Source organism: Fundulus heteroclitus, chromosome 24 (assembly GCF_011125445.2).
Source record: "Fundulus heteroclitus isolate FHET01 chromosome 24, MU-UCD_Fhet_4.1, whole genome shotgun sequence".
Taxonomy (NCBI): domain Eukaryota; kingdom Metazoa; phylum Chordata; class Actinopteri; order Cyprinodontiformes; family Fundulidae; genus Fundulus; species Fundulus heteroclitus.
In genome coordinates this window covers 4,375,330-4,447,418 of record NC_046384.1, presented here as the reverse complement: position 1 = coordinate 4,447,418, position 72,089 = coordinate 4,375,330, and the positions used below count along the sequence as shown (strand labels likewise).

Here is a 72,089-nt window from a genome sequence, read left to right as displayed (position 1 = left end):
TCTATCTCAATTGAGCCTCTCCCTCTGGCCCTCGGAGTTCCGTCGTCATGGAAACTCACTGACACACCTGCAGCGGCCCGTCTACAGAAGTGCAGACACTTTGCTCAAAATATGTCCCATTGGGTTATAATGGAGAACTTTGCCTCGCACAACGGTCCATATATCCTGATCCGTAAATGGTAGAGACGTAATCTTTTCTGTTTCTTTCTTAACGGATAGGGAAAGAAGACTTGGTATCGGTTTGTGCTGGAAATATTTTAATAAAGGCGTAAAAAATTATGATCTAAAGGGGATTTTTAAGGAATTTCCAAAATCCTCTAAAAACGGTCCCGAACAAATCGCTCTAGCTGAAAAAGTATAAGAGATATCAAATTAACCCTAAACCATGACAAGGAGGAAGAACTGAAAATTAATAGTAAACCCAAGCCAGATCAAAACTAAACCCTGACAGTCTCCCCTTTTTTGGGTGAATTTTGATCACTTCTTGGCATTGACATCCGTTTTTCTTCAGGTTTTCACCCCCAGACTGATGGTCAGACAGAGAAGACCAATCAAGAGGTTGAGTCCAAGCTGTGCATCCTTTGCATAGATGCTCCTGTGGCCCAGAACTTACCTTGGGTAGAGTACGCCATAAATGGGTTACCGTCAAGCGCTACAGGTCTGTCACCATTGCATGTTGTCTATAGTTATCAGCCTCCAGTTCTCTCTGTCCAGGAGAGGTTGCGTCAAGTTCCAGCTGCCCATGTATCTGCACGCCGCTGTCTCAGAACTTGGAGAAAGGCTTGAGCAGCTCTCTGCAAGACGGCAGCAGTATATGCCCGCAATGCTACCTGCCACTGCTCCCAGGCCCCAAGATATGAAGTGGGATAGAAGGTGTGGCTATCAGCTAAGGATCTGCCCATTAAAGTTGAGAATCGTAAACTGGCACCTCGTTTTGTGGGTCCATTCCCTATTGCCAAGATTATATCTTAAACTTCCCTCTTTAAAAGTTTTCATCTTTACGCATTCGTCAATGTGTTTTTTATCAAGCATTTTGTTTTTAAAGTAAAAATCTAAAGAAAAATGCAGAAGGTGTGTTTGCCAAACTCATCTTAGTTTTTCTGGCTGATGTGGGAGAGGATTAAACCTTCAAAAAGTAACAAAGACAGGACGAGACACAGCACCTTCTCTAAGAGACCAGCAGGGGGATTATTTTTATTCCAGACTTCAGTCGTCTTCATTTCACAGAATCCCAACAATATGGGGTAACGTTCATCCTTTATAGGGATGCGGTATGACGTAAATGGGAACATGATATCTTACTGTGCACATGGACCAAGAGTCCTTTCTCCCTAGTTGGAACGGTGTGTGTGTGTGTTATTTGGTAAGTGTGCTTTACCATTTGTGGAAACTCTTATCTTAACATTCTTATAAACAGACCCCTCAATTAATCTCATTGCTTGACAGATGTTTAAAAAAAACAGGAACAGAGTGGGAGCCTAGAGTAGTTCAACGGAAGTTCCTTAGGCCTTACTTTACATCCTTATGTGATACATAAGAGCACTCATCCATGAGCCCCCATCATCCAGCCTTCGTCTCCGAAAGCAGAACGTACTATGCAAAGATTTTTGACAAAGGAAGTTCTTGCAAAAATCCAAATTTTGTTTAATAGAGACATTGATCATTTTTCTTTATCGGTAGTGTCATGTCCATAAGTTGAAAAAATAATTACAAAAAAACAGTCACAAACAAACATTTTAACCACAGTGTGTCATGATTTGTCTTTTATGGACCCGGAGGGAGGGCTCTGGATGGCGGGCAAGAGAATGCTGGAACTAGAGAACGTAGCAGGAACTTGAGGATGAAGACGGAACTTAAGGATGAAGACGGAACTTGAGGATGAGGGCGCAGGAACCTTTAGGGTGCAGGGACCTTGAGGGCGCTGGGAGAGCGCCAGAAGCTTGTGGGCACAGGACCCTTTGAAAGCGCAGGAACCCTTGAAAACACCGGAACCTTAGTGAGCACCGGAACCTTGGAGAGCACCAGAACCTTAGAGAGCACCGGAACCTTGGCGAATGCTGGAACCATTGAGCGCAGAATCCTTGCTAGAGAACCTGACAGCATGTGGAAACGCTGGGAACTTGCATGTGCTGGGCAGCAATGTCTTGAAATGCTGGGCAGCGGCGACTGAAAGCGCCGTCTTGAAACGCTGGGCAGTGTCGGGGCGGGCATCGTGGAGGGCGACCCCAGAGGAACAGAGCGAGAGGTGGCCGTCGCGGATGGCGACCCCGGCAGACAAACAAAAGGTGGGCGTCGCGGATGCCGATCCCGGCAGACGAACCAGAGGCAGGCGTCGCGGATGCCGACCCCGGCAGACAAACAAAAGGCGGGCATTGCGGATGGCGACCCTGGCAGACGAACCAGAGGTGGAGTGGCACCCATGGAGACCTCGGGCTGAGGCAGAGCGGAACCTTCGACGACCTCGGATTGAGGCAGAGAAGAACCCTCGACGACCTCGGACTGAGATGGAGCGGCTGAAGGAACCAGAGTGAATCCAGGAAGGGGGGTTTCTTGTCCGGCTTGGTACCACCAAGTGGGCTCAAGGGGAACATCAGAGCTGAACCGGTCTTCAGTGCACGGAGACAATGATTCTAACCGAGACGGAGCTTAATCCAGCCTGCTCCTGCACCAAAGCTCTGTTTGTGCTCGGGTTCATCTTTTGGTCGGCTTGTCATGATTTGACTTTTATGAGCCTGGACACAGCACGCACACACAGAGCTGGTTTTGAGAGTTTATTGCAAACAGTGGGTAGTGGATGATGAGAACCAGAGTCAGTTACCAGACGGAAGTTGAAGGGTGCAGGAGCTGGCTGACTGGAACGGACCAGAGATACAGACAGGATCAGGAGGTGGACAGCTGAGAATCCCTGTGGTGCAGCAGCGAGTGAGTTCCTTGGACTCACTTAGGAAACACAATGGCAAAGAAGCAGAGCTCCAGCAGCACAGCATGACGACTACTTATCTTGGTAGACCAGGAGGATGACGTGATGGACAAGAACGGGACATGACAGGCTTGGTTTTAGGAGTGACTGAAGACGAGCCGGCGATGAGGAACAGACTGAGGTGAGTTATATAGTAGTGTGAGCAGGTGGAGCCAGTCCATAGTAAATTGCACCATGACAGGTGTTCCTAATCAGGGCTGCACTGGGAAAGGAGGAGGTAGGAAATGCTCAGAGTGCAGCCATCCAGGCTGCATCATGACACAGTGCTTAAGCAATAGCTCAGAAAAAACATTTATGTTAATATTTAGGCAAGGCATGCGGTCAAAACCTGTTCCTAATAATAATTGAACTTTATTGATCTCACAACGGAGAAATTCACTTCTGCATCTTAACCCGTCCTCTTGGGGAGCAGTGGGCTGCCACTGTGTGATGTCTGGGGAAAAATTGGGGGTTAAGGGTCTTGCTCAGGGATCCAGAGTGGCAGTCTGTGGGAGTTGAACTCAGAACCTCTGGACCCAAGCTCAGTGCTCTAACCACTCCCTGTTTAGTGTCAGTTTGATGTGATATTACTAAGTTCTGGCTGATCCTGGGTATAGCAAACAACATCTTTTGTTTCCTTTTCTTTTTAGTAATTTTGTTCAGAACATCTCCTTCTTTCAAATTATCTGCATAACTACCTTGAATGTAGTTACTTTAAGTCCCTGGAGATGCCAAAAATAAAGGCAAATTTAACAAAGAAATAACTGAAATACAAGAAAACCAATCAAAGGAAAACGTATCCCAAAGAGCAAAAATGATGTCTGTCTCATTAATACATAGATTGTTGACTTACTTTAGATTTTTGGTTTCTTACTGGTCTTTTTGACAATGTGAATTCACTGTTAGTAATGCTTTTAAATACATACAACTTTCCAAATCTCAGTTGGTCTAGAGTGAAACTTTAAAGTAACCTAATTTACACTTTGTCTAACACAATTATTAATCAGCAGAAGCAATGATTTTCTCTTTATGTTTTTGAGCTTCTAGTGTTTTTGTCTTCCCCCTGTAATTCAGCACATCGAGAACACTGTCTAAAACAAAGCCGAGAACCATAATCAAGCTATACGGAAAAAAATTTAATGTTAATCCTTCAGATCTGAAGCTTCCATCATTTTGCTAAAGACTCTGCCCTGGATATTGTTTGACCATCATGCTTAACAGACCACAACCCTATAGATAAAACACAAAACTGTCTAAGCAATAAGCCCTTCAGTGTATTTACAATCTAAGTGTGCACTTATTACATGAGAGGCTACATTTAGTTGATCTGATCACAGACACTTTGGTTCCTTCAATCATTATTAAGAGTTCCCTTTCACCCCTCCTATGGACATCATCTGATATTCTTTTTGTGCTCTGATATCTGATACTCTTTATGTGCTATTCTTTTTGTGCCCAGCTGAGCAATCATATTCAGATGTTTAGATCATGGTCAGATTTGTTTAATCATATCTGTTTGTCTCTTTTCAGGTTAAACTGTCCCTCTGAGGTTCACCTCAGCTTAGCGTAACTAGATAACATCAAATGTTTGTGCTACAGATGACATGTTTAATGTGTTTTTTTTTTATATCATGAAGCTCCTCAAAATTCCTCTCTTGGCTGCATTAAAATTCTAGTCACAAATCTCCCTTGGAAAAGTCATTCATATCCAATTCAATTTCATACAGTTTTGATCAAAGGTTCTTCCTTGATCCTTTGGCCTTGCAGCCAGAGCATTGCAGGGTTTATTCCTAATTCTATCGATGATCAGTTTGTTGGAGCCACTGAGCTGTTTGTCACTGTTTGAAATCTTGGGGAGAGTTGTGTCATTCTCTAATGTGTTTACCTCCACAATTACTTCAAGCTGGTGAATTTTGATCTCCAGAACAACTATTTTTTGTATAAGCTTGTCAAAGTCCTCTGAGGTGAAGAGAGGTATTTTGTGCTGATTAGCTGACATTTGTTATTCTTTCCCTGGAGTCCAAACGGGAAAACATTATCATGCAAAATAAAGTAAATGCAGAAAGCAATACTTTCTCCTAATATGACAAAAGAAAATGATTAACAGCAGGATCACCAGGTTGCTGTCTTTTGGGTTCATGCAGACGGGCCAGTGTATGTTCAGTGATGAATTGGCTGACTAATCATTTCTCTGTTAGGAGGTCTGATGTTAACGAGATCATTTTCTTTCCATTAAAAAAAGCTAAAATAGAGGCTACTGGCTGGTTTTATTAGTATAAGAAGCAATGTGTGGTTGTATTTATGTAGCTCAGACCAAATTATCACTAAATGTTTCCTTCTTATTGTTCCAGGTTTGATCCTCAGAGCTCAGATCTTCCTAAAAAAAAAAGGTTCTTAGTGAATCTGTTCTGTGCAGCAGCAGAGAGAGAACAGCAGACAGAAGAGAAGATGCTGGAGCTGTTAGCATCACTCTGCAGATATGAAACAATTATTCTTGACAATGACTTTTTGGAAGATGATGATGATGATTATGATCATGATTTATGCATATATCGCCTTGACTTCCTGCTGGATCTGTACTCCCAGATGAAGGACTGTGAGACTAGAACAGGTCTGAGTCTCCTTCCATCATTACAGTCAGTTTTCCACTCAGCTCCTGCAGTCTGGACCATAAACCTCTCAGAGAGAAAGACCTCCATCCTCCTGGAAGTGCTGAGACTCCAACCAGAGAAGAAACCAGTGGAGCTGATAGGCTGCTCACAGGAAGAGAGTGAAGTGAGGAGTTTCCTACAGTGTCTGCCTTATATCTCACAGCTCAGGTACAGTAATGCAGTAATTAAATATTTTATTTACTTGTTTTTTTTTAAACTATGCATCTTTGATCAAATGGAGCCCAATATCACTCCACGTAAACCACAAATTCCAAAGAGATTACATCAGCAGGCTCAGTACTCCACTCACACCAAGCAATAGCTTCTAAGGACCCAGGGCAGTGATTCAATTTAATTACATTTTATTTATATAGCACCAATTCATGAAACATGTCATCTCAAGGCACTTTACAAAGTCAAATTCAATCATATTATACAGATTGGTCAAAAATGTCCTATATAAGGAAACCAGTTGATTGCATCAAAGTCCCGACAAGCAGCATTCACTCCTGGGGAACCGTAGAGCCACAGGGAGAATCGTCTGCATTGTCCATGGCTTTGCTGCAATCCCTCATACTGAGCAAGCATGAAGCAACAGTGGGAAGAAAAACTCCCCATTAACGGGAAGGAAAACCTCCGGCAAAACCGGGCTCAGTATGAACGGTCATCTGCCTCGACCCACTGGGGTTACAGAAGACAGAGCAGAGACACAACAAGAGAGACAAAAAAGCACAGAAGCACACATTGATCTAGTAATCTGTTCTACATTAGATGGTAGTAGCGGGTGAGCCGTCTTCTCTGGATGATGTCACAGTTAACAGAACGCCAGACCAGGTGTACCTACTATGAAGAAAAAGAGAGAGAACAGAAAGTTAAAGCAGAAATGACAACATGTAATGCATAATTGAAGAACAGTAGAACTCTATAGAGTGAGAAAAATAGACCCTGGTGTCCTCCAGCAGCCTAAGCCTATAGCAGCATAACTATAGAGATAGCTCAGAGTAACATGAGCCACTCTGACTAGAAGCTTTGTCAAAAAGGAAAGTTTTAAGCCTAGTCTTAAAAGTAGACAGGGTGTCTTCCTCACGGACCAAAACTGGGAGTTGGTTCCACAGGAGAGGAGCCTGATAGCTGAAGGATCTGCCTCCCATTCTACTTTTAGAGACTCGAGGAACCACCAGCAGACCTGCAGTTTGAGAGCGAAGTGCTCTGTTAGGAACATACTGGGTAATCAGAGCTCTGATATATGATGGAGCTTGATTTTTAAGGGCTTTATACGTTAGAAGAAGAATTTTAAATTCTATTCTTCATTTAACAGGAAGCCAATGAAGGGAAGCTAAAATTGGAGAAATATGAACCCGCTTGTTGATTTTCATCAGAACTCTTGCTGCAGCATCTTGGATCAGCTGAAGACTTTGAACTGCATTTTGTGGACTTCCTGATAGTAAAGAATTACAATAGTCCAGCCTTGAAGTAACAAATGCATGGACTAGTTTTTCAGCATCACCCCTGGACAGAATGTTGAATCTAGAGTTTTAAAGGCTACGCTAAGGTTATCACATTCAGTGTTAACATGAATGTTAAAATCACCCACTATAATAACCTTGTCAGTGTTTAACCAGATAAGAAATCAGATAAGAAGTCTAACAGCTGATCCAGAAACTGAGTGTTAGGGCCTGGTGGACGATACAAAACAACAAACAGAAGAGGTTTTATTGCTTTGCAATTTGGATAAGGGTCATTATTTACATCTGACTTAGAATGTTCCTAGGAGGATGGACATCCATGTCCTTAAAAACAGCAGCGCTCCACCTGCAGGTTGCTCAGTGAGATCCACCAGAACTGACAAAGACTCCTGGATAGGTGTGGAAAGGTTTTCAGAAAGAACTGAGAGAAAGTCTGGTTGCCTCTGATTTAAGACTGTTTTCTAATGTGATGACCCAGATAACAGAGAATCTGCACAGAGGTCTGACAAGCAGGCTGGTTTTATTAGGATAAGGAGCAATGTGTGGTTGTTTTTATGCAGCTCAGACCAAATCATCACTAAATGTTTCCTTCTTGTTGTTCCAGCTTTGATCCTCAGAGCTCAGATCTTCCTGAACAAACCAGGTTCTTAGTGAATCTGTTCTGTGCAGCAGCAGAGAGAGAACAGCAGACAGGAGAGAAGATGCTGCAGCTGTTAGCATCAGTCTGCAGATATGAAAGATTCCTTTTAGATTCTAGTAGAAAATATCGCCTTGACTTCCTGCTGGATCTGTACTCCCAGATGAAGGACTGTGAGACTAAAACAGGTCTGAGTCTCCTTCCATCATTACAGTCAGTTTTCCAGTCAGCTCCTGCAGTCTGGACCATAAACCTCTCAGAGGGAAAGACCTCCATCCTCCTGGAAGTGCTGAGACTCCAACCAGAGAAGAAACCAGTGGAGCTGACAGGCTGCTCACAGGAAGAGAGTGAAGTGAGGAGTTTCCTGCAGTTTCTGCCTTATATCTCACAGCTCAGGTGCAGTAATGCAGTCATTTAATATTTTACTTACTTTTTTTATTCAATAGTAAATGACTTTTACTTGTATAGCGCTTTATCTAGTCTGACGACCACAAAGAGCTTCACACTACAGTCATTCAGCCATTCACACCCTGACGGTGGTGAGCTATGCTAGTAGCCACAGCTGCCCTGGAGCAGACTGACAGAGGCCAGCAGGAAATTCAGCTGAAGGTTTTTTTCTAGCAACTAGGGATGGATATCGTTAAGGATTTATTTATACTATTACTCTTAACGATATCCTTTATTGATCCGGCATTTTATTGGAACATTTATTGATACTTATTGTCAAACAAAAGGTAAAAAAAACCAAAACAAATAACGATCACTAACTGGTTTATTTTTCTTAACATTTTAAACAAAAGCAAACAAAATTAAAGTACAGAATAGTTTCTGTTACAGAAATAGAGCAATAAATACATTATAAAAATATTTTCTTATGTAAAAAAGGCTAAAACAGTATCTTAAAAAATAAGTATGTTGTAGGAGGGAGAAATATCTACATTTACAGGACAAAAAATATTAAAACTCTCTACATATGCTCAAAACAAAAAATAACTATGAAATAATTTTAAGAATTACATAAGTTTTTTTTCCTGAACACAAACTACATCTTTGAATTTTCTTATATAATCAATTTTAACCAAAAGAGAGCAGAGACACACAGTAATGAGCAGAATCAGTGAGAGGCTGAGTGAATCAGTTACAGGGAGGATCTATTTCAGAGCAACAGTTTCAGAGAATAAATATCATTACCTGTTAAAGATTTATAATATATTATAATGATCTCTGTTTAATATGTTAAGCTGAGGTTGTTCTAGTTATAACTCTAAGTGCCTTCAGTTAAATTCTGAGTGTCTTTAAATGCAGTATTACTCTGGCTACCCGGTTTCTATGGAAATGAATTGATTGACTGTGATTGGTTCTTCTTTTTTTCCCAGAATGCACTTGTTCTGGTGTTTAGGCTGAGATCATTCTCTCCTGTTTTGGCCTTGGCTACAGCCTACAGTAGACTGTGTAAACGTCTGGCTAATAAAGAGCCACTGAGAAAACTTCTGAGAGTTTGTTTAGCATCAGGTTTGCTGCAATATTTACATCCTGCTCTGTAATCTAGTGGAAGCTTTGCTGATAAATTACTCAATTTCAATGAGAAACAGACTTCAAGCTGAGTTTGCTGCTGCAGCACAGCGACACTGACTGACTGTCAGAGTTTCAAAACAGGAGGAACTCACAGCTGATGGTTTGACGAAGAGACGTAAACTCAGAGCAATCAGTGCTTTTACTTGTTGCCAAAGTCTTAAACAACACGGAAAAAATTACTAGATCCACTGCTTGTCTCTTTTGAATAAATAAATCACTAGAAGGGTCTGAAAAGTTACTAAATTGGCAACAGTGTTGATGAAAGTAAGCGAGGAGAACATGTGAGAGCAGAACATTAGCCCCTCCCGTCAGTCCCCTTAAAGTGGAGAATATAAAAAACAATGTTTCTGTTGGAGTCTCCCTGAAAAATTTAGTGTGGCTTTAACAATATGGTTAAGATGAACGATAAGGTGGAAGCTTGTTGGTCCGCTAGGACCGTCTGTTGAGGCCCGGGGGCCGTTTTGATACCAGGTTTTAGTACCAACCTCCACTAGAGACACAATGACTGAGACTTAAACAACTTTATTGTCTTATTGTATGTACAGAGTGCATACAGAATGAAATGTCATTGTATACAGCTTATAACAATATAAGATTACAGGTGGGATGAGACATTTACAATATAAAGTGCAGCAGTGATCAGAATGTAACAATGCAGGAGAAAAACAGTGCACAGAATAATGAGCAGTATGCAGTTCAGACCAAATCATCACTAAATGTTTCCTTCTTGTTGTTCCAGGTTTTATTATCAGAGCTCAGATCTTCCTGAACAAACCAGGTTCTTAGTGAATCTGTTCTGTGCAGCAGCAGAGAGAGAACAGCAGACAGGAGAGAAGATGCTGGAGCTGCTAGCATCAGTCTGCAGATATCAATCATTCCCTCTTAGTGAAACATGCTCTGGTTCTAAATATCAGAGTGACGTCCTGCTGGATCTGTACTACCAGATGAAGGACTGTGAGACTAAAACAGGTCTGAGTCTCCTTCCATCATTACAGTCAGTTTTCCAGTCAGCTCCTGCAGTCTGGATCATAGACCTCTCAGAGAGAAAGACCTCCATCCTCCTGGAAGTGCTGAGACTCCAACCAGAGAAGAAACCAGTGGAGCTGAGAGGCTGCTCACAGGAAGAGAGTGAAGTGAAGAGTTTCCTGCAGTTTCTGCCTTATATCTCACAGCTCAGGTACAGTAATGCAGTCATTTAGTATTTTATTTAGTTGTGTTTATCAAATAGTTAATGGTTTGTACTTGTATAGCGCTTTATCTAGTCTGACGACCCCAAAGAGCTTCTCACTACAGTCATTCAGCCATTCACACCCTGACGGTGGTGAGCTATGCTAGTAGCCACAGCTGCCCTGGAGCAGACTGACAGAGGCCAGCAGGAAATTCAGCTGAAAGGTTTTTTCTAGTGACTAGGGATGGGTATCGTTATTTATTTATTTATACTATTACTCTTAACAATATCCTTTATTGATCTGGCATTTTATTGGTACCCTTATTGATACTTTTTGTCAAACAAAAGGTAAAAAAACAAAAACAAATAATGATCACTAACTGGTTTATTTTTCTAAACTTTATGAACAAAAGCAAACAAAATTAAAGTACAGAATACTTTCTGTTACAGAAATATAGCAATAAAAACATTATAAAAATATTTTTTTTTATGTAAAAAAAGGCTAAAACACAATATCTTGAATAAAAAGTATGTTGTAGGAGGGAGCAATATCTACATTTACAGGACAAAAAATATTGAAACTCTCTAAATATGCTCAAAACAAAGAATAACTGTAAAATAATTTTAAGAATTACATATTGTTTTTTTCCTGAACACAAACTACATCTATGAATTTTCTTATATAATCAATTTTAACCAAAAGAGAGCAGAGACACTCAGTGATGAGCTGAATCAATGAGAGGCTGAGTGAATCAGTTACAGGGAGGATCTATTTCAGAGCAACAGTTTCAGAGAATAAATATCTTTACCTGTTAAAGATTTATAATATATTGTAATGATCTCTGTTTAATATGTTAAGCTGAGGTTGTTCTAGTTATAACTCTAAGTGCCTTCAGTTAAACTCTGAGTGTCTTTAAATGCAGTATTACTCTGGCTACCCGGTTTCTATGGAAATGAATTGATTGACTGTGATTGGTTCTTCTTTTTTCCCCAGAATGCACTTGTTCTGGTGTTGAGGCTGAGATTGTTCTCTTCTGTTCTGGCCTTGGCTACGGCCTACAGTAGACTATGTAAACGTCTGGCTAATAAAGAGCCACTGAGAAAACTTCTGAGAGTTTGTTTAGCATCAAGTTTGCTGCAATATTTACATCCTGCTCTGTAATCTAGTGGAAGCTTTGCTGATAAATTACTCAATTTCAATGAGAAACAGACTTCAAGCTGAGTTTGCTGCAGCAGTATAGTGACACTGACTGACTGAGCTTTCAAAGCAGGAGGAACTCACAGCTGATGATTTGATGAAGAGACGTAAACTCAGAGCTATCAGTGCTTTTACTTGTTGCCAAAGTCTCCAACAACACGGAAAAAATTACTAGATCCACTGCTTGTCTCTTTTGAATAAATAAATCACTAGAAGGGTCTGAAAAGTTGCTAAATTGGCAACAGAATTGATGAAAGTAAGCGAGGAGAACATGTGAGAGCAGAACGTTAGCCCCTCCCATCAGTCCCCTTAAAGTGGAGAATATTAAAAACAATGTTTCTGTTGGAGTCTCCCTGAAAAAATTAGTGTGACTTTAAAAATATGGTTAAGATGAACGATAAGGTGGAAGCTTGTTGGTCCGCTATGACCGGCTGTTGAGGCCCGGGGCCGTTTTGATACCAGGTTTTAGTACCAACCTCCACTAGAGACACAATGACTGAGACTTAGACAATTTTATTGTCATTTTGTATGTACAGAGTGACTACTGAACAAAATGTCATTATATACAGCTTACAACAATATAAGATTACAGGTGGGATGAGAGATTTACAATATAAAGTGCAGCAGTGATCAGAATGTAACAATGCAGGAGAAAAACAGTGCACAGAATAATGAGCAGTATGCAGTTCAGACCAAATCATCACTAAATGTTTCCTTCTTGTTGTTCCAGGTTTGATCCTCAGAGATCAGATCTTCCTGAACAAACCAGGTTCTTAGTGAATCTGTTCTGTGCAGCAGCAGAGAGAGAACAGCAGACAGGAGAGAAGATGCTGGAGCTGCTAGCATCAGTCTGCAGATATCAAACATTCCCTGTAGGGGATAAATACATGGATGATGACTATTTTATATATCAGAGTGACGTCCTGCTGGATCTGTACTACCAGATGAAGGACTGTGAGACTAGAACAGGTCTGAGTCTCCTTCCATCATTACAGTCAGTTTTCCAGTCAGCTCCTGCAGTCTGGATCATAAACCTCTCAGAGAGAAAGACCTCCATCCTCCTGGAAGTGCTGAGACTCCAACCAGAGAAGAAACCAGTGGAGCTGACAGGCTGCTCACAGGAAGAGAGTGAAGTGAGGAGTTTCCTACAGTGTCTGCCTTATATCTCACAGCTCAGGTACAGTAATGCAGTCATTTAATATTTTATTTATTTGTTTTTATTTGACCATACATGTTTGATCAAATGGAGCAAAATATAACTCCACAAAGTCCAAATAACCTTTAGATCTTCACCATGACATATTCCAGCTTTTCCTCTTTATTACAAATCATTCTAATCTTCAAACTGATGTTTCCTCTAGTTTCACTTTCTTTTTGCTTTAAACTGTGATTGTTCACTAACCTGCAGGATTTATCTAAAAACTCAAGTTTAATTAGTAAATTACAGCATTTAGTGGATATAAAATCTATCATTTCTGACTAGTTTCATAATTCTGTTGTTTTAGTTTAATTGACTTCTCATTGAGATCCATTCTCTGTCCATCCAGTGAAAGGTTCAGTCTTGTCAAGGTCTTCCTCCTCCAGTCCATCCTGTCTAAGTCCTCCCTCGTGTTTCCAGTGGTCAGAACAGCAACATGAACCATTACTGGCTGCTGGTCTAACTGCTCTGAATGAAGGTCTCTGTGGGAACAAATGCTTCCAGAGAACAATGTGGGAGAACATGCATGTTCTAAGGAGAAATATTGAGCTGCAGCAGCTTAGAAACATGTGACAGTCTTCAGTGTGAGGGAATAATGAAATGATGTGAATACTAAGAGCTCTGTAGCTCAGTGACAACAACACAGCCATGTTAACAGCTCCTCAGACACACAGAGAAAAACATGCAGTTAAAGCTGCTGCTGGTTGCTTGAATTTCTCTGCAGCTAAAAACTAAATCCAACATCAGGAAATGCCAGAGATGATAATAAGTCAGAGATGTGAGCCACAGGATCAGTGTTTGTGTTGTGAGTCAGTAACAGCTGCTATGATCAAACATGTCTTTAACATGTAATTTCATCACATCCAGGACAGACATGTTCAAGATGGAGTCCATCAGTAGTCAGTGGTTGTTTTTATGCAGCTCAGACCAAATCATATCTAAATGTTTCCTTCTTGTTGTTCCAGGTTTTATCCTCAGAAATCAGATCTTCCTGAACAAACCAGGTTCTTAGTGAATCTTTTCTGTGCAGCAGCAGAGAGAGAACAGCGGACAGGAGAGAAGATCCTGGAGCTGCTAGCATCAGTCTGCAGATATCAAACATTCCCTCTAAATGAAACATACTCTAATGATAAATATCGCCTTGACTTCCTGCTGGATCTGTACTCCCAGATGAAGGATCATGAGACTAAAACAGGTCTGAGTCTCCTTCCATCATTACAGTCAGTTTTCCAGTCAGCTCCTGCAGTCTGGACCATAAACCTCTCAGAGAGAAAGACCTCCATCCTCCTGGAAGTGCTGAGACTCCAACCAGAGAAGAAACCAGTGAAGCTGACAGGCTGCTCACAGGAAGAGAGTGAAGTGAGGAGTTTCCTGCAGTGTCTGCCTTATATTTCACAGCTCAGGTACAGTAATGCAGTCATTTAATAGTTTTTCAATAGTTTTTATTAAACCATGTGTGTTTGATCAAATGGAGCAAAATATGACTCCACAAAGTCCAAATAACCTTTAGATCTTCACCATGACATATTCCAGCCTGTCCTCTTTATTAGAAATCATTCTAATTTTCAAACTGATGTTTCCTTTAGTTTCACTTTCTTTTTGCTTTAAGCTCTGATTATCAACTAACCTGCAGGATTTATCTAAAAATCTCAAGTTTAATTATAAATTGTAGCATCTAGTGGATATACAATCTATTATTTATGACTAGTTTCATAATTCTGCTGTCTTAGTTTAATTGACTTTTCATTGAGATCCATTCAGTCCATCCAGTGAAAGGTTCAGTCTTGTCAAGGTCTTCCTCCTCCAGTCCATCCTGTCTAAGTCCTCCCTCATGTTTCCAGTGGTCAGAACAGCAACATGAACCATTACTGGCTGCTGGTCTAACTGCTCTGAATGAAGGTCTCTGTGGGAACAAATGCTTCCAGAGAACAATGTGGGAGAACATGCATGTTTTAAGGAGAAATATTGAGCTGCAGCAGCTTAGAAACATGTGACAGTCTTCAGTGTGAGAGAATAATGAAATGATGTGAATACTAAGAGCTCTGTAGCTCAGTGACAACAACACAGCCATGTTAACAGCTCCTCAGACACACAGAGAAAAACATGCAGTTAAAGCTGCTGCTGGTTGCTTGAATTTCTCTGCAGCTAAAAACTAAATCCAACATCAGGAAATGCCAGAGATGATAATAAGTCAGAGATGTGAGCCACAGGATCAGTGTTTGTGTTGGGAGTCAGTAACAGCTGCTCTGATCAAACATGTGTTTAACATGTAATTTCATCACATCCAGGACAGACATGTTCAAGATGGAGTCCATCAGTAGTCAGTGGTTGTTTTTATGCAGCTCAGACCAAATCATATCTAAATGTTTCCTTCTTGTTGTTCCAGGTTTGATCCTCAGAGATCAGATCTTCCTGAACAAACCAGGTTCTTAGTGAATCTGTTCTGTGGAGCAGCAGAGAGAGAACAGCAGACAGGAGAGAAGATGCTGGAGCTGCTAGCATCAGGCAGCAGATATGAAAGATTGATTCCTGAGGGTGAATTTATATATGATGATGATGATGATGATGATTTAATCAAATATCGCCTTGACTTCCTGCTGGATCTGTACTCCCAGATGAAGGACCGTGAGACTAAAACAGGTCTGAGTCTCCTTCCATCATTACAGTCAGTTTTCCAGTCAGCTCCTGCAGACTGGACCATAAACCTCTCAGAGAGAAAGACCTCCATCCTCCTGGAAGTGCTGAGACTCCAACCAGAGAAGAAACCAGTGGAGCTGAGAGACTGCTCACAGGAAGAGAGTGAAGTGAGGAGTTTCCTGCAGTTTCTGCCTTATATCTCACAGCTCAGGTAGACTCATTTAACTTCACCCTATTTTAACGTTTCAATAATTTGTTAGTTTTGACTTTAAGTCTTTAATATTCATAATCATTATCACCATGGCAATATTTTATATCACACTGTGATATTTCTCCAGGGTTTTATTCACTCGTTGAGACTTTGTTCCCATGGAGTCATAATTCTGTTACTTTATAAAATGATCCCATATCAGGAGAAAACATTATTCTGATTGAAACACATTTTGGTTCTGATTCATTTCAGTTTCTTTTTTATCAGCTGGAGTTTAATGATAGATCTATGATCGCTTTACAAAACTGAGGTCTGGTTAAGGTTGGTTCACTGAGTACAAATGAGCTCATAGCCTGTTGAATGTGACGTGTAGCCAATCAGAAAGTGAGGTGAGGGATTCCCCGAGAGAAAAATATCCACAACTCACCTCCATTTAATAGTGCAGCAAACGTAGAACCCTCTGTGGTGTTGTCTCTGTTTCTTTAACCAACGCATTTCTTTTATTTATTTATTTTTCTCCATTAAAATCAGTCCACACACTATCATTATTATTCTCCCCCATTGTTCATGTTTATTAACTAATCAGAATGGGGAACTCTGTTTGTGTGTTTCGTGTTGAGCTCTCCCTCTGACAGGACACCACACACTGGAAGACCAAACCTGTTTTATCTGTGATTATTTATCATTACGTGTGGTTTCTCTCAGGCTTTTTAAAATCCTGCCGTGAGAACCAGCCTTTAGGTCTAACAATCAGAATAAAAAATACTATTTATCATCAAAGTTAACAGCTTAAAATACTGATCTAATGATTGTTGAAATCAATTATCTGTCCAGTCAGTGGGAGGGTTCAGTATTTACAGCTTCTTCCTTTGATCCATCTGGTCAAACTGATGTTTTAAGTCCACTGAGCCTTTAGGCTTTAACAGGACACATGAGTCACAGTTCTACATGTCACTGTATTTTCATAGTTCAGTAAAACAGGAGGAAGAGAAAACACCAGCTATTGTTTCTTTTTTTGTTTACCAGACAATGATTCTCAGTAAAACAAGAGTGAATGAGGAGAATATGGGGGGTTCAGGGAAAGCGTCACTAGATAGCTCCATTGTACCGCTGCATTTCTGGAGATTCACCTGCTGTGGAAACAATCAGTGATTTGTCAGGTGAGTGACAGCAGGCAGAAGTGGCGACATTCACATTTAATGTGAACGCACCTTCAGACTCCTACATCAAAGACCCCAAACAGCTCCATAAATGCATGATACAGCACAGGAGGACCAGCAGCTCAGGGAAAGATTCAGCAGTCCAGTTTCTCCTCAAGAACAAAGGACACTCTTTTGATGACAATGATGTCCAGATTTTGGAAAGAGAGAACAGATGGTTTGAAAGAGAGGTGAAAGAAGCCATCTAGGTCAAAAGAGAAAAGCCGTCGCTAAACAGAGGAGGAGGATTGAGCTTCTAACTCCCCAGTGTTTACAGCTTGATCCTCCATCACGTTCCAGAGAGATTACATCAGCAGTGTCGTCATAATTCAGATGATGAAATAATCCACTGACACCAAGCAGCAGCTTCTAAGGACCCAGGACAGTGATGGATGGGTCATTATTTACATCTGACTTAGAATGTTCCTGGGAGGATGGACCTCCATGTCCTTAAAAACAGCAGCGCTCCACCTGCAGGTTGCTCAGTGAGATCCTCCAGAACTGACAAAGACTCCTGGATAGGTGTGGAAAGGTTTTCAGAAAGAACTGAGAGAAAGTCTGGTTGCCTCTGATTTAAGACTGTTTGCTGCTGTGATGACCCAGATAACTGAGCATTTGCACAGAGGGCTGACAATAAGTGTTTGTTTTAATTGATTTGGACTCAATCTTGTGCAAAATAAAGAAAATGATAATAAACAATAATTTCTCCCAATATGACAGTAGAAAATGAATAACAGCAGGATGTCCAGGTCGCTGTTTTGTGGCTTCATGCAGACGAGCCAGTGTGTGGATGTTTATTGATGAAATGGCTGACTAACCATTTTTTTAGGAGGTCTGATGTTAACTAGATAATTTTATTTCCATTATAAGAAGCTGAAATAGAGGCTACAGGCTGGTTTTATTAGGATAAGGAGCAATGTGTGGTTGTATTTATGCAGCTCAGACCAAATCATCACTGAATGTTTCTTTCTTCTTGTTCCAGGTTTGATCCTCAGAGCTCAGATCTTCCTGAACAAACCAGGTTCTTAGTGAATCTGTTCTGTGCAGCAGCAGAGAGAGAACAGCAGACAGGAGAGAAGATGCTGCAGCTGTTAGCATCTGTCTGCAGATATCAAACATTCCTTTTAGATTCTAGTAGAAAATATCGCCTTGACTTCCTGCTGGATCTGTTCTCCCAGATGAAGGACCGTGAGACTAAAACAGGTCTGAGTCTCCTTCCATCATTACAGTCAGTTTTCCAGTCAGTTCCTTCAGTCTGGACCATAAACCTCTCAGAGAGAAAGACCTCCATCCTCCTGGAAGTGCTGAAACTTCAACCAGAGAAGAAACCAGTGAAGCTGACAGGCTGCTCACAGGAAGAGAGTGAAGTGAGGAGTTTCCTCCAGTTTCTGCCTTATATCTCAGAGCTCAGGTACAGTAATGCAGTCATTTAATATTTTCTTTACTTCCGTCCGTCCGTCTTCTTCCGCTTATCCGGGGTTGGGTCGCGGGGGCAGCAGCTTCAGTAGGGAGGCCCAGACGTCCCTCTCCCCAGCCACTTGGGCCACCTCCTCCGGAGGACTCCCAAAGCATTCCCAGGCCAGCTGGGAGACATAGTCCCTCCAGCGTGTCCTGGGTCTTCCCCTGGGCCTCCTCCTGGTGGGACGTGCCCGGAACACCTCACCAGGGAGGCGTACAAGAGGCATCCTTACCAGATGCCCGAGCCACCTCAACTGGCTACTCTCGACGTGGAGGAGCAGCGGCTCTACTCTGAGTCCTCCCCGGATGACTGAGCTCCTCACCCTATCTCTAAGGGAGAGCCCACACACACTACGGAGAAAACTCATTTTGGCCGCTTGTATCCGGGATCTCGTTCTTTCGGTCACGACCCAAAGCTCATGACCATAGATGAGGGTAGGAACGTAGATCGACCGGTAAATCAAGAGCTTCGCCTTTTGGCTCAGCTCTCTCTTCACCACAACGGATCGGTACAGCGCCCGCTTCACAGCAGACGCTGCACCAATCTGCCTGTCGATCTCTCGCTCCATCTTCCCCCCATTCGTGAACAAGACCCCAAGATACTTGAACTCCTCCATTAGGTGCAGCACATCCTCCCCAACCCGGAGGAGGCACTCTACCCTTTTCCGGTTCAAGACCATGGTCTCGGATTTGGAGGCACTGATTTTCATCCCGGCCGCTTCACACTCGGCTGCGAACCGCTCCAGTGAGAGCTATAGATCACACCCTGATGAAGCCAATAGGACCACGTCATCCGCGAATAGCAGAGACGCAATCCTAAGACCACCAAAATGGATCCCCTCAACACCTTGGAGGTGCCTAGAAATTCTGTCCATAAAAGTTATCAACAGAATCGGTGACAAAGGGCAACCTTGTTGGAGTCCAACTCTCACTGGAAACGAGTCCGACTTACTGCCAGCAATGCGGACCAGCCTCCCTGGTAAGGTCTATTCCAGGTTTCTTGAAAGGAGGGTCCGTCGGATAGTTGAATCTCGGATTCAGGAAGAGTAGTGTGGTTTTCGTCCTGGCCGTGGAACACTGGACCAGCTCTATACCCTCAGCAGGATTCTGGAGGGGGCATGGGAGTTTGCCCAACCAGTCTACATATGTTTTGTGGATCTGGAGAAGGCATTCGACCATGTCCCCATGGGGAGATCCTGCATTTTCTCTGTATTCTGTGGAGTTGTTTCCACTTTCATTCTCTTTATGTCTATCTCCTTGATTTATTGTGTCTATTATCAGACTATATTTATTCTTATAATCAAAATCTCCTATTATATTCAAGGTTCCAGCCAGTTAGGGATACAGTCCAGCTGGCTTTAACACTTCTGTGTTCTATCCATTTTCTCACTTGCTTATCCTTCATGGGGTCACGAGCCTTGAGGGCCGGTGCTGGTGCCTATCTCCAGCTTTCAATGGGCAAGAGGCGGGGTACACCCTGGACAGGTCGCCAGTCTGTCGCAGGTTAAGACTCCTGTTTCATTTCCATTATTTTTTTCTTTAAGTTATTCCTGTACGCCTCACCTTCCTCCTTAAATAGTTTTCTTTTAGTTCAAACTCACATTTTTCCTTTCACTTTTTAGTATTATTCTTTGCTTTGTAATCCATGATTCAAGTTTCCATTTGTTCACCAAGGGACGCATCAAAATTGCCCGTCTGTGGCCATGTTGTGGTCAAACCTTGAGTTCTCTTACTCCAGGGGTGTCAAGCTTCAGTCCTTGAGGGCCGGTCTCCTGAAACTTTTAGAGGTTTCCCTGGTCCCACACGCCTGAATCAAATGGCACAATTAGCTCCTCAGTATGCAGTCAGGTTCTTCAGTCTTGTTATTTACCTGATTATTTGACTCAGGCATGTCAGACCAGGGACACATCTAAATGTTGCAGGACACTGGCCCTTGAGGACTGGACTTTGACACCTGTGCCTTACTCCATTTATTAGAGATTTTTGGAATCTTTGAAGCGTATTCTGGGTACACTATCCCTAAAAGGGCAGAGCAGGGAATGTTTGTGTCCTGCGCTTGCAGGAATGCATTAATGTGTGTGCGGGTGTGTTCAGTCCTACTCACAGGCAGTGTGTGTGTGTGCTCTATGGGGGCTGGAGTGTCTGTGTGTTTTCGCTCTCGCACTGACAGGCAGACCCAACTACCAAAAGTTTTCGCACCAGGCCAAAATTCACTCCACGATATCTCTCCAACACTCAGTCAGACTTTTCAAACTCTACACTCGCTCTCTTTCAACACAGCAGCTTTCAGTAAATATGTGCACCTTATACCAGCAGGGTTTTTCGCACAATAAAATTTTCATGTCCTTTAAATTAATTAAATTAGACACATGCTACCTTTCCTTCTGATAATGGGACTTTGAACAAATAAACAGCAAACACAGCGAGCACCAAACAAAATCAGCTTCACATATCCAGTTAATCAGACAGCAAACCCCTGCTCATGCATTCAAACTCACAGCACATACACTCCACCACACAACCAAACAGTCATACTTTCATCTCACTTTCCCAGAAACTAATGGCTCTAAATGTCCAGATGCCCAATTTTCCAAAATTGTCATGTGCACACATACAATTTGGTTCTATTTTGAAAGACCCATACAAAGAAGGAGGAAAAAGAAAAAACAAAAAACAAAAAAAATTATGATACTGTACGTGCTTCAGAACAGACCTACTGTTTTCAAATTGAAGCTGAAATTTTTTTCTCACCTCAAATTTCTAAACCGGAGATCTCAGCTTTACAAAACAACTGCAGTTCACTAATGCCACAAAATCACCGGAATCACCCGCAAGTTGACCCTCCAATAAGCCTTATTTGTTTATTTATTTATTTTCCCCCGTGTCCTGTCTAGCAATGTGGCTATAAGAATTGATGTCTTATTGCCAAATGAAGCTTGAAAGCTTTTGCTTTCACAAGTGGAGCAGTAGGCTATTGACCTAGTGCTCCGCTTGATTCATGCTTGCAAGTAGCTTTATTGTAATTTATGTAATATGTAATCAACTTATGTAGACAATGGGAAAGTGAAATAGTAAAAGAAGAACTCATTCACACCTTCACACCCTAGTGCCCCGCTCACAACACACACAAAAAAAGGACGCAGTACACACACTTGCACGTGATACTTCCATACATACTACTGACCACTAGTGGGGGGCAGGGGGAACCACCGTCCACCCTAACTGCTCGGATCCGGAACCCCATCCCGCCCCTGAACCAGACGCCCCCGGCCCGAGCCCCCCGAGGAAAGGGGGGTGGACACAATGACCCACACGGGCCACCGAACCCCCCCCCCCCCCCCCCCCCTCCCTAACTACCCAAACCGCTCTTCCCACATCCCGCCCTAGCCATCCTTCCCCCACCCCTTTTTGGGGAGAGCAGAGGCGCCAGCCCTGGCCACCAGTCCGGGCCCCACAGCAACCACCCCCCAGACCCCGGAACTGGCGGACCGCCACCCCTCCAGGCTTCAATCTTCAAGTGGCGGCCGGAGAGCGTGGCCGCAGTAAAGACCCCGGTCCTCCCTATGCCCGCTCGAATGTTGTGTTGTTGCGTGTTGTTCCTAAGTGTGTTTAAAACTGGGAGTGCCGAAGGGGGTGCCCGGCACAGACCGCCCCCCCTCCGGAAGGCAGCTGGTGCCAGCGCACCCCTCCGAGCAATTGCCCAGAACCCTCAATGTCTAAATGCGGGAGGGGATGGAGGGAGACATCCAAATCGAAGCCCACATAAAATGAGCCTCCCCCCCCCCCCCCCCCCCCCCCCCGACATCCTTGCCCTCCCCCCCATGTAATGGCTTACACGTATATGCATTGTGAGAATGTTTTGAATGAATGCTCCCCGGGAGCCCGCACAGAGAGGGGGGCCCCGCCAGCAGCACCACCATGGCCCGGGGGCCAGAGACAGGCACCAGGGTCTGCAATCCAACCACCGCCGGGAACAACACCACCCCACACTAACATTCATACGACTCACCATACATACCACAATAGACATCCAGTTTTGGTTAGATCCTACTCCCCCCCTCTCTCCTCCCCATAAGCAGAGTGCCAACCCCCCCCCCCTCCAACAGACAGCCCAAGAGGGAGAAGAAGTCCATGCGCCCCCCCCCCTCCCCCCACCAGCCCATCAGGCCCCCCAGTACACCAGCGGCCCAGTGCCGGAGCAGACATCCGGGCGGATGCCGGCCCAGACCCCAAGCGGCATACCCCACGGGACCCGAACCCACCGAGGCCCCGCCGGGGCCCCCGGCCGAGGTCGGCACACCCCAGGGACCCCGGGGCCCCAGGCCCACCCTGGACCCGCCCAGCGGGAGCGCAGCTACCAGGTCAGTAACCCGCGTCTGCCTCAGCGCACCCCCCGAGGGCTCTGCCAGCTGGAGCCGTGGGGCCACCCCAGGGCCCCCAAACACCGCCCAGATGAGGGCAAGCAGCCCCGGAGCCAGACCCAGCGGGCACACCACCCCAGGGGTCCCCCACAGCCCCAGGACCCAGAGACCCCCCCCCCCCCCACTAGCCATCCCCGCGCCCCGCAGGACACATCTCTCAGTCCCCCATTCCACTATGTGATGGAGCCGATTAAGGGAGCCTAGAGGGATCGATCTGATTTGGATGCAGATGCTGTCTCAAGATTTATATGATCTAACAAAAGATCTCTATACTGATAATACTGAGGTTTTCTTTACTTTTCCAATTCATGAGGATGGTTTTCTTTGCGATGCATAAGGTAGTGTAGACCATGTGAACTATTTTTTTTAATCCAGTTCGCTTTCTTCAAAGTTACCCAGCAAGCAAACTGATGAGGAAGGTGAAATTTTACAGCTCAGGCTCTTTGATAAGTCTTTGCATATCTGCGCCCAGAATCTCTGGACAGGTGTACATAACCACATCACATGGATATAATTGTCAGGATGATTGCCTATGCAATGTGGTCAGATTGTGCGAGACCCATCTTGAATAATCTTTGACCTGTATAATGTACTCTGCAAAGGATTTTTATTGTATTAGTTGTAAATTGGGGTTTCTAGTCAATTTAAAAGTTCTTAGACATACCTGAGTCCAGATGTTTTGTTCAAAGCTGGTTGATAACTCCTCTTCCCATTTCATAATAGGAAGAGATATTGAATCATCTAGTTTAATCAGTGTCCTGTATAATTTAGACAGTAGCTTGGGGGGCTTTAAATCTAGAAAGTCTAATACATTAGTTGGGTTTTGTGAAACACCTTCAATATGCCTAAATTTATTTTTAATTATAGATTTAATTTGTTCATATTCTAAGAATTTATTTTTACTAATGCAATATTGCATATTTAATTTAGCTAAAGTGATAAACTCAGTTCCGTCAAATAAGTGTTCCAGGTATTTAATACCTTTATTCTTCCAAAATGTAAAGTTTAACATTTAATTATTTTGTAGGATGTAAGGGTGTTTTATGAAATTTTTCTTCAGATTCGGAAGAGATCAGCAAACACAAATAGGGACTCAAACCCTGTTTCTGTTAGAATATAAGGCCCACATTTATTATTCCCTACAGAACACAGCAACACAAAACAGCAAGCGCTTCGCACACGCAAAGTAGCAAGCACGTAAAGCCGACAAGCTTTCAAACAGGCGTGTTGTTCCATCTCTTACCATGGTTAGGACTGGGAAGTCGGTCAGTCCGGTTAGAGCACAATCCACGCGGCCGGGCGTCCACACAACCCACGGCTGACTTCAACGACTGAGGGCGGTCCCCTCCTTTTTATACCAATAAACAAAGTATCAGATGGGAGCGAGAGTGGCCACTTCTCCCTCCCATCTGAGCTGTTCGTCCCGTTTCCAAAACAAAAACCGTTCCCAGCATCTCAGCAGTGTGTAAAGCAAAATAATATTGCAAACTCAGATAATAGCGCAAATATAAGCAAAATAAGGAATACAGAATCAGTCTTTCCCACAACACATTGTCACAGGTTCCCACCACAAGTTAAAACAAGTTATAGCAAAAGTTATTAATTTTATGTGAGAACAGAGCACAAGCATATATGTTGCTCTTAGTTTAAAACTAAGCAGTTTTTCCCAAAATACATTGTCAAAGAACAAAAATAAATCTTTAATATATCACAGGGTTTGCCAAAAAAAATTGCCAAAACCGAATTCATGTAGAGTAGCGAATAAAAATTTCCAGTTTACACTATCAAATGCTTTTTCTGCGTCTAAAGACAATATATTAGTTTTAATGTTTTTACTATATGAATAATCAATTAAATTAAGTAATCTGCGTGTATTTGTGGATGACTGCCTTCCTCTGATGAAACCAGTTTGATCTGGATGGATTATGAGAGGAGTTACTATGTCTAATCTTTTTGCAAAGGCTTTACAGATTATCTTAATATCCACATTAATTAAGGATATCGGACGATATCTGGTGGGCAACATAGGATCTTTGTCTGGCTTGAGCAGAAGGCTAATGGTGGCAGAATTCATATTAGCCGGAAATCTGCCTTTTTCCTGAATTTCCTGCAACATTCTGTGGAACGTTGGGGCTAGAATATTCCAGAACTCTTTGTAAAACTCAGTGGGGAATCCATCTGGCCCTGGAGCCTTTTTATTAGGCATTCTTTTAAGAGCTTCCTGGGTTTCAACTGTTGTCGGCGGGGAGTCCACTGTCATTCTTTGGCAGTCTGATAATTTAGGAAGTGTAATTTTATCCAGAAATTGCTTGATATCATTATCTGATGGATTTATCTGTATTAGAAATCTATTTTGCTTTTCAATATATTGGTTTAATTCTAATTTTACTTCATGGATTTTACCTAACTTGCCCTCTTCTTGAGAGGATTCTAGTAACTTAAGTTCTTCTAATTCCTGAATCTTTTTGTTTTCTTTTTTCTTTTTGTGAGATGAGAAAGAAATTATTTTACCTCTCATCACTGCTTTTCCAGCTTCCCATCATATCATTGCTGATTAACCTGGTTGATCATTGTATTCCAAGTATGAAGCCCACTTTTCTTTGATGAATTTTATAAATTCTTCATTTTTAAGCAGTGATGTATTAAATCTCCAGCTTTTGTTTTGTGGGGCTAATTTTTTATTAATTAAGGTGAGAGTAACAGGAGCGTGATCACTGATAGCAATAGGATGAATTACCGTCTCTGAAACGACCGACAGCAGTGAGCTACTTATAAGAAAGTAGTCCAGACGAGAGTACGAATGGTGAACATTTGAGAAAAAAGTGTATTCTTTACTAATAGGATGAAGAGAACGCCATGCATCGCAAAGACCAAAATCACTCATGTATTGTTTGACTACATTTACTGACTGCCAACTACGCTGAGTCCCTGTTTTATTCAACCTGTCTATATCGTTATTTAAACCAAAGTTGAAGTCACCTCCTATAATTAGTGGACAATCCCCGTGTTTTGAAAGTGCATGGAAGAATTGGTGGAAAAAAGAGGGGTCATCAACATTTGGACCACATATATTGACAATACATAGCTTCTGGTTATGGATAGCTATTTTAATTATTATGTATCTACCTTCAGGATCTATAGTTTTGTCTAATATTTTAAAACTAACGTTTTTGTGGATTAAGATTGCTACACCTCTCTGTCTAGAGTTATAGCAGGCCGCTAACACATCAAGGAACTCAGGTGAATTAAGATCTCTTGCATTTGTAGCTTATTTGTGGGTTTCTTGCAGTAAGACAACATCTGCCTTTAATCTAGTAAACTGGTTAATGATCTTTAATTTTTTCTCTCTGGTGCCAGCCCCTGCACATTCCATGTCACAAACTTTACATTCGCCATAGGTGTGAGTGAGAAGTTAGAATGTGCATGCCCTCGAAAAATTGTCATACATATATCCAGTTAGCATCATATGATGTGCTTGTGATTGTCTGATGAACAGGAAAGAAGCAGACAAATAAGATAGAAAAACACAAGGAAATAATAAAGTGCAAAGAGTAAGAGAATGTGAAAAAGGATAAACCATAGCCCATGCCTCGTGTACCCAACCGTGAAGAACAACAATACCAATAAGCCTTATTACCTTGTCGTGCAATTATACACTGTTAAAAGTTATTTAATGTTTCATAAATAACTCTCTGTCTGTTAAGTATTGTCTGGTGATGATCAGCTCTTAAGCTGATATCAAGACAACGGTTGAAAGGGATGAATTCGAGCACTAGCGATCTTTTAACAGCAAAACCTGCACACACATAGAATAAAGGAGTGACACCTTCTTTTCAAGTTCAAGAATTTAATAACAGAAATAAAATGAACATCCAGAGAAGATCACTATGTAATGCTGTTTACTTGAATTAACACAATATTTCGATTAATAAATCCTCTCTACTAGGCTAGTGAAACTTAACTAAACTACTAAGCAAAATGAAGATAAAAAGAAGCTAAGCTAAGGAACTATTTACATGCAAAACAAACAAAAGACAAACAAAAGTGGTTGATCATAATCAGAATACTTCAGTGAATCCTGGTTCACTACAGATCTTATTAACAAAAACATGGAATGGAATTAAAAACATCTGCCATGTATTTCAATCCATTCACAATGCAAAGCCCAAGTCACACAAAACATTATTTGTTGAAATAATATTCTGAGGACCGGTTTGTCCTGTAAAATCATTTAAACCCTTATGACCGAGTTTGTTAATGCGATTCTCCCTCCGGGCGCATGGGGTCGCTGTGGCAACTCGGTGGCTAAGAGGTTACAACATAATGTTGCCGAAATTGCCTTGAAAACCGGCATTAATATACCATATTGATGCGGGAATAAGGCTTATAACACCATCGGAGGATGGCGGAGCAGAACAGTTACGCTTTACGCTTTAAAACGGACTCCTTTTTAGGGGTCCGAAACCGGATGTTAGCGAGGCTAATAGCAGTTTGGCTAGCGCGAGCTATCGGTTAGCTCTTTGTTCTAAACACCACGGTTTACAAACATTTCCCAATAAACCTTTTACTTCACCCTCAGCCCGCTGCCCAAACCTGTCCTTTCCAGTTCTGTTCAGTTTGGCCATTCACGGAAGGGGCGTTGAAGGAGGAAGTTGTTGGTTAGCGCTAGCGGGCTAGCGCTTGGCTCTTGGCAGGCTAGCGTTAGCCTTGCAGCAGCATGGTCGGGTCGGAGGCCTGGTCCTCCAGGCAGACTCTGACCCTGGTTGCAGTCACAAATTAAGCAGATCTCTCCTCGGCATGGGGACGTTGCTTCTGTGCCGGCTTTTCAGCTCTGCGTTGCCTGGAACCAGCTCCGTCTGTGGTGCGCTGAGAAAGCAGAACAAAGCTGGCATAGACGGATTCCTTCACTTCGGCGTCTGTTTTAAGCAGAAGTGAGAGACTTATCTTTGAATCGGCTGGCAGTTTCTCCCTATGCCGGGGAGGAACTGAGTTTCAGAAGGGTTCATTCTCACCCAGCTCGGGGCCTGCTCCAGGCCCCATGCATGGCTCCTGAGGGAGGAGGGACCCCCCCAGAGGAGTTCTTGTCGTCCAAGGGTGGAGGAGTGTGTCCCAGCAGCTTGGAGTAAGGAGAAGAGCGAAGAGAAGAGAGTTTCTTTGTCTGTGGGAGAAAGGTTTTATCTCAGCAGGAGTGGTCACAGCTGACCTCCTGCCGAGAAGAAGGGACGAGCGAGAGAGGGGGAGAGGAAGGCTTCTCCTGGCCCCCCCTTATCCTTTGCAGAAGGAGTGGACTTTCTTTGTTGAATCATCCACTGTTCAGGATTCAATCTGAGATCACTATCATGGTATAACAACCTCAAAGCGCTTAACTTACAAGCTCTTATCTCCAACAAGCTCGTTTATTCTCTGAAGACTTGGTTCTAAATAGCTATAACATATTAGTTGGAACTTCGACTGGTCTAATGCCAGAGCTCATTCCAGTATGCTGTAGTCACTAAAATGTGTAAGCTGTACTACAATCGACGCAGCTGTGAGATCTCTCTTAATCAGACTGTCAGATGCCCAAATTTGTCATTTTAACCGTAATGTTTTGTATTTTTGATGAAAATTACAGCTGACAACATATAAAAACAGCAACGTCTCACTTATCTCGCAAATAAAAAAACACACTCTTCCCAAATCAGAACCCACGGTTGGTGATTTATCATTAACAAAGCAGAGAAAGAGAGAGAGATATATAAGGAATATACTTACCCTCTATCTTTCTCCATATTACTGAATGCTGATGCGAGTGGCCTGCTCGCATCAGTCTGAACATCTCTGGAAGAGGTGTTAATGGGCCTATCTAGCTTCTAACAACAATTTCCAGTGTTGATTAAATAAAGAGCTAAGTTTATATCAACTGTATTCAGTTACCCTTATGTTCCAAACACCAAAACACCCCAGAACATTTCAGAACATTCTAAACTCGTACAAATACAAACTATATTTATAATTTTTTTGTATTATAAATTATAACCAAAAGATAGCAGAGACAACCAGTGTGGGTGAGCTGGATAAATGAGAGGCTGCTTGTGAATCACTTACAGGAAGGATCAATTTAAGTGCAACAGTTTTGGAAAAAAAATACCATTACCCGGTAAAGATGTATAGTATATTTAATTCAATTCAATTCAATTCAATTTTATTTATATAGCGCCAAATCATGAAACATGTCATCTCAAGGCACTTTACAAAGTCAAGTTCAATCATATTATACAGATTGGGTCAGATTATACAGATTGGTCAAAAATGTCCTATATAAGGAAACCAGTTGATTGCATCAAAGTCCCGACAAGCAGCATTCACTCCTGGGGAACCGTAGAGCCACAGGAAGAGTCATCTGCATTGTACATGGCTTTGCTGCAATCCCTCATACTGAGCAAGCATGAAGCGACAGTGGGAAGAAAAACCACCCATTAACGGGAAAAAAAAACCTCCGGCAGAACCGGGCTCAGTATGAACGGTCATCTGCCTCGACCGACTGGGGTTACAGAAGACAGAACAGAGACACAACAAGAGAAACAAAAAAGCACAGAAGCACACATTGATCTAGTAATCTGTTCTACATTAGATGGTAGTAGCGGGTGAGCCGTCTTCTCTGGATGATGTCACAGTTAACAGAACGCCAGACCAGGTGTACCTACTATGAAGAGAAAAGAGAGAGAACAGAAAGTTAAAGCAGAAATGACAACACATAATGCATAATTGAAGAACAGTAGAACTCAATGTAGTGAGAAAATTAGATCCTGATATACTCCAGTAACCTAAGCCTATAGCAGTAAAACTATAAAGGTAGCTGAGAGTAACATGAGTCACTAGTTATAATTTTTGTCAAAAAGAAAAGTTTTAAGCCTAGTCTTAAAAGTAGACAGGGTGTCTGCCTCACGGACCAAAACTGGGAGTTGGTTCCACAGGAGAGGAGCCTGATAGCTAAAGGATCTGCCTCCCATTCTACTTTTAGAGACTCTAGGAACCACCAGCAGACCTGCGGTCTGAGAGCGAAGTGCTCTGTTAGGAACATACGGGGTAATCAGAGCTCTGATATATGATGGAGTTTGATTATGAAGGGCTTTATATGTTAGAAGAAGAATTTTAAATTCTATTCTTCATTTAACAGGAAGCCAATGAAGGGAAGCTAAAATAGGAGAAATATGATCCCTCTTGTTGATTTTCATCAGAACTCTTGCTGCAGCATTTTGGATCAGCTGAAGGCTTTGAACTGCATTTTGTGGAATTCCTGATAGTAAAGAATTACAATAGTCCAGCCTTGAAGTAACAAATGCATGGACCAGTTTTTCAGCATCACTCCTGGACAGAATGTTTCTAATTCTGGCGATATTCCGGAGGTGAAAAAAGGAAACTCTGGAAACCTGTTTAATATGGGATTTAAATGACATGTCTTGGTCAAAAATAACACCAAGATTTTTTACTTTATTACCAGAGGCCAGGTTAATGCCACCCAGATTAAGTGATTGGTTAAGAAGTTTATTTTTTGAGGACTCTGGCAGACAAGACTGCAGTCGAAGTAATTGATTGGATTCATCAGGATTTATGGATAAATATAGCTGAGTATCATCAGCATAACAGTGGAAATTAATCCCATGCTGTCTGATAATTTTGCCTATCGGAAGCATATATATAGTAAAGAGAATTGGTCCAAGGACTGAACCCTGTGGTACTCCACAGGTGACCCTAGAGTTTGAGGAAGATTTATTATTAACATGAACAAATTGGAATCTGTCTGACAGATAAGATTTAAACCAGCCTAATGCTTTCCCCTTAATCCCTACAGTATGTTCAAGTCTTTGTAGGAGAATATTGTGATCAACTGTATCAAACGCAGCACTGAGATCTAACAGGACAAGTATAGACACAAGTCCATTATCTGAGGCCATGAGAATATCATTAGTGACCTTCACCAGAGCTGTTTCAGTGCTATGATGAGCTCTGAAGCCTGACTGAAACTCCTCAAGTAGGTCATTACTTTGTAAATGTTCACAAAGTTGATTAGCAACTACTTTCTCAAGAATTTACTTCCACTTTGTAATCTAGTGGAAGATTTGCTTATGCGTGATTCATTTTCAATGGGTAACAGACTTCAAGCAGAGTTTGCTGCAGCAGCACGGCCATGCTGACAGACTGACTGACTGACCGCCTGTCAGAGCTTTCAAAGTGAGAGGAACTCACAGCTGATGGTTTGATGAAGAGACTTAAACTCAGAGCAATTGGTGCTTTTACTTGTTGCAAAAGTTTTAAACACCACTGAAAAAATCGTTAGATCCATTGCTTATCTGTTTTGAATAAAAAAGTTTTATAGGGGTTTGAAAAGTTGCTAAATAGTTGACAACAGTATTGATGAATGTAAGTGAGGCAAACATGTGAGAGCAGAATGTTAGTCCCTCCCATCAGTTCCCTTAAGGTTGAGAAGATCGGAAAAACAATGTTTCTGTTGGAGTCTCCCTGAAAAGTTAAGTGCGACTTTAAAAATACTGTTATGATGACGATAAGGCTGAAGCTTGTCGGTCCGCAAGGGGTCGTTTTGATACCGGGTTTTGGTACCCACCCCTACTAGCAACACAACGACTGAGACAGCTGATGTAAGGGATTGAACAGGCAACCCGCCATTTGCAGGACAAATTCCCTAACTCCTGTACCTCTGTTGCCTGTCATGGATTCAACCATGCATGTTTGATCAAATGGAGCAAAATATGACTCCACAAAGTCCAAATAACCGTTAGATCTTCATCATGACATATTCCAGCTTTTCCCTATTTATTATCAAAAATCAATATAATCTTCAAACTGCTGTTTCCTTTAGTTTCACATTCTTTTTGCTTTAAGCTGTGATTAATCACAAACCTGCAGGATTTATCTAAAAACTCAAAGTTAAATTATAAATTGTAGCATCTAGTGGATATAAAATTTATTATTTGTGACTAGTTTCATAATTCTGCTGTCTTAGTTTAATTGACTTTTTATTGAGATCTATTCTCCATCCAGTGAAAGGTTCAGTCTTGTCAAGGTCTTCCTCCTCCAGTCCATCCTGTCTAAGTCATTTCATCACATCCATGACAGACATATTTAAGATGGAGCCCATCAGTAGTCACTAGTTGTATTTATGCAGCTCAGACCAAATCATCACTAAATGTTTCCTTCTTCTTGTCAGGATATTTTTCTGGGATGAACCCGGACACAGCACGCACACACCGAGTCAGTTCTTATGGGTGAGTTTATTGAAGAGTGTAGCAGGTGAATGACGTGGAACCAGAGTCTTACAGCTGACGAGGGTGTAGAGCAGAGAAGCTGGCCGGCAGGAGGCGTGTAACGTAACTGGCCGGGAGGAACTCGGGAGCCGAAGACTTGCAGCCAGAGCTTCAGAGACGTGGACTTGAGAACAGGACATCAGAGGCGTGAGCTTGAGATCAGAACATCGGAGGCGTTAAGCTTGAGACCAGAACTTGAGCGGCGTGGACTTGAAAGCAGAACATTGGCGGCGTGGAACTGAGACCAGAACATCAGCGGCGTGGGCTTGAGACCAGAACATCAGCGGCGTGGGCTTGAGACCAGAACCGCAGCGGCGTGGGCTTGAAAGCAGAACATCAGCGGCGTGGAACTGAGACCAGAACATCAGCGGCGTGGAACTGAGACCAGAACCGCAGTGGCGTGAACTTGAGATCAGAACTTCAGAGGCGCGGACTTGAGAGCTGAGCTGGAGCTGGGCAGTGACTGAAACAAAACACAGTTGGAAAGAAAAACCTCTGACAGGAACTGAACGGGAGTGAACGCTATGGACCGGCGACGGGAACAGAAAGAGGTGAGTCTTATAAAGCGGTGGAACCAGGTGGAAGCAATTGTGGGTTAATTGCAGCCTGTCAGGTGGAACCGATCAGGCTGCGCAGGAACGAGAGAGAAGGAGAGAGGCTCAGCATGCAGCCTTCAAGCTGCATCCTGACAGTACCCCCCCCCCCCCCCCCCCCCCAAGGCCGGACACCGGACGGCCCAGAATCTCCACGCTGGTTGGGTGGAGGGGGCCTAGGAAGGCGGGCAAGAGTCAAAACTGAGAGACCAAAGAGCCAGCAAACACCAAAGGGGCTAGAGAACACAGGGAACCGAAGGGACCAGAGAACACAGGGAACCAAAGGGGCTAGAGAACACTAGGGGACCTAGGAGCTAGAGAACACTAGGGGACCTAGGAGCTAGAGAACACTAGGAGCTAGAGAACACTAGGGGACCTAGGAGCTAGAGAACACTGGGGGACCTAGGAGCTAGAGAACACTGGGGAACCAAGGAACTAGAGAACACTAGGGGACCAAGGAGCTAGAGAACACGGGGGGAACCAAGGAGCTAGAGAACACGGGGGACCCAAGGAGCTAGAGAACACGGGGGAACCAAGGAGCTAGAAGAACACTGACGTGCCAGAGCACAACCAGGGCGCGGCACATCAGGTAAAGGTACGAGCGCTTGACAGCACCAAAGGGAAGGAACGGGCACAATACAGCGCCAAAGGGAAGGAACGGGCGCAACACAGCGGCAAAGGGAAGGAACGGGCGTACGAAAACGCCAAGGGGAAGGAACGGGCGTACGGAAACGCCAAAAGGGAAGGAACGGGCGTACGGAAACGCCAAAAAGGGAAGGAACGGGCGTACGGAAACGCCAAAAGGGAAGGAACGGGCGTACGGAAACGCCAAAAGGGAAGGAACGGGCGTACACAACGCCAAAGGGGAAGGAACGGGCGTACACAACGCCAAAGGGGAAGGAACGGGCGTACGGAAACGCCAAAAGGGAAGGAACGGGCGTATGGGAACGCCAAGGGCAAGGAACGGGCGTATGGGAACGCCAAGGGCAAGGAACGGGCGTATGGGAACGCCAAGGGCAAGGAACGGGCGTATGGGAACGCCAAGGGCAAGGAACGGGCGTATGGGAACGCCAAGGGCAAGGAACGGGCGTATGGGAACGCCAAGGGGAAGGAACGGGCGTATGGAAACGCCAAGGGGAAGGAACGGGCGTATGGAAACGCCAAGGGGAAGGAACGGGCGTATGGAAACGCACTAGCGTTCTGCCAACACCAGGGTTCTACAGCACCCGCTGGAACACACCTGGCGTGCAGAAGCGCCAGGAATCCGCCGGGGCGTGAGGGAAGGGAATGCTGGGGCGCGCAGGAGAACGGGGACATTAAAACTCGGGGAACTAGAAGGCGTCCTACCACGCCAGGGAACCGAACGGAGGGCGTCCTAACACGCCAGAGAACCGAGGAAAACGTAAACGCCAGGAACCAGAGGGTGAGCTAGACAGCAACCGGCCAGGCGTGCCAGAGAGCTCTGGCAGTAACCTGCGGCGCCAGCAACGACACACAGACACTCAAGGGTAAAGCAACAAAACTTAATTTAACAAATACAGGACTAAGACTAGAGCGGCAGGGCCAGACAGAGACTACGGGGTCAAGACAGAGACTACAGGGTCGAGACAGGTACTACAGGGACGAGACAGGGACTACAGGGACGAGACAGGGACTACTGGGTCGAGACAGGGACTACTGGGTCGAGACAGGGACTACTGGGTCGAGACAGGGACTACAGTGTCTAAACCTGAAAAACTAGAAGACCCTGAAGGGAACAAAACACTAAAATAAAACTATAAGACAAGCAAAGAGGGAGATGAGGGCAAGTACAGCTAAACTAGAGAAAAAAAATAGATAACTAAAGCTAGAAATAAGAGCGCAGGGAAATTCCAGAAGTCTAAGGTAAGAACTGAAAGCAAAACTCGGAAGATTTAAAGCTAACACTACGACCAAGCTGGAAAAACCAGGCTAAAAAAAAAACTCAAAACTCACAACCCCAAAAAATCCTAAGTAACCTAAACCAAGGTTAAACCCAAACAAAGATAAGGCAGAAACCATTCTTCTAAAACTGTAAAAATATACAGGGCTAGAGAGGAAATTAAGCCGAACCAGAACACAACAAAACAAACCTAAAAAACTCTAAGAAATCAAAAAAAAGAACCCTGAAGTATTCTACAACTAAGGAACCTTACGTAACTCAAAACCGAAACCGAAACTAGAAGGCGCTGGGCAGCAACGTCTGTATATGCTGGGCAGCGTCAGAGGCGGGTCTCACGGAGAGCGTAACGTGGAACAGAGTCATTGGCCGGGCGTCGCAGCGCGGCGACCCAAGCGAGACAACCAGAGGCCGGGCGTCGCAACACAGCGACCCAAGCGAGACAACCAGAGGCCGGGCGTCGCAACACAGCGACCCCGGCGAGACAACCAGAGGCCGGGCGTCACAGCCCCTGCCAACTTCTGTGCATGGCTCTGTGCGTGCTCGGGTCCATCCCTTGGCCGGTCCATAATGTCAGGATATTTTTCTGGGATGAACCCGGACACAGCACGCACACACAGAGTCAGTTCTTATGGGTGAGTTTATTGAAGAGTGTAGCAGGTGAATGACGTGGAACCAGAGTCTTACAGCTGACGAGGGTGTAGAGCAGAGAAGCTGGCCGGCAGGAGGCGTGTAACGTAACTGGCCGGGAGGAACTCGGGAGCCGAAGACTTGCAGCCAGAGCTTCAGAGACGTGGACTTGAGTACAGGACATCAGAGGCGTGAGCTTGAGATCAGAACATCGGAGGCGTTGAGCTTGAGACCAGAACTTGAGCGGCGTGGACTTGAAAGCAGAACATCGGCGGCGTGGAACTGAGACCAGAACATCAGTGGCGTGGAACTGAGACCAGAACATCAGCGGCGTGGGCTTGAGACCAGAACCGCAGCGGCGTGGGCTTGAAAGCAGAACATCAGCGGCGTGGAACTGAGACCAGAACATCAGCGGCGTGGAACTGAGACCAGAACCGCAGTGGCGTGAACTTGAGATCAGAACTTCAGAGGCGCGGACTTGAGAGCTGAGCTGGAGCTGGGCAGTGACTGAAACAAAACACAGTTGGAAAGAAAAACCTCTGACAGGAACTGAACGGGAGTGAACGCTATGGACCGGCGACGGGAACAGAAAGAGGTGAGTCTTATAAAGCGGTGGAACCAGGTGGAAGCAATTGTGGGTTAATTGCAGCCTGTCAGGTGGAACCGATCAGGCGGCGCAGGAACGAGAGAGAAGGAGAGAGGCTCAGCATGCAGCCTTCAAGCTGCATCCTGACACTTCTTGTTCCAGGTTTGATCCTCTGAGCTCCAATATTCCTGAACAAACCAGGTTCTTAGTGAATCTGTTCTGTGCAGCAGCAGAGAGCGAGCAGCAGACAGGAGAGAAGATGCTGCAGCTGTTAGCATCAGTCTGCAGATATCAAACATTCATTTTCGATTCTAGTAGCAAATATCGCCTTGACTTCCTGCTAGATCTGTACTCCCAGATGAAGGACTGTGAGACTAAAACAGGTCTGAGTCTCCTTCCATCATTACAGTCAGTTTTCCAGTCAGCTCCTGCAGTCTGGACCATAAACCTCTCAGAGAGAAAGACCTCCATCCTCCTGGAAGTGCTGAGACTGCAACCAGAGAAGAAACCAGTGGAGCTGACAGGTTGCTCACAAGAAGAGACTGAAGTGAGGAGTTTCATACAGTTTCTGCCTTATATCTCACAGCTCAGGTACAGTAATGCATACATTCATTCATCTATCCATCTTCTTCCACTTATCCGGGGTCGGGTTGCGGGGTTAGCAGCTTCAGTAGGGAGGCCCAGACGTCCCTCTCCCCAGCCACTTAGGCCAGCTCCTTTGGGGGAATCCCAAGGTGTTCCCAGGCCAGCCGAGAAACATAGTCCCTCAAGTGTGTCGTGGGTCTTCCCCTGGCTCTCCTCCTGGTGGAACGGGCCCAGAACACCTCACCGGGGAGGCGTGCAGGAGACATCCTAACCAGATTAGATTAGATTAGATTAGATTAGATTAGATTAGATCAGATTAGATTAGATTAGATTAGATTAGATTCAACTTTATTGTCATTACACAGGTACAGGTACAAGGCAACAAAATGCAGTTTAGGTCCAACCAGAAGTGCAATAGCAGCAGTGCAGGATAAACAATGGTTCCATGTGTACAGGACATGGGTTATTACTGAATAAATATAGAGATTGATACTATTATAAACAGAATTTTACTGATAGATTTGTCCTATGAATATAATATATAGATAACTGGTATTGTGAACTAAATTTACAGCTGGATATGTACCGAATATAATGTACAGGTCGATATAACTATGAATAGAGTTTTACAGATATGTACAATAGCATAATATACTGATGATTGTTATTATAACAGAGTTTACATGTACTATGAATATATGTACAGATGGCTATTATTATAGGCAGAATTGTGTGCATGATATACAGGTAGTTATTACTATAAATTTAATAAATAAAGTTTGAACAGAAGCTATTTAAATTAAAGTGCAGTGGAAGGTAATTGCATATTGCAGTTAAAGTACTGTATTGCAGATGTAGATGTAAACAATTAGTACTGTAAATAAGCAGTCAGCAGTGCAAATCAATATTCAGTCATGGTGAGTAGTTCAAGATGCATGTAAACAGTTGTTACAATAGTAACAGTCAGGAGTACAGGTGAACATTACAGTCTTGTAAATAACAGAATAACAAAATGGAGGTAGGTGTGGGAGGGAGAGGAGAGTCTATCAGTGAGGATTAGAATTCAATAAAGAGACAGCCCTGGGGAAAAAGCTGTTCTTTAGTCTGCTGGTTTTAGTCTGGAGGCACCTGAAACTCCTGCTGGAGTGCAGGAGAGAAAACAGTCTGTGGGCTGGGAGAGAAGAGTCCTTAAGGATGCTGCGAGCTCGATGTAGGCAGCGTTTCTTCTGGATGTGCTCAATGGTGGGTAGTGGAATCCTAGTGATGTGTTTGGCGCTTTTCACCACCCGCTGCAGTGCCTTGCGCTCTGCAACAGTACAGCTCCCATACCACACTGTTGCACAGTTGGTCAGGATGCTTTCTATTGCACAGCGATAGAAGTTCACCAGGATAGTCGAGGACAGCTGATTTTTCCTCAGTGTCCTCAGGAAGAAGAGGCGCTGGTGAGCCTTCTTGACCAGGCAGGAGGTGTTGGTTGACCAGGACATGTCCGCTTAGATGTGGGTCCCCAGAAACTTAAAACTGGAAACACACTCAACAGCCATTACATTGATGTGGATGGCCTTTTGAATCTTTTCTGAAGTCCATGAGCTTCTTCGTTTTGGTGGTGTTGAGGAGCTGGTTATTTTTCAGTGCACCATGTGGCCAGGTGCTTGATCTCCTCCCTGTAGGCTTTGTTGCTGATGAGACCAATCACCGTAGTGTCGTCCGCAAACTTGATGATGGAGTTGGATGTGTACACAGGCTTGCAGTCGTGGGTGAAGCGGGAGTAGAGAAACGGGCTTAGCACACAGCCCTATGGTAACCCAGTGTTGAGTGTGATGGACATGGAGCAGTTGGAGCCTGATCGGACATTCTGGGGTCTGTTGTTCAGAAAGTCCAAAATCCAGTTGCACATAGAGGTGTTGATGCCCAGGTCTCGAAGTTTGGCTATTAATATAGTTTCCGGCTGCGCTCCCGAGCAGCGGCTAAGAGCATACGCTCCAACCACCGGTGAACATTTTTCATAAAAAATGCCACCGAACTCACTAGAAATTACTCATCCACTCAGCCGATTAGTACACGATCGCCAACCCCTTCTGGGCCGATGACCATGCAGTGTTTTTGGGCTTGCAACCACCGCTACGATCGACTGTCTGCGCAGCCATGGAATACTCCGAGAACAACTCCCAGCGGCCTACGGAACTGCAGACTCGCCGAGCAGCTCCAACTCGCCGGTGAAAACACTCTAGACCTGGTTTACACAAATATTAAAAGTGCATTCAGGGCAGCCCCCCGCCCCCACCTTGGCACTTGAGACCATCTATCTGTTATGCTAACTCCTGCATACAAGCCCCTGCTGATCAGAACTAAACCTACAATGAGGCAGGTGAGGGTGTGGACTGAGGGAGCAATGGAGGGGCTTCAGGACTGTTTTGAGTGCTCTGACTGGGACATGTTTAAAGATGCAGCAACCTATGAAGACAAGATCAACGTTGATGAGTATGCCATGACTGTGTCATCCTACATCAACAAATGCATTGAGGACGTCAGCACCACCAAGAACATCATCACCTGAGCGAACCAACGACCCTTGACTACTGTTGAGGTCCGTCAAGCGCTAAAAGCATGGAATTCAGCCTTCAAATCTGGTGACAAGGAGGCACTGAGGACAGCAAGAGCCAACTTGAACCGTGCCATCAACTTAGCGAAGTGGAACCACACTGAGAAAATCAAGGAGCTTTTCCATGACGCCAGCGACATCCGGCGGTATGTGGAAAGGCATACGGGCGATCACCGAATACAACACACCCTCCCCCCGGTGGGTGAAGTTGATGCTGACTTCCTTAACGGACTAAATAACTTCTTTGGGAGGTTTGAGGCACTAAACAGCCCTCCAGCAGTGAAAGCTGTCCCCCATCAGGACGATGAGGTCCTCTGCCTTGACACTGCCGACGTGTGGAAGACTCTGAGGAGAGTCAACCCGCGGAAGGCCCCAGGTCCTGACAACATACCTGGGCGGGTGCTCAAAGAGTGCGCAGATCAGCTGGCTGGTGTCCTCACAGACATTTTTAACACCTCGCTGGCATCATTCCGGTGCCGAAGAAACCTCAAGTCACCTGCATTAACGACTACCGGCCTGTTGCACTGACTCCCATCATGATGAAGTGCTTTGAAAAGCTGGTGAAAGAACACATCGTCTCCAGCCTTCCCCCAACACTCGACCCGTTCCAGTTTGACTACCGACGGAACCGCTCCACTGAGGACGCCATCTCCTCTGCTCTTCACCTGAGCCTAGCACACCTAGAGGAGAAGAACACGCATGTGCGGATGCTGTTCCTGGACTTCAGTTCACGGTTTAACACCATCATCCCACAGCACCTGGTGGGAAAACTAGAACATCTGGGCTTCAGCACACCCCTTTGCAACTGGCTGCTAGACTTCCTCACCAACAGACCTCAGTCAGTACTGGTCGGTCAGAACACCTCTGATGTCGTCACCCTCAGCACGGGCTCCCCTCAGGGCTGCGTCCTGAGCCCCTTGCTGTTCACCCTGATGACACACGGCTGCGTCCCCAGGTTCACCACCAATCACATTGTGAAGTTTGCTGACGACACAACAGTGGCAAAATGGCAAATGGACTGAACTTATATAGCGCTTTTCCAGTCATGCTGACCACTCAAAGCACTGTACAATATAGCCACATTCACCCAGTCGCTCTCACTAACACGCACACATTCATACACCGAGACACAGCTCGGTAGGCAACCAGGCAGGAGTGCCCAGGGGCACATTGACATGTGGCAAGGGGAAGCTGGAATCGAACCCACAACCCTCTGATTGCCAGACGACTACTCAACCCTCAAGCCACAGTCGCCCACAATCACCCACTGATCAGAGATGACAATGACTAAGACTACAGAGAGGAGGTGGAGCAGCTGGTGGGCTGGTGCAGAGTAAACAGCCTGATCCTGAACATGGAGAAGACTTCAGGAAGAACCAGCCTCACCACGCTCCACTGCTCATCAAAAACTCAGCTGTGGAGGTGGTCAGCAGCACCAAGTTCCTGGGGGTGCACATCACAGACAACCTCACCTGGTCTGTGAACACCACGTCACTGGTGAAGAAGGCTCAGAAACAACTGTATTTCCTGCGCAGGATGAGGAGAGCCTGCCTGCCCCCGCCCATACTCAAGACCTTCTATAGAAGCACCATAGAGAGCATTCTGACCAGCTGTCTCACTGTGTGGGGTGGAGGCTGCAATGCCGCCAACTGGAAGAACGTGAGGAGAGTGGTGAGGACAGCAGAAGGGATCACCCGGGCTCCTCTCCCCTCCATTAAGGACATCTCATCACAGCGCTGTGTGTCCCGAGCCCGCAACATCATCAGGGACCCCTCACAGCCCCACCATGGACTGTTCTTCTGCTGCCCTCTGGGAGGAGGTTCCGCAGCATGATCAAGCCACAAAATTACTATCTATCTATCTATCTATCTATCTATCTATCTATCTATCTATCTATCTATCTATCTATCTATCTATCTATCTATCTAACTTAGCCGGGATGATAGTGTTTAATGCTGAGCTAAAGTCAACAAACAGCATGCGTGCATAAGTGTTCTTATTGTCCAGATGTGTGAGCACAGAGTGCAGTGCCATGGAAACTGCATCCTCTGTGCTCCTATTGCTGCGGTATGCAAACTGGTGTGAGTCCAATGTAGATAGTAGCAAGTCTTTTAGGTGTGCCAGGACCAGCCACTCAAAGCACTTCATTACGATTGGTGTGAGTGCTACAGGGCGGTAGTCGTTAAAGCACTTTGGGCTGGAGTGTTTTGGCACTGGCACAATGGAAGTGCATTTGAAGCATGTTGGTACAGCTGCTTGGGCAAGAGACAGGTTGAAAATGTCTGTAAAAACCCCAGCGAGCTGCTCCACACATGCCCTTAGCACGCGTCCAGGAATGTTATCTGGTCCAGCTGCCTTGTGCGTGCTGATCCTGCTCAGTGCGTTGTAGACATCTGTGAAGGGGAGTGTGATTGGCGGGTGGTCAGCTGAGGATTTGAGCTTGGTGGCAATTTCACTGTTGTCTCTTTCAAAACGAGCATAAAAGTCATTCAGCTCGTTCAGGAAGTTGACATCAGTGGCTGCAGAGGTGGAATGAGTGGTTTTATAGTCACTGATGGCCTTAATTCCCTGCCACATGTGTCGGGGGTCAGCGTTAGTAAAGTGTCCCTCTATCTTCAGCTTGTAGCAGTACTTGGCCTCTTTGATGCCCCTTTTCAGATTTGCTCTGGCTGTGCTGTAGGCTTGTGCATCTCCTGATCTGAAGGCAGTGTTGCGTGTCTTCAATAGGAGTCGCACCTTCCCGCTCATCCATGGCTTCTGATTTGGGTATGTGGTGATCTGCTTCTGGGTTGTAACATTGTCAATAGTGGTATTAATATAATCCAGTACAGAGGAGGCATAACAGTCAATGTCTGTGTGAGAGCCACTGGTGGCTTGAGAAGCAAACATCCTCTAGTCTGTGTGTAGAAACCTTTCCTGAAGTGATGAATCTGCTCCTGCAGGCCACACCTTGATGGTGTTCACTGATGCTTCACATGATTGATGAGAGGTGCATATTTGTGGGTGGGGAACAAAGAAAGGTGATCTGACTGACCCAGGTGGGGGAGGGGTGTCACGACGTGGGCTCCAGACACATTTGTGTAAACGTGGACTAAAGTTTTGTTAATGATGCCCAAGCCACCTTAACTGTCTCCTCTTGGTGTGTAGGAGCAGTGGCTCTACTCTGAGTCCTCCCCGGGTGACTGAGCTCCTCACCCTATCTCTAACGTGTACTCACCTGTACACTGTGACTTCTCCTGCATTGTCTACATTTAAACTGTTTACTTTTAAATCACTGCTGCACCTCATACTGTAATTTCATTTTTACTGCAATTTACAAGCTGTATGCAATGAAATTTTGTTCTGTACGCACTTTGTGCATACAAAATGACGAATAAAGTTGTCTAAGTCTAAGGGAGAGCCCAGACACACTACAGAGAAAACTAATTTCGGCCGCTTGTATCCGGGATCTCGTTCTTTCGGTCATAACCCAAAACTCATGACCATAGATGAAGGTAGAAACATAGATCAACCGGTAAAAAAACAGCTTTGCCTTTTGGATCAGCTCTCTCTTCATCACAACAAACCGATACAGCACCCGCTTCACAGCAGACGCAGCACCATTCCGCCTATCAATCTCCGGCCCCATCTTCCCCTCATTTGTGACCAAGACTCCAAGATACTTAAACTCCTCGACTAGGGGCAGCACATCCTCCCCAACCCGGAGATGCACTCTACTGTTTTTCAGCTCAAGACCATGGTCTCGGATTTGGACACACTGATCCTCATCCTGGCAGCTTTACACTCGGCTGGAAACCGCTCCAGTGAGAGCTGTAGATCACGCCCTGGTGAAGCCAATAGGACCACGTCATCCGCGAATAGCAGAGACGCAATCCTAAGGCCATCAAAGTGGATCCCCTCAACACGTTGGCTGCACCTAGAAATTCTGTCCATAAAAGTTACTAACAGAATCAGGAAGCAGAATCAGCTTCTTCCAGAGTTCCCCAGGCCAAGTAAGCCCGATACCACCACTGCTGTCCACCAGCACATTCAAGGGTTGCCACCGCAACATGCACCGACAACCTTGCAGCCACAGCGCTGACTGGAAGCCTCAACAATAGAGGCAGGGTATATAGTCCACTCAGTTCAATGTCCCCCCACCTCCATGGGAGGTGGGAGTTAAAGCTCCGTCTCACGGGGGACTCTGCCAGATGTTCCTAGCAAACCCTCACAATATTTTTGGGCCTGCCAGGTCTGACCAGCTTCCTCCCCCACCATCGGAGCCAGCTCACCACCAGGTAGTGGTCGGTGGAGAGCTCCACCCTCTTTTTACCCGAGTGTCCAAGACTTGTGGCCACAGGTCAAATGAAAATACAACAAAAATTAAAATTAAACTACGGCCTAGGGTGTCCTAGTGCCAACAGGACATGTGGACACCCTTATGCTTGAACATGGTTTTTTGACCAATCTGTATAATCTGACCCAATCTGTATAATATGATTGAACTTGATTTTGTAAAGTGCCTTGAGATGACATGTTTCATGATACGGCGCTATATAAATAAAATTGAATTGAATTTAATTGAATTGAATTGGTGTTCGTTATGGACAATCCATGATGAGAACAGAAGTCCAACAACAGAAAACCTTGTCTGTTAAATCACTTAATTTATTTCTGAGACAACATATGTTAATATGGGCAATTGTAAGACCTTTCTTAGGTAATTTAAATAACATACTGAATATTATGTATTTTAGGTTTCATACTGTTAGATTCTATATTGGAGCAAAGCACTTCACAAAAACCAATTAAATTAAAACACATATATACAATCATACACATAGATTCAGACAAACCGCTTTGTATTGCCACTCTAGTTGTCAGGTTGCTATAAGTAAGCTGAACTCCACTTGACTTCCATTTCCATCAAAGTTCTCAGCCTAATAATACATACATCGAATTTCTTACTATAATACTCAAAAATTAGGCAAAATATTAACAGTCCTTAACTAAGAACATAACTATATTTTAATTTCCAATATCTTATATTTAGTAAACTGTTATCCTCAATTCTTGAGTTTAAAATAATCAATATAATGTAGAATACTATAATACTTTGGAGTTGGTAATTATGTCTTTAAGTTTATATCCATATATCAATTCCCAATTCCTCGAGATGCATGTCTTACAGTTGTCAATCCAGTTCAGTTCCTCATACCTGCATTCGATGTACTTATTCCTGATGCAAAGTCCAGTCATTAGCTTAATTGCCAGACAGCGCTGGTCCAATTACTTGATTGTAGTAGACGTCTCCTGATTTCTGATCTTGAAAGTATTTTGTATCTCCATTAAATGTTACAATCAGTGTTGCCGGATAAATCAAACCATGTTTTATTCCTGCTTGATATAGTTTCATTCTCAGATCATTGAATTGCGCTCTTCTCTTCGACACTTCCGCGGTTAAATCCGGAAAAATCTTGACATTCATCCCTTTAAATTGCAGGACCCTTTTTTTACTTCGCTATTCGTAAAATAGCCTCTTTCGCCGTATACCTCTGCATCCTGACGATCATCGGTCTCGAACCATGTTTTGTAACCGGCCCCACTCTGTGCGCAATTTCCACTTCAGGTTTATAAGGCAGTTTATCTTTAAATACCTCATTGAAGAGGGACTCCATAAATTCGGTAGGTTTTCCGTTTTCTATATCCTTGTCGATGCCAAATACTCGGAGGTCAAATCTTCGGCTGTGACTCTCCAACTTTTCAATTTTATCTCTCAGATCTTTGTTTTGTTTTCCGAGAGCTTTACAGGCACGCTCCGCTTCATCCATTCTGTCATGCATTCCGGATAAGCCCAACTCCACATCGACGAGTTTGTCTTTGCAATCTTTCAGTCCGAGTTTTAGCTCATCAAACTGTGGTTGTAAATTATTCATTGCCTCGTTTATTTCTTCCTTTATGATTGCACGGATCAAGGCAGCTAATTCAGCTTTATTCACCTGTACCAGGTTGTTTTCCATCTCCCTCTCAGCTGATCCACTCTTCGCTGGAACAGGTGAGGTAACAATTGGGTCGGAGATAACCTGCGGCGCTTTTTTCCTCGGCATTCAGTGATCTTTTCCTTACTTTGCTTAAACAGATTTTCCTTTACATCAATCGTTCTTTATCAGGAGGAAAACTTTGGAACCTTATCTATTTTAGGAGTTCAGCGTCCCTGTTAGTCCACGTACTCACTTCCTACAACCGGACATGACGTTGTGCTAAATGGGCAGTGACGCGCCCATCTAGCACAAGTATGGGGCCAACAGTCTGGGTGGTACGCTTCTTTGGGGCTTCTCCACACGTAACTCTCCCAGATGTGGGGAAAACAGTAAAAGTGGACTCATCAGAGAACAATACATGTTTCACATTGTCCACAGCCCAAGATTTGCCCTCCTTGCACCATTGAAACCGACGTTTGGCATTGGCACGAGTGACCAAAGGTTTGGCTATAGCAGCCCGGCCGTGGATATTGACCCTGTGGAGCTCCCGACGGACAGTTTTGGTGGAAACAGGAGAGTTGAGGTGCACATTTAATTCTGCCGTGATTTGGGGAGCCGTGGTTTTATGATACAATCCGTGTTAGCACCCGAACATCCCTTTCAGACAGCTTCCTCTTGCGTCCACAGTTAATCCTGTTTGATGTGGTTCGTCCTTGTTGGTGGTATGCTGACATTACCCTGGATACCGTGGCTCTTGATACATCACAAAGACTTGCTGTCTTGGTCACAGATGCGCCAGCAAGACGTGCACCAACAATTTGTCCTCTTTTTAACTCTGGTATGTCACCCATAATGTTGTGTGCATTGCAATATTTTGAGCAAAACTGTGCTCTTACCCTGCTAATTACCCTGCTCACCCGCTACTACCATCTAATGTAGAACAGATTACTAGATCAATGTGTGCTTCTGTGCTTTTTTGTTTCTCTTGTTGTGTCTCTGTTCTGTCTTCTGTAACCCCAGTCGGTCGAGGCAGATGACCGTTCATACTGAGCCCGGTTCTGCCGGAGGTTTTCCTTCCCGTTAATGGGTGGTTTTTCTTCCCACTGTCGCTTCATGCTTGCTCAGTATGAGGGATTGCAGCAAAGCCATGTACAATGCAGATGACTCTTCCTGTGGCTCTACGGTTCCCCAGGAGTGAATGCTGCTTGTCGGGACTTTGATGCAATCAACTGGTTTCCTTATATAGGACATTTTTGACCAATCTGTATAATCTGACCCAATCTGTATAATATGATTGAACTTGACTTTGTAAAGTGCCTTGAGATGACATGTTTCATGATTTGGCGCTATATAAATAAAATTGAATTGAATTGAATTGAATTAATTGGACCTACACACTCTGCTCTTATTGGTTCAATGTGCAATTAATGAAGATCGGTCACCAGGCTGGTCCAATTTAGCCATGAAACCTCCCACACTAAAACGAGAGGTGTTTCAGTTTCATTGTCCAACCCCTGTATGCTAGAAGCCACTTCTTCCCTGGTGCACTGGCCAGGCTGCCATACATCAGCCAGCAGGCAATTCAGGTGAAGTGTTTTTTCTAGCAACTAGGGATGGGTATCGTTAAGGATTTATCGATACTACTACTACTACTCTTAACGATACTCCTTATCAATCCGGTATTTAATCGGTACCCTTATTGGTACTTTTTTTAATTAATCAAAAGGTAAAAAACAATTATCACTTACTGGTTTATTTTATAAACATTTTGAACAAAAGCAAACTAAATAAAAGTAAAAAATATTAAAACCACTCTAAATATGCTGAAAAGAACTATAAAACAATTTCAAGTAATAAATAATATTTACCTGAATACAAACTACAGTTATATTTTTTTTTTGTATTATAAATTATAATCAAAAGATAGCAGAGACTCCCAGAGTGGATGAGCTGCATAAAAGAGAGGCAGCATGTTAATCTCTTACAGGGAGGATCTATTTAACAGTTTCAGGGGAAAAAATAACATTACCTGTTAAAGATTTATAATACATTTACATCCTGCTTTGTAATCTAGTGGAAGCTTAGCTCATGTGTGATTCATTTTCATGGGAAACAGACTTCAAGCTGAGTTTGCTGCTGCAGCACAGTGACACTGACTGACTGACTGACTGACTGACTGACCGCCTATCAGAGTTTCAAAGTAGCAGGAGGAACTCACAGCTGATGGTTTGACGAAGAGACGTAAACTCACAGCAATCGGTGCTTTTACTTGTTGCCAAAGTCTCAAACAACATGTGAAAAATCGCTGGATTCATTGTTTGTCTCTTGAAAAAAAAAAAGTCACTAGAAGGGTCTGAAAAGTTGCTAAATTTTTAACAGTGTTGATGAAAGTAAGTGAGGAGAACAAGTGAGAGCAGAACATTAGTCCCTCCCATCAGTCCCCTTAAGGTGGAGAAGATCAACAAAACAATGTTTCTGTTGGAGTCTCCCTGAAAAAATGAGTTTGAGTTTAAAAATACGGTTAAGATGGCCGACAAGGCTGATGCTTGTTGGTCTGTGAGGACCGTCCGATGAGTTCCCAGGACCGTTTTGATACCAGGTTTCAGTATCCACCCCTAGTAGAAAAACAACTGAGACAATCGGAGTAGGGGATTGTACCGGCAACCCGCCATTTGCAGGCCAAACTCCCTAACTCCTGTACCTCTGTGGTCTATCATGTATTAAACCGTGAATGTTTGATCAAATGGAGCAAAATATGACTCCAAATAACCTTTAGATCTTCACCATAACATATTCCTGCTTTTCCTCTTTATTACAAATCATCTGTTTCCTTTAGTTTTACTTTCTTTTTGCTTTAAGCTCTGATTATTCACAACCCTACAGGATTATTCCAGAAACTCAAGTTTAATTATAAATTGTAGCATCTAGTGGATATAAAATATATTATGACCAGTTTGATAATTCTGTTGTTTTAGTTTAATTGACTTTTCATTGAGATCCATTCTCTGTCCATCCAGTGAAAGGTTCAGTCTTGTCAAGGTCTTCCTCCTCCAGTCCATCCTGTCTAAGTCCTCCTCATGTTTCCAGTGGTTAGAACAGCAACATGAACCATTACTGGCTGCTGGTCTAACTGCTCTGAATGAAGGTCTCTGTGGGAACAAATGCTTCCAGAGAACAATGTGGGACAACATGCATGTTCTAAGGAGAAATATTGAGCTGCAGCAGCTTAGAAACATGTGACAGTCTTCAGTGTGAGGGAATAATGAAATGATGTGAATACTAAGAGCTCTGTAGCTCAGTGACAACAACACAGCCATGTTAACAGCTCCTCAGACACACAGAGAAAAACATGCAGTTAAAGCTGCTGCTGGTTGCTTGAATTTCTCTGCAGCTAAAAACTAAATCCAACATCAGGAAATGCCAGAGATGATAATAAGTCAGAGATGTGAGCCACAGGATCAGTGTTTGTGTTGTGAGTCAGTAACAGCTGCTATGATCAAACATGTGTTTAACATGTAATTTCATCACATCCAGGACAGACATGTTCAAGATGGAGTCCATCAGTAGTCAGTGGTTGTATTTATGCAGCTCAGACCAAATCATATCTAAATGTTTCCTTCTTCTTGTTCCAGGTTTGACCCTCAGAGATCAGATCTTCCTGAACAAACCAGGTTCTTAGTGAATCTGTTCTGTGCAGCAGCAGAGAGAGAACAGCAGACAGGAGAGAAGATGCTGGAGCTGTTAGCATCAGTCTGCAGATATCAAACATTCCCTGTAGAGGATGAATACATGGATGATGAAGATTTTATATATCGCCTTGACTTCCTGCTGGATCTGTACTCCCAGATGAAGGACCGTGAGACTAAAACAGGTCTGAGTCTCCTTCCATCATTACAGTCAGTTTTCCAGTCAGCTCCTGCAGTCTGGAGCATAAACCTCTCAGAGAGAAAGACCTCCATCCTCCTGGAAGTGCTGAAACTCCAACCAGAAAAGAAACTAGTGAAGCTGACAGGCTGCTCACAGGAAGAGAGTGAAGTGAGGAGTTTCCTACAGTGTCTGCCTTACATCTCACAGCTCAGGTAGACTCGTTTAACTTTGCCCTGTTTTCACTTTTCAATAGTTTGTCAGTTTTTACTTTAAGTCTTTAATATTCATAGTCATTATCACCATGGCGATATTTTATATCATACTGTGATATTTGTCCTGAGGGTTTTATTCACTCGTTGAGTGTTATGAATTTGGATGGACCCAAAAGACAACCCGAAAACAGGTCAGTGACGCTTTGATATTTTATTAAAAGAAGGGGTTGCACGGCCCTTGCTGCGTGCGGCTCACGCTCAGCGGCTGGCAGCTCCTGGAGACGAGACGACAGGTTAGTGATCAGCGGAGCCAGATAGAAAGGTGGACTAGAAGCTGGATCACTAACCTGGTGGAGAGTGGGCTTGTCGGGGTTTCTTCTGGCCCCTGAGGGCGGCAGAGTCCGTGCAGGATTATCCAAGGGCGTTTGTCCAAGTCCAGTCCGGGTCCGATATCGTGAGGGCGATTGATTAGGCAGAGGTTTCCAAGGGCAAATCCGAAAGGGGGTTCCAGGTCCAGGTCCAGGGGGACAGCAATCTCAGGTACTCACAGGCTGATAAGGTCGGTACAGGGGTGGGCAATCCAAATCCAGAGACTGACAGGCAGAACTCAGGGCGGGCAGACAGGATCCGAAAAGGGCAGAGCTGGCTCAAAAAACAGGGCAAAAACAGGTCGGGCTTCAGACTGACAGACAGGTTATTCAGAAGGCTGGAAGTTCTCACCGGGTTGGCTCGAGACGTTCTGGCACTGGAGGCTGAAAGGCAGGGGACCTTTATACTGGAGAGGTGGAGCCGGAACAGGTGACAGCAATTAACAGCCCTAGTGCCAGGAACGTTACAGAGCCCCCCCCGCAAGGGCGAATTCCAGGCGCCCTGGGCTGGTCCGGACGGGCCCTGTGGAAGTCGCTAATTAGAGACTTGTCCAGAATGTTGCGGGAGGGAACCCACTGGCGTTCCTCCGGCCCGTAACCCTCCCAATCAATGAGGTACTGGGTACCCCGACCCCATATGCGAGACTTCAGAATCCTCTTTACAGTGAAGGCGGGAGAGCCATCAACAAGCCGGGTGGGAGGTAGGGGCGTGGAGGCGGGAAGCATGCTGGAGGTCTTGACCGGCTTGACCCGGGAAACATGGAACGTGGGATGGACCTTCATGGCCGGAGGCAAACGGAGGCGAACCGCCACAGGATTAACCACCTTGGTGATGGTGAAAGGGCCGATAAACCGGGGTGCCAGTTTTTTACTGTCGACCTTCAGGGGGAGGTCTCTAGTGGACAGCCAAACCCTGTCACCAACCTGGTACTGAGGGGCAGGACTCCGTCGACGGTTGGCTGCGCGGGCCTGATTACTGGAGGCAGCGAGAATGGCCTTCTTGGCCTTCCTCCAGACGCGTTGGCACCTTATGGCCGAGAGACGAGCAGACGGGACCCTGGACTTCACCTCTTCAGTGGCAAACACTGGCGGCTGGAAGCCATAAACCACGTAGAATGGGGAACGACCAGTGGAGCAGGATGGTGTGGCATTAATGGCGTGCTCCACCCAGGGTAAATCTCGAGCCCATTTAGAGGGGTCAGACTGGCAGAAGAGGCGAATCTTAGTCTCAACCTCTTGATTCATTCTCTCTGATTGGCCATCTGTTTGAGGGTGGAAGCCTGAGGAGAGGTTTACAGAGATGCCAAGCATGGCGCAGAACTCCTGCCAATAACGGGCCACAAATTGTGGACCCCTGTCTGAGACAATATCGGAAGGCAGACCGTGGAGCCTGAACACCTCCTTGGCTAGGATCAATCCCATCTCCTTGGCTGAGGGGAGCTTAGGTAAAGGGACCAAATGAACCATCTTTGAAAAACGGTCTACAATAGTGAGGATAACAGTGTAGCCGTCAGAGGGCGGGAGGCCAGTAACAAAGTCCATCGAAAGGCTGGACCAAGGCCGGGAGGGAACAGGCAGAGGACGGAGCAGACCTGCTGGGGGACGACGGGATGCCTTAGCCTGGTTGCAGGGTGAGCAGGCGGAGACAAACTGGCTGACATCTGTGGTCAGGGAAGGCCACCAAAACTGGGAGCGGATGAGCTTAAGGGTCTTACTGATGCCGGGATGACCATATAAGCGGGAGCTGTGGCAAAAGTCGATGACCTTAGGTCTGAGGTGATGGGGAACGAATAACCTGTCCTTGGGGCAGGCCTTGGGTACCTGAGCAGACCCAAGAGACTCCCTTACCTCTCTCTCTAGCCCGAGGCGGGAGACAGCACACCTTACTGTGTTGGGTAAGATGAACCCCCGTTCTTGGTCGAGGTCCTTCTCTGAAGATTCGAACACCCGGGACAGAGCATCGGGCTTGCCATTCTTGGAACCGGGTCTGTAGGAGAGGGTGAAATCAAAACGGCCAAAAAACAACGCCCACCTGGCCTGTCTGGGGTTGAGCCTCTTGGCAGTCTTTAAGTATTCTAGGTTACGGTGGTCAGTCCAGACCAAGAACGGGAGCTTGGAGCCCTCGAGCCAGTGCCTCCATTCCTCGAGAGCTAATTTTACAGCCAAAAGTTCACGATTGCCCACATCATAGTTCTGCTCAGCTTTAGACAGCCTACGGGAAAAAAAGGCACAGGGGTGAATACGGCCGTCAGTGGATTCTTGGCTGAGGACCGCTCCAACCCCAGAACTTGAAGCATCCACCTCCACTATAAACTGCCTCTCTGGGTCAGGAGAAACAAGCACCGGGGCAGAGGTGAAAAGACTCTTTAGGCGCTTGAAGGCCTGGTCAGCCTGCTCGTTCCAAGCAAACCTAGTCTTGCTGGAGGTGAGTGCGTGAAGTGGGGAAGCAACTTGGCTGAAATTTTGAATGAACCTCCTGTAGAAATTAGAGAACCCCAGGAACCTCTGGAGCTGCTTTCGATCTACAGGCGTGGGCCATTCTGTGACGGCCCGGACCTTGGCAAGGTCCATTGAAATCTGACCGGGGGATAGGATAAAGCCGAGGAAGGAGGTTGATGATGAGTGAAACTCACACTTCTCAGCTTTAACATAAAGCTGGTTCTGGAGAAGCCGGAGAAGAACTGAGCGGACATGTTGTTTGTGGAGGGTTAGATCTTCAGAGTAAATGAGGATATCATCTAAGTAGACAAAAACGAAACGGCCAATCATATCCCTCAGAACATCATTCACCAAGTTCTGGAAAACCGCTGGGGCATTGGTTAGGCCAAAGGGCATCACCATATATTCATAATGGCCCGTTGGTGTGTTAAAAGCGGTCTTCCACTCATCTCCTTCCTTTATGCGGACCAAATGATAGGCATTGCGTAGGTCCAGCTTAGTGAACACCTTTGCTGCTTGGACCTGGTCAAACGCAGTGTTCATTAATGGGATGGGGTATCGGTTTTTAACCGAAATGCTATTGAGCCCCCTATAGTCAATGCAAGGGCGAAGGGAGCCATCCTTCTTTCCGACAAAGAAAAACCCCGCCCCTGCAGGAGATGAGGAGGGGCGAATGATGCCGGCCCTTAGGGACTCATTAATGTAGTCCTGCATGGCTTGGGACTCGGGCGGTGATAACGAGTAAAGACGCCCTCTGGGCGGAACGGTTCTGGGTAATAAGTCGATGGCGCAATCAAAGGGACGATGAGGAGGAAGGCTCATGGCCTTAGCCTTGTTAAAAACCTCCTTCAAATCATGGTAACAGGAAGGAACCTTGGACAGATCAGGGTAGTAATCAGTATCCTTACCCTCAGGAGAAATAGGTGGCTGAGCAGAAAGCAAACACGATTCAGAACAGGAGCCCGCCCAGCCCGTAACTTCTACCCGCCGCCAGTCAATCTGAGGGTTGTGTCTTCTGAGCCATGTCGCGCCCAAAATCACTGGGACCTGCGGGGAGTCAATAATCATAAAAACCAACTTTTCTCTATGATTACCTCCCATAGTCAGTTCCAAAGGTTCTGTGATGAGGCGAGAGTGGTTCAATTCGTGGCCATCCAGGGCAAGCACACTGCGGGGGGAGGAGCCTTGAAGCAGAGGGATGTTCAATTTCCTGGCCAACGCCTCATCCATGAACTCAGTGTCCGCTCCAGAATCGATGAAAACGGATACCCTGTGGGACTTAGTAGGAGTGGTTAGAGTGGCCGGAAGTAACCGGTCGGAGGGGACAGAGAGTCTAGTGTAGCTCAGTAGGGACCCCTTACCCCCTACTGAGCTTGGTCTTTTACCGGACAGGACCGGGCTCGGTGACCAGTTCCTCCACAGTAAAGGCAGAGGCCCAACTGTTGCCTGCGCTGGTGCTCCTCCTTGGACAGCCCCGCTTTTCCAATCTGCATCGGCTCCGGTTCTGGGAGCTTAGGAGGAGCAGATGATGAAACAGAGGGAGCAGCAGAAAAACGAGGGTGAGTAGTAGAGACTGAGCGACGCTCCCTCCTTTGCTCCAAGAGACGGAGATCCACCCGTGTGACCAGCTCCTCGAGCTGTTTTAAAGATCTGGGATACTCCCGGGTGGCTAGTTCATCCTTGATCTTGTCATTAAGACCATGAATAAAAACATCCATGAGGGCAAACTCATTCCATAAACTCTCTGCTGCCAGTAAATGAAAATCAATAATGTAGTCTGAAACGGACCTGTCCCCCTGTCTCAAGGATAAGAGCCCCCTAGAGGACTCCCTGCAGGGCAGCACGGGACTGAAAACTCGAGTCAGTTCTCTAGAGAAGTCATGATACGAGTGGCAAATACGTGCATCATTTTGCCACTCGGAGGTGCCCCATAATCTGGCTTTACCGGCCAACAGGGAGATTACATAGGCCACCTTAGACCGTTCAGAAGGGAAGGAGGACGGTTGCAGCTCGAAGTGAATTTCACATTGTGTCAAAAAAGCCCGGCAATGCTCCGGATCGCCACTAAAAGAGCCTGGCGGGGTGAGACGCGGCTCAGGTACGGACGATGTAACCGGAAGTGACGGGCCGCTCGGAGGAGCTGTTTGCGGAAGTGGAGGGGACGGGTTGGTCGGGTTGCGGAGATGATTGAGGATCTCCGAAACACCGGATTCTAGCTCTGAAATAGATTTTTAAACCCCCGCGCGCCTCTGAGCCTCGGGTGAAGGATCCATTTTACTTTTGGCCAGAACGTACTGTTATGAATTTGGATGGACCCAAAAGACAACCCGAAAACAGGTCAGTGACGCTTTGATATTTTATTAAAAGAAGGGGTTGCACGGCCCTTGCTGCATGCGGCTCACGCTCAGCGGCTGGCAGCTCCTGGAGACGAGACGACAGGTTAGTGATCAGCGGAGCCAGATAGAAAGGTGGACTAGAAGCTGGATCACTAACCTGGTGGAGAGTGGGCTTGTCGGGGTTTCTTCTGGCCCCTGAGGGCGGCAGAGTCCGTGCAGGATTATCCAAGGGCGTTTGTCCAAGTCCAGTCCGGGTCCGATATCGTGAGGGCGATTGATTAGGCAGAGGTTTCCAAGGGCAAATCCGAAAGGGGGTTCCAGGTCCAGGTCCAGGGGGACAGCAATCTCAGGTACTCACAGGCTGATAAGGTCGGTACAGGGGTGGGCAATCCAAATCCAGAGACTGACAGGCAGAACTCAGGGCGGGCAGACAGGATCCGAAAAGGGCAGAGCTGGCTCAAAAAACAGGGCAAAAACAGGTCGGGCTTCAGACTGACAGACAGGTTATTCAGAAGGCTGGAAGTTCTCACCGGGTTGGCTCGATACGTTCAGGCACTGGAGGCTGAAAGGCAGGGGACCTTTATACTGGTGAGGTGGAGCCGGAACAGGTGACAGCAATTAACAGCCCCAGTGCCAGGAACGTTACAGTTGAGACTTTGTTCCCATGGAGTCATAATTCTGTTACTTTATAAAATGATCCCATATCAGGAGAAAACATTGTTCTGATTTAAACTAATTTTGGTTCTGATTCATTTCAGTTTTTTTCTTATCAGCTGGAGATTATTGATAGATCTATGACCGCTTTACAAAACTGAGGTTTGGTTAAGGTTGGTTCCAGACCCGGCTGCAGAAACAAATTACAGGGGGGGCATTCCATTTTTTTTAGGGGGACACACTTTAAAAAGAAAAATTTATATATATATATATATATATATATATATATATATATATATATATATATATATATATATATGTATATATATATATATATATATATATATGCTTCAGGCTGAACAGTGGCTCTGTGACTACTGTAACGAGCAAACAAATAGCAATAGTGTAGTTGGTGTTGCCAAATTAGGCAGGTTTCCAACCAATTAGGCTTTTGAACACATTGAGCTAGAAAAAAAATAGCTTATGGGCAGATAAAAAATTTCAGAAGCTTTTGATAACATTTGTTGGGCTTTTAGAAAGAATTACTAACAAAATATATCAAAATAGTCATTATCTATTTTTTAAATAAGTTGAATCTGTCGATCTGACATCATCAATGAATTATAGTTATAATGAATAATATTGTTATAATAAAACAAGAAAAGAATAACGGTTAATCAAGTGTTTGGTCAGTGTAAACGCCCAAGAGGGGTTGAGTTCTACTTATCAACTTAAAAATATTTCATGACTGCGTGTAAGAGAAATGTTTAATTGAGCTATACTGAGAGAAATTAAGTTCATATTAAGGTAGATTTACAACTCATGTTGGGAAGCTATTTATAATTTATTTTTTTCTGGGTGATATATCCTGATTGTTAAAGAGATCTTGTGTGTTATTTGGTTGTCTGATTGTACATTTTGTTTGGAGCCCATGTTATATATGTTTTTTTCTTTGCTTCGGCGCAGTTGTGTGCTAATGGCATGTTCTTATGTGTTTAATAGTTCTGTGCTTTTAATATGAGAGAGTTTGAGATTTGGCCTTGTTTTTTTTTCTTTTAAATTGGGCAGGTTTTATGCTGGTTTGGGTTACTGGAAACTAACAGTGACATAGGGTAACCTGTAGCGCTGTGTCTTAACTCAAAAGTCCAGCATAAGCTACACGCTAATAAACATGAGCGCTGGTGTAAGGCTGAACACTGACTGAAGTAACAATTCTGACTAAAACAGGTTCTGTAATTACAGCAGCTATGAGAACAAGGAGCAGAACAGCTTGTGCTCGTAGCTGTCGTAGCTAACCCTCCTAGCGTGAATGTTTACTCCAGTTTAGACTTCAGTGCTGACATTTCAAACAGAAATTAATAACGCTCCTTCCAGCTCGCTCTCTGCTTTGTTGTCACTTCTTGTAATTGTTTGGTAATCAGACCAAATTTCCATCCCGCTCTAACGACACCAACGGTGACCACAGCCAAACCGCGGTGGTGACTGAAGGCTATGACTCGGTGTCCCGCCCCACTCCAGCTGTGATTGGCTAGCATGTTGCCGTCAGTCGTTGATTTGATTGGTTAAATTGTATGATTGGCACATCAAAGATAGTACTAAAAGGACGACGGCCACTCCGAGGTAAAAAAAAAAAAAAAAATACAGCTTCCAGTCCAGGGCGGGCACAGCCGCCCAATGCCCGCCCATGCCGCCGGGTCTGGTTGGTTCACTGAGGACAAACGAGCTCATAGCCTGTTGAATGTGACGTGTAGCCATTCAGAAAGTGAGGTGAGGGATTCCCCGAGAGAAAAATATCCACAACTCACCTCCATTTAACAGTGCAGCAAACATAGAACCCCCTGTGGTGTTGTCTCTGTTTCTTTAACCAACGGCTTTTCTTTTTTTTCTTTTTTCTCCATTAAAATCAGTCCACACACTGTCATCATTATTCTCCCCCATTGTTCATGTTTATTAACTAATCAGAATGGGGAAATCTGTTTTTGTGTGGCGTGTTGAGCTCTCCCTCTGACAGGACACCACACACTGGAAGACCAAACCTGTTTTATCTGGCATTATTTATCATTACGTGTGGTTTCTCTCAGACTTTTTAAAATCCTGCCGTGAGAACCAGCCTTTAGGGATAACAATCAGAATAAAGAATACTATTTATCATCAAAGTTAACAGCTTAAAATACTGATCTAATGATTGTTGAATTCAATGACGTGTCCAGTCAGTGGGAGGGTTCAGTATTTACAGCTTCTTCCTTTGATCCATCTGGTCACACTGATGTTTTCAGTCCACTGAGCCTTCAGGCTTTAACAGGACACATGAGTCACAGTTCTACATGTCACTGGGTTTTCATAGTTCAGTAAAACATCAGGAAGAAAAAACACCAGCTATTGTTAACTTTATGTTGACCAGACAATGATTCTCAGTAAAACAAGAGTGAATGAGGAGACTATGGGGGGTTCAGGGAAAGCGTCACTAGATAGCTCCATTGTACTGCTGCATTTCTGGAGATTCACCTGCTGTGGAAACAATCAGTAATTTGTCAGGTGAGTGACAGCAGGCAGAAGTGGCCACATTCACATTTAATGTGAACGCACCTTCAGATTCCTACATCAAAGACCCCAAACAGCTCCATAAATGCATGACACAGCAAAGGAGGACCAGCAGCTCAGGGAAAGATTCAGCAGTCCAGTTGCTCCTCAAGAACAAAGGACACTCTTTTGATGACAATGATGTCCAGATTTTGGAACGAGAGAACAGATGGTTTGAAAGAGTGGTGAAAGAAGCCATCTTGGTCAAAAGAGAAAAGCCATCACTAAACAGAGGAGGAGGATTGAGCTTCTAACTCCCCAGTGTTTACAGCTTGGTCCTCCAACACGTTCCAGAGAGATTACATCAGTGTCGTCATAATTCAGGTGATGAAATACTCCACTCACACCAAGCAGCAGCTTCTAAGGACCCAGGACAGTGATGGATGGGTCATTATTTACATCTGACTTAGAATGTGCCTAGGAGGATGAGCCTCCATGTCCTTAAAAACAGCAGCGCTCCACCTGCAGGTTGCTCAGTGAGATCCACCAGAACTGACAAAGACTCCTGGATAGGTGTGGAAAGGTTTTCAGAAAGAACTGAGAGAAAGTCTGGTTGCCTCTGATTTAAGACTGTTTGCTGCTGTCATGACCCAGATAATGAGAATCTGCACAGAGGTCTGACAATAAGTGTTTGTTTTAATTGATTTAGACTTAAACTTGTGCAAAGTAAAGAAAATGCAGAAAGCAATAATTTATCCCAATATGACAATAGAAGATTAATAACAGCAGGATGTCCAGGTCGCTGTTTTGTAGCTTCATGCAGACGAGCCAATGTGTGGATGTTCAATGATGAAATGGCTGACTAATCAGTTTTTCATTAGGAGGTCTGATGTTAACAAGATCATTTTATTTCTAATAAAGGAAGCTAAAATAGTGGTTAAAGGCTGGTTTCATTAGGATAAGGAGCAATGTGTGGTTGTTTTTATGCAGCTCAGACCAAATCATCACTAAATGTTTCCTTCTTGTTGTTCCAGGTTTGATCCTCAGAGATCAGATCTTCCTAAACAAACCAGGCTCTTAGTGAATCTGTTCTGTGCAGCAACAGAGAGAGAACAGCAGACAGGAGAGAAGATGCTGCAGCTGTTAGCATCAGTCTGCAGATATCAAACATTCCCTTTAGGGAACAGATTCATGAATCATGAAGCTTTTAAATATCAGAGTGACTTCCTGCTGGATCTGTACTCCCAGATGAAGGACCGTGAGACTAAAACAGGTCTGAGTCTCCTTCCATCATTACAGTCAGTTTTCCAGTCAGCTCCTGCAGTCTGGACCATAGACCTCTCAAAGAGAAAGACCTCCATCCTCCTGGAAGTGCTGAGACTCCAACCAGAGAAGAAACCAGTGAAGCTGACAGGCTGCTCACAGGAAGAGAGTGAAGTGAGGAGTTTCCTGCAGTTTCTGCCTTATATCTCACAGCTCAGGTAGAGTCGTTTAACTTCACCCTATTTTAACGTTTCAATAATTTGTTAGTTTTGACTTTAAGTCTTTAATATTCATAATCATTATCACCATGGCAATATTTTATATCACACTGTGATATTTCCTGAGGGTTTTATTTACTCGTTGAGACTTTGTTCCCATGGAGTCATAATTCTGTTACTTTATAAATTGATCCCATATCAGGAGAAAACATTGTTCTGATTTAAACACATTTTGGTTCTGATTCATTTCAGTTTTTTTCTTATCAGCTGGAGTTTAATGATAGATCTATGATCGCTTTACAAAACTGAGGTCTGGTTAAGGTTGGTTCACTGAGTTCAAACGAGCTCATAGCCTGTTGAATGTGACGTGTAGCCATTCAGAAAGTGAGGTGAGGGATTCCCTGAGAGAAAAATATCCACAACTCACCTCCATTTAATAGTGCAGCCAACGTAGAACCCTCTGTGGTGTTGTCTCTGTTTCTTTAACCAACACATTTCTTTTTTTTTTTTTCTCCATTAAAATCAGTCCACACACTATCATCATTATTCTCCCCCATTGTTCATGTTTATTAACTAATCAGAATGGGGAAATCTGTTTGTGTGTTTCGTGCTGAGCTCTCCCTCTGACAGGACACCACACACTGGAAGACCAAACCTGTTTTATCTGGCATTATTTATCATTACGTGTGGTTTCTCTCAGGCTTTGAAAACCCTGCCATGCGAACCAGCCTTTAGGTATAAAGATATGAATAAAAATACGATTTATCATCAAAGTTAACAGCTTAAAATACTGATCTGATTATTGTTGAATTCAATGACCTGTCCAGTCAGTGGGAGGGTTCAGTATTTACAGCTTCTTCCTTTGATCCATCTGGTCAAACTGATGTTTTCAGTCCACTGAGCCTTCAGGCTTTAACAGGACACATGAGTCACAGTTCTACATGTCACTGGGTTTTCATAGTTCAGTAAAACAGGAGGAAGAAAAAACACCAGCTATTGTTGTGTTTTAATATATGGGATGTGTAAGTGGAACGGTCATCTTAACCCGGGAGCTGCATTCCCCACTTGGATAGTACCAACACAAGGATATGACACAATCTATCAGAGAGCACCCCACAGGTGACAGTTTCTCCACTGATGACTTGCTAGGAAATGTACAGTCTTTGCATGGGTGTGTACCTAGATTCCTTTATAATGCTTGTGAGATGATCAGTAGAGGCCTCTTGCCGATCGAGAGCCCATCAGCGCTGATGTGTCTGTAAACATCTCTCTGACTTTAGTAGATTAAATAAGTTGAAGTATATTTTTCTGTTCAGAGCGTCTTACATCCCTAACAGTGTTTAAGTGGGGGTCGCCTGACGGGTAAATAAGAGCTGGGTCCACTGAGGGTGTTTCACCACCGACCAGGTGTGGTAGCTTAACAGTTACTTTTTGTTTACCAGACAATGATTCTCAGTATAACAAGAGTGAATGAGGAGACTATGGGGGGTTCAGGGAAAGCGTCACTAGATAGCTCCATTGTACTGCTGCATTTCTGGAGATTCACCTGCTGTGGAAACAATCAGTAATTTGTCAGGTGAGTGACAGCAGGCAGAAGTGGCCACATTCACATTTAATGTGAACGCACCTTCAGATTCCTACATCAAAGACCCCAAACAGCTCCATAAATGCATGACACAGCACAGGAGGACCAGCAGCTCAGGGAAAGATTCAGCAGTCCAGTTGCTCCTCAAGAACAAAGGACACTCTTTTGATGACAATGATGTCCAGATTTTGGAAAGAGAGAACAGATTGTTTGAAAGAGTGGTGAAATAAGCCATCTTGGTCAAAAGAGAAAAGCCATCACTAAACAGAGGAGGAGGATTGAGCTTCTAACTCCCCAGTGTTTACAGCTTGATCCTCCATCATGTTCCAGAGAGATTACATCTGCAGTGTCGTCATAATTCAGGTGATGAAATACTCCACTGACACCAAGCAGTAGCTTCTAAGGACCCAGGACAGTGATGGATGGGTCATTATTTACATCTGACTTAGAATGTTCCTAGGAGGATGGACCTCCATGTCCTTAAAAACAGCAGCGCTCCACCTGCAGGTTGCTCAGTGAGATCCACCAGAACTGACAAAGACTCCTGGATAGGTGTGGAAAGGTTTTCAGAAAGAACTGAGAGAAAGTCTGGTTGCCTCTGATTTAAGACTGTTTGCTGCTGTGATGACCCAGATAATGAGAATTTGCACAGAGGGCTGACAATAAGTGTTTGTTTTAATTGATTTAGACTTAAACTTGTGCAAAGTAAAGAAAATGCAGAAAGCAATAATTTATCCCTATGTCACAACAGAAGATTAATAACAGCAGGATGTCCAGGTCGCTGTTTTGTAGCTTCATGCAGACGAGTCAATGTGTGGATGTTCAATGATGAAATGGCTGACTAATCATTTCTCTGTTAGCAGGTCTGATGTAATGAGATCATTTTATTTCCATTATAAGAAGCTGAAGTAGAGGCTACAGACTGATTTTATTAGGATAAGGAGCAATGTGTGGTTGTTTTTATGCAGGTCAGACCAAATCATCACTAAATGTTTCCTTCTTGTTGTTCCAGGTTTTATCGTCAGAGATCAAATCTTCCTAAACAAACCAGGTTCTTAGTGAATCTGTTCTGTGCAGCAGCAGAGAGAGAACAGCAGACAGGAGAGAAGGTGCTGCAGCTGTTAGCATCAGTCTGCAGATATCAAACATTCATTTTCGATTCTAGTAGCAAATATCGCCTTGACTTCCTGCTGGATCTGTACTCCCAGATGAAGGAGCGTGAGACTAAAACAGGTCTGAGTCTCCTTCCATCATTACAGTCAGTTTTCCAGTCAGCTCCTGCAGTCTGGACCATAAACCTCTCAGAGAGAAAGACCTCCATCCTCCTGGAAGTGCTGAGACTCCAACCAGAGAAGAAACCAGTGGAGCTGACAGGCTGCTCACAGGAAGAGAGTGAAGTGAGGAGTTTCCTGCAGTGTCTGCCTTATATCTCACAGCTCAGGTAGAGTCGTTTATCTTCACCCTATTTGAACATTTCAAGAACTTGTCAGTTTTGACTTTAAGTCTTTAATATTCATAATCATTATCACCATGGCAATATTTTATATCACACTGTGATATTTCCTGAGGGTTTTATTCACTGATACTTTGTTCCCATGGAGTCATAATTCTGTTACTTTATAAATTGATCCCATATCAGGAGAAAACGTTGTGATTTAAACACATTTTGGTTCTGATTCATTTCAGTTTTTTTCTTATTGTCACGATTTGTTTACCGAAGAACTCAGGAAGCGCACACGGGACTAAAGTTTAAGAGTCTTTATTTAAAGGAAGGGTGGTAGATGGCTGATGATGAAGACCGGAGGTTCAGGGCTGCAGAAGGTCAGGGATGTAGGTGATGGCAGGAGCTGACGGCCCGGAGAGAGAGAGTCCACACTTGCTAGGTGCTGCTCGGCTAGCAGGCCTCATAGCAACACCAGGACTCTGAGCAGAACTTCTTCTGGGCGGCTAGTCAGGTTAGCAGTTCTCAGGAGACACCTGGACAAAGAGCAGAGCTTCTCCAGGAGCAAACAGCAGAATAAAAAGACTTACAGAGGGACTGGCATGGAGTGGTGGATAGCAGAATACGGCCCAGTGCTGAACTGAAGGCAGAGGGAGGTTTAAATAGAGCACTTAACAGGTGGAACAAGAGTCTGGCTAATTAACTAGTAAATGTTAACAGGTGTGACTGACTGCTGAGGAGGTGAAGTGAAGATGACAGAAAATAACTGATGACAATGAAAACTAACAATAAATAAAGTCAAACCTAACCCAAAAGAGATGACAAAATGAAAATAACAGAAAAACAAAGCCAAACCAAAACTCAACCATGATACTTATCAGCTGGAGATTATTGATAGATCTATGATCACTTTACTAAACTGATGTCTGGTTAAGGCTGGTTCACTGCAGGATTTTTAGCCTGACTTTCACCACGATCTTCCCCTTCCAGGAGGCGCCGATTATCAGCGTGTCTTTTGAGATAATCTGAAGAAAATTATCCTGCCGTCTCTGGTGCGTTAAGGGAGTGGCGGTCTAGTGGTTAGAGCAGAACGCTTGCACTCTGAGAAGGTTTATTTATTTATTTAAGAGCGATCAGATCTGCTCGGTGGAACGCCACAACCACTCCAACCTCAAATCAGGGATATACATCATGTTGGATTGTCTTGTCCTGATATCCTACCGTGTGTGGTGTCCCTGAGTACAATCGAGCACATAGCCTGTTGAATGTGACGTGTAGCCAATCAGAAAGTGAGGTGAGGGATTCTCTGAGAGAAAAATATCCACAACTTACCTCCATTTAATAGTGCAGCAAACACAGAGCCCCCTGTGGCGTTATCTCTGTTTCTTTAACCAATGGCTTTTATTAGGGTTAGGGTTTTCTTTTTGTTTTTCTCCATTGAAATCAGTCCACACACTATCGTCATTATTCCCCCCCATTGTTCATGTTTATTAACTCATCTGAATGGGGAACTCTGTTTGTGTGTTTCGTGTTGAGCTCTCCCTCTGACAGGACACCACACACTAGATGACCAAACCTGCTTTATCTGGGATTTTTTATCATTACGTGTGGTTTCTCTCAGGCTTTTTGAAATACTGCAGTGTGAACCAGCCTTTAGGTATAACAATATAAATAAAAAATACTATTTATCATCAAAGTTATTTAACAGCTTAAATTACTTATCTAATAATTGTTGAAATCAATGACCTGTCCAGTCAGTCGGAGGGTTCAGTATTTACAGCTTCTTCCTTCGATCTCTCTGGTCAAACTGATGTTTTCAGTCCACTGAGCCTTCAGGCTTTAACAGGACACATGAGTCACAGTTCTACATGTCACTGGGTTTTCATAGTTCAGTAAAACATCAGGAAGAAAAAACACCAGCTATTGTTAACTTTATGTTGACCAGACAATGATTCTCAGTAAAACAAGAGTGAATGAGGAGAATATGGGGGGTTCAGGGAAAGCGTCACTAGATAGCTCCATTGTACTGCTGCATTTCTGGAGATTCACCTGCTGTGGAAACAATCAGTGATTTGTCAGGTGAGTGACAGCAGGCAGAAGTGGCCACATTCACATTTAATGTGAACGCACCTTCAGATTCCTACATCAAAGACCCCAAACAGCTCCATAAATGCATGACAAAGCACAGGAGGACCAGCAGCTCAGGGAAAGATTCAGCAGTCCAGTTGCTCCTCAAGAACAAAGGACACTCTTTTGATGACAGTGATGTCCAGATTTTGGAAAGAGAGAACAGATGGTTTGAAAGAGTGGTGAAATAAGCCATCTTGGTCAAAAGAGAAAAGCCACGACTAAACAGAGGAGGAGGATTGAGCTTCTAACTCCCCAGTGTTTACAGCTTGGTCCTCCAACACGTTCCAGAGAGATTACATCAGCAGTGTCGTCATAATTCAGGTGATGAAATACTCCACTGACACCAAGCAGTAGCTTCTAAGGACCCAGGACAGTGATGGATGGGTCATTATTTACATCTGACTTAGAATGTTCCTAGGAGGATGATCATCCATGTCCTTAAAAACAGCAGCGCTCCACCTGCAGGTTGCTCAGTGAGATCCACCAGAACTGACAAAGACTCCTGGATAGGTGTGGAAAGGTTTTCAGAAAGAACTGAGAGAAAGTCTGGTTGCCTCTGATTTAAGACTGTTTGCTGCTGTGATGACCCAGATAATGAGAATCTTCACAGAGGTCTGACAAGCAGTGTTTGTTTTAATTGATTTAGACTCAAACTTGTGCAATTAAAAAGGAAATGCAGAAAGCAATAATGTATCCCAATATCACAACAGAAGATTAATAACAGCAGGATGTCCAGGTCGCTGTCTTGTGGCTTCATGCACACGAGCCAATGTGTGGATGTTCAATGATGAAATGGCTGACTAATCATTTCTCTGTTAGGAGGTCTGATGTTAACGAGATAATTTTATTTCCATTATAAGAAGCTGAAATAGAGGCTACAGGCTGGTTTTATTAGGATAAGGAGCAATGTGTGGTTGTTTTATGCAGCTCAGACCAAATCATCACTAAATGTTTCCTTCTTGTTGTTCCAGGTTTTATCCTCAGAGATCAGATCTTCCTAAACAAACCAGGCTCTTAGTGAATCTGTTCTGTGCAGCAGCAGAGAGAGAACAGCAGACAGGAGAGAAGATGCTGCAGCTGTTAGCATCAGTCTGCAGATATCAAACATTCCCTGTAGAGGATGAATACATGGATGATGAAGATTTTAAATATCAGAGTGACTTCCTGCTGGATCTGTACTCCCAGATGAAGGACCGTGAGACTAAAACAGGTCTGAGTCTCCTTCCATCATTACAGTCAGTTTTCCAGTCAGCTCCTGCAGTCTGGACCATAAACCTCTCAGAGAGAAAGACCTCCATCCTCCTGGAAGTGCTGAGACTCCAACCAGAGAAGAAACCAGTGGAGCTGACAGGCTGCTCACAGGAAGAGAGTGAAGTGAAGAGTTTCCTGCAGTGTCTGCCTTATATCTCACAGCTCAGGTACAGGTTGTTTTATTTAACATTATTAGTTAATACAGTTTTTTTTTTTACATATGTCTGATATGTCATTGGGTTCTCTGTCTCTCAGCTGTGCTCCAGGGTTCTTCCAGAGCGTCTGTTCCTCCATATCAGGGAGATCCAGAGAGGAGGTCCACCAGCTGGTGTCTCTGCTGCAGCTCCTGGACTTCAACCTGCTGCTAACAGGAGAGTTACGCAGGAAAACCTGCAGATCTGTGAGCAGAGTTCTCCAACTGTGTGGATCTAAAGTGGATCTGGTCCTCAAAGCCATCAAGATGTCTGCCAGAGGAGGGTCCGTCCTCTTTAGACCTACAACACACCTCCACAGTCTCAGGCAGGAACCTTTTTCACCACTAACCTGCAGTCGTGTTGAACCATCAGATCTTGATCGTATTAAGATTCTGGGTCTGCTTCCTGCTCCATTTCACCACGGCCCGTCTGATCCGCTCCGAGGATTTGGTCGCAAAGGAAGAAACAATTATCAAACACTAAACACTTATAACATACTTATAACATATATTTATTTCATTTTGGAATTCCAAAAAGGGAGACAGCACTTACGAACTTTACCATCGACCTCATTTAGCCTATTACCCCTCGAAGTGTCTTTTGCACGGTTTTAAGCTATGGTGTCTTCGTACAACCCCAAACATATCTTTTTAACAACACCTCAAGAATCCCTGCAGGCATTCAGTCTCCAGCACACATGTGCTTTCTGAAGCTGTAAGTAATAGCCCTGGTCTGTTTCTAGGACTTATCTAAGATAACACTGAGAACCATGAGAAAGATTTCAAACTGTAAACTATTTTGCAAAATCCCTCATAAATACCTCTCATACTGGTCTGGACCTTGAGCTTTACTGGAGCTTGAATGAAGTCATTGTTTTTCAAATAGTCTGCAAAACTCTCCATCCCAAGTGACTGTTTAATGATTAAAAGTCGGGTAACTTTAAAAATACAGTACACTATTATCATAAAAACGACTATATATTCTACATAACAATCTCCATCATGTCTGTTTCTCTGATTTCAGACTTTCCAGCAGCGTGGCCTTGTTCCTGTCTCTGTGGGTGAGAAGAGGCAGGGTGGCCTCTCCTCTGGTTGTTGAAGAGCTTTCTGTGGTCTCCACCGAGGCTCGACCTTCACAGAGAGTCTTTCTGAAGCTTGGCAGCAGTTTGGCGTCTCTGCTGAGGTTCTGGACCATCGGACGGTTGAACCTGACTGAGTCCTGCCTCCCTGCTCAGAGTCTCTTCAGTCTGCTGCTTCACGATGCTCCTCTCACAGTCAGGTAAAAGTCTCTCCTCGCCTCCATCAGCTGAACTCATTTATCTTCATTAAAGATTTAACCTGTGAACTCCTCAGACTGAGTGAGGAGAGTCTCCAGCAGCTTGTGGTCCTCCTCCATGAGGTCCAGGACCAGGAGTTGACGTTGTCCTTCCTCAATAAGCTTGGTGGAGACCTGAGCTCCTGCAGGCTGAGCTGGGAGGTCCTTCACCATCTGCTGCAGCAGCCGTCAGCTCAGACCATCACTGTGAACCTGAAGAAGAACCGCTTACAGGACAGAGCTGCACAGCTGCTGCCCTTCCTGCACAGGCTGCTGCTTCAGAGGTGGAGGTTTAGTCTTCTTCTCATAAATAGTTGGTCTGATCTTCCATCTGCAGCTTCTGGTTCCTGTAACTAAACAAAGTGTCTCTCCTCTGCCTGCCTTCAGGCCCAGCCCCAGCTTTGTGAGGACGTCCATCAGAGAGATCCACAGAGGTCGCAGCAGTTACATGATCCCCGGTCTGCTGAGGTCACTGGGTCATGTGATCAACCTGAGCTGCACGGAGCTGGACTCAGAGGACGCTGCTGCTCTGCTCTTCGTCCTCAGACACGGTGATGGAGTTAAGCTGAAGCTGCTGTGGAGCTCCATCCCTGCAGAGGGAACACAGTCCATCCTCAGGATGCTGCGCACAGTTTCTGATCTCAGGTCAGATATTAGAGCTCCTTCCCCTGATAAAACGTTCCCTCCTGTTCTTTAACTGGTTGGTTCTCTTCTCCGTTCCCACCAGCGTGGACAGGAAGCAGCTGCTGAGCTTCATCCACTGCTGCGCTGCCTCTGACGACCAGCAGGAGGCGTCGGACCTGCTGAGGACTCTGCAGCACAGCTTGGACCTGTCCCTCTCCTCCTGCATGGAGGTACCAGAGGAGGATCAGCCTGAGCCTCTGAGGGTGACGGCTGCCGACTGCAGGGCCGTCTCCAGCGTCCTGAGACACAGCAGCAGGGACACACAGCTCCACCTGAGAGACTGCGAGGTGGAGGACAGCGGGCTGGACCTGCTGTTTCCTGTCCTGGACAGGGTCCGTCTCAGGTGAGGAAGAGCGCCGCTGAAGACGAAGCTGAAGCTTGTTCACTTTGATGATCTTTGCTCTTTTGCTCCTGTTCAGCATCAGTAAGACGGTCCTGGTCCAGCTGCTGTCCCTGCTTCCTGTGGACAGTGAGAGGGACACAGTGAGACGGGCCGTGTCCCTGTGCAGAGCCCTGGGAGGAGAACTGGACCTGAGTCACGTCCCACTGGATCAGAGGCTCTGTGGATCTCTGGTCCTGATGCTGGACCACTCTGAAGGTCTAACAGAGCTGGACCTCAGTCACTGCCAGCTGACAGACCAGCTGCTGCTCCAAGTCATCGCACATCTGCACAAAGTCCAGGTCCTGGAGTAAGTGTCCCACACCGTCCCTTCTGTGGGAGACAAACACTTCCTCGGTTCTGATCCAAAGCGGAGCAGCTGGTCATCTGGACCCTGCTGCTCTTCTCTGTGGTTCTGAATGCTTGCTTTTTCCCAGTAGAACCGGACATAATGCAGAATGTTGTGTTTGTGTTCCAGTCTGAGTCACAATAAGATCACCGATGCTTCCACTGCGCCGTTACTCCAGCTGGTCTCCATCAACCCCTCCATTGGTCCTGTCAGGTGAGCAAACATTCATTAGTTCATCTTGAAATATTTAGTTGACCAAGGTTTATTTTTTTCTCTCAAAACTAAAACCTTGGCTAATAGGCCATGCCCACCTAGAGCATTTATTACCACACTGAGCCACTAATGACTGTTTTGATGGATCCACACTAAGGTTTCTGTTTAGACACCTTTGCAACATAAACTTCTCCTTATAGCTCCCCTGACGTTGGGTGTTTTGAAACAATTGAAATTTCAACTGGGTTACTCTTACCATAGATACCCAGAGTCACTGTTTTAGCTAGCAAGCAGTAAAAGCTAAACACCCATGTGATGTAAAATCATCCAAATTGTATCTGTAACCAAGGACTCACTAGTTATTACCCAAAAATGTGCTGAATCTGATTACACACCCACCCTAAAGGCAGACACAGATAATAGTTTATTAATTATAATAAATATTTAGGTAGCTGTATTTAGGCTGTTGTACCATTCTGTAAAGAAACTTCTTAAACTCCGCAGTTTCAGTTGTTCAGAGACAGGTTCCAGTTTTTTTCTGATCCAAAGATGATGTTTGTAGATCTAAAGTATCCTGGAACAGCAGTCTGCTGAAGATGAACTCTGGTACCTGACCTCTATCATCTCTCTCAGAGGAACTCTGGCTGACCTCCCAGCAGCTAAAGCAATGTTGTCATGTCCGAATGAGTCACATCTGCTCTGATTTGTTCTGTTTCTAGACTCTTCAGCAACAACATCTTGAACAAAACTCCTTACAAGGTCAACAGGAAGTTTGAAGTCTGGTGAAGCAGCTTTCAGTCAGCTGGTCATGTGACCAACAGGAAGTGCCTGTCTCCTGGTTTATCAAGAACGTCTACTCAGGATCATCAAATAGTCATATTGGTTGCTAACAGGTTGAGGTGGTCAGCAGTCTATTTGATCTGTTTTTCTTCTGGTTTCCATGTTTCAGTCCAGAAATCTCAGAGGAACCATGCAGTAACTGAAGGATCAGGAAGAAAACCAGTTTGTTACTTTAACTGGGCCTAACTGTGTGGAAATGGAAACATGGGAAACATTTTAGTTCAGGTTTGATGTCATGAAAGAGGTGGCGGCCATTTTCTCTGCTGCTTCTTCCTTAAGTTTAGATTACATTTTCTGAAATGTTACACAAATAAAATATGCTTTACTGTAAACTGCAGATAAACTTAATTTTCCATCACATCCAGTTTAAAGGCTTTGTTTTAACCAGTTGACAGCTGGATGTTCCACTAAACTCTGATCTCAGAGCAGTTTTCTGTAACATCCATCCTTGTATCTGGAGGTAAAGAGCTGTTTTACACATCGCTCTCTCTCTTTCTCTCTCTCTCTCTCTTTCTCTCTCTCTCTGTTTATTTACTGAAGAAATAAATTTGGATTTTGTTTATTGTAAAGAAATTTAAATTCAGCTCTAAATCTCTAAATATTTCTTTTCATCATAGTAAATATTTTTTCCTGATTATTTTAGTGGGGTACTTGACACCATGTTTCATGTTCTAACTTTATGCTTCTTTTGAATTTAAAGTAATGTATTTGGACTTTGGGAGCTATATCAAGGTTCTGTACTGTGGGGCTTTTTGGAATTCAGACCTAAAAGAAACAACAGGGTAATTAAGATGTACCTGATTGGTTAAGTTTGGTTAAGTTTTTTTTCATATTTAATACAATTTTAGGTTTTTGGGTGCTTAATGAGCCAATAAAGTTTTTAGTAAGGCTGTTGTTTTGTATTTATTCAACTGTATTCAGATATTGTAAATAGCCCTACACCTTTATTTTAATACTCTATGAAGGTTAGTTTATTGTTTTCAGATTAACAAAGGAAATTGGTCTGGAACAGCTTCTATTTCATTTTTTATACTTTCAGAAAAAGCATACAGACAATTATAAATAGAAACATCCAGTTTGTCAGGGTTCAGTCTTTACCTGTCTCACCTTGGACAGTTCCAGCGCTTTTCCATCTCATGCAGCCCAGGTCTCATCAGTTCCACCTGCCGTTCCTAATCAGGCCCAGACTCAGTTCACCTGCCATCCTCCCTACTTAAGCTCCCTTCAGTCTGCTCTCTGCTGCTGGATCGTCTTCACCTAAACCATGTCCTGCCAAGTGCTACCTACATCTGCCAGTCAGAACGTCCATGTCTTAATTTTATATTCAATTAAAATGTAAAGTGATGGGGTTATGGGTTTTTATGACAAAAGCAAATTTTTCTTTTATTTTTTTTTGTTAAATACACAAGTCATTTAAATAACTACTGTAGCTAACAATATTGTTTGTAATTGTTTTATTTAAATTTTTTTGGACTAATTAACGCTGCAATGCAGATGGAAAGATAGCCAATGTTTTAAATTGGATAAAATGATACAATAGCTTGATTTTGCAAAGATACTTGGCCATTTTTCTGCCTCCTCCATGGAGAACATGTTAAAGGGAGCTGTTTGCTAAAGAGACAAAGGACAGATAATGAGTTTACGACAACTGCTCTTCATCAGAAGCATGGACACGTGGGTGGTGAAGGAGCAACAATTAACATCAGGGAGGAATTCCACTCCCTGCCACAAAAGATGAGTCCAGCACAACACACCTCAGTGGTCATTACAGATTTCTTATTAGGAAAATATTAAAAAGGGGGGAAGACAGTTTAGAAAATGTAAACCTTTAAGGACGAAGAAGAGGAAATCTTTTTCTGTCATTGCAAACATATATTTCAACAAGGTTTGTCTTCTGTATTTTGTCCATGCCTTGGGAGCAGTCGACAGCCATTACGCTGCCTGGAGAGTGATCTGGGGCTAGGGGTCTTGCTCAGGTACTAGGTCTGTATGATTTTGTCCAAAACTGCGATGTATTTCAACCATAATTGTGATTGGGATTTATGTGACTTTTCTCTATATTAACAACAAGCAACAAAATGGACAGTGGATAAAGAAGTTTATAAACAGGGACTATTTAGACTGTTTTTATTAATCAGATTATTATTCTAGAGAATTACTTTGTGAGTGGGCATAAATCGTTGCTGAAAATATAGTGTCAGGTGCAACCAACAAACACGTTTACGTATTAAACAGTTTGAGCAGTACTTAATGCCGTGCTGAGATTCCTGCAAGTTTATGGTCCAAATGCATTGATTATATAAACTCTAAAACAAATAATAAAACTAGATTATCTCACTGCTGCAAATCTCTTCCCTTCCATGTGGAGGCAAACCCCTTTAAACATATTACTGGTACCTAAATTGTAACCATTAATTGTTACATAAGCAGGGTTTCCTGACTCAGTTTGGCTGAGAGCAGTTTCCCAGAACCTGTAATGTTTTTATTACTTTTTTAGAAAAGTGATGTTTTCTCTCATTGCAGAAGGTTCAACCTGCCTTTAATGTCTCCTAGTGTGACTATTGATTGATGACATTGGATGGATGGTTTATCTATGAAGCAAAGTTGCACGTAGGAGGCCTTCGTGTGGTTTGTGAGAGTAGGTGAATTTGACTTTAATTAATATGTAGGCTTAGATTACCTAATGTAATGTACATTAAAATAATGTGTGTAGGAATCTAAAACAGTCTTTACTTAATTAGTTGAACCAAAAGTTGTAGATAAAGGCTGAAACTGTGATCTTGTTTGATGAGACTGATTCATGAAGCTTTCATGATTTAAATTTTATGTTACTATTAGGTTTAAAAATTTTCTTTGATTTGTGTGATTATTCCACAAT

At 44.2% G+C, this 72,089-nt stretch overlaps 1 long non-coding RNA gene across 2 annotated transcripts; it reads left to right on the top strand.

Annotated features, from left to right (window-relative positions):
- The first annotated feature begins 12,776 nt into the window (after positions 1–12,776).
- On the top strand, positions 12,777–58,464 carry LOC118557946. Of its 2 annotated transcripts, none has more exons than XR_004928141.1 (3): positions 12,777–12,831; positions 17,882–18,310; positions 58,385–58,464. It is a non-coding gene; the product is annotated as an uncharacterized LOC118557946 (long non-coding RNA). The 2 variants fall into 2 exon arrangements; XR_004928142.1 differs by lacking the exon at positions 58,385–58,464 and adding an exon at positions 35,970–36,033.
- Positions 58,465–72,089: the final 13,625 nt, after the last annotated feature.